Source organism: Aythya ferina (genome assembly GCF_964211825.1).
Source record: "Aythya ferina genome assembly, chromosome: 22".
NCBI lineage: Eukaryota > Metazoa > Chordata > Aves > Anseriformes > Anatidae > Aythya > Aythya ferina.
In genome coordinates this window covers 1,554,337-1,626,425 of record NC_140320.1, presented here as the reverse complement: position 1 = coordinate 1,626,425, position 72,089 = coordinate 1,554,337, and the positions used below count along the sequence as shown (strand labels likewise).

Sequence of the window (72,089 nt, the reverse complement as noted above, 5' to 3'; positions counted from 1 at the left end):
AACGTGTGTCCAAAGTCTGCAGACAAAGAACAGTCGAGCTGTGATCACTGCTTTCATTCACCTTTCAATGCATGTGGACACCACCACGAATAACACCACTGTCTCCGTAGCTCAACATGGAGGCTCGTTGCAGAGGGCTGAGAATTGCTGCAGAAGAAGAGCAGCAGAGTCAAGGAAGAAAATAAAGAGGAAAAGGGAGAAAACCAAGCAGAAATAACAGGGCTCATCACAGCAGGCATTTTCCCGCCAAGTGATACAGAAAATAATTTAAATAATAAATGACACAAGCTAAGTGTTTAATTTCTCCCTCCAAGCCCTTCTCTCCCTAGGCTCTCTGCAGGATCATCCTGTTGGACACAATCAATGAGATATCCCTTCACTACCCACTGAGGAAGCCTTCACGTACTTGCTAAACTCATGGGCCAAGAGTGTCTGCAGCTTGACACCAGTTTCCTTGCTCTTCACATCTATTTCTGGCTACTCATAGAGGCAGAGGGAAGTCTAAGACTAAACTGAATGCCAAAAAGAGAAGCCTGAATGATGACAACATGAAAATTATCTGGAGAACTTCTTTTCATCTGAGACAAAGGAAAGAATGCAGAAATAAAATCTTCAGAAGGGATTTGTAATTTCTGGTTGGGATGGTCCTATCAAGCTAAAAAGTTCTTCCTCCCTTGTCACAGAAAACAAGCAGATTCCTTTCCTTCAGCACATTGGGTTATTTCCTCATCACATATACAATCAATAATTAAAATCCCTTCACAGGTGCTAATAGAGAAGAACAATGCTGGCACAATCAGCCCACCGCACGGGTACAAACATCACCAAAACAAGCACCACAAAGAACACAAAATGTGTACAGTGATGAAATGAGCAGCACTAACATCGAAATTCAGAAAAATTTCTTCTTTCTACCAGCTCAAGTTCACAGCAAAGAGCTCCGATAGGAGGTTTTGGGAAAGTGGCATGCTCTATCTCCAATCTGGCCTCATACCTTTCAGAGCTACCCCCAAAAAATACTGTTTAAGCACTGGCCTTGCTGCCTTGCAGCCTTCCCCAGTGTCACCTGCCAGGAAGCCGGTCCATGGCTAAGCCTGTGCTACAGTTTGGCGTTTATTATCAGGCTAGACTAAAAGTTTTCACAACACAAGGGCACATTTACACAGCACCAGTAACAAGGCCCTCTCACAGCTAAGACCCCAAAGAACCATCGTGTGGCAAATTCATAAACCCAAATGTGCACAGAGTGCCTTCTTCGCTCCAAGCTCCATAACTGCCTTTCAGCAGGGAGTTCCACAGACTTCCGGGGGTAAAGAAAACATAAATACAGACATACAAGTATATATTAGTTTGATCATTTTAAAATTAGCTTTTTGTTTTTAAATTTTGTGCCATTCTTGTTTTGTTTTCTACTGCTCTCTCTGGCTCGGGGATGTGGCATTTCCATAATATACTTAGTCCCACTGAAATCGAGATGTTTTCCAGTCTGTGGCCTTTCAGGAGGTGGGAGTCAGAACTAGCTTTCCTACAGCTCAGCTGTGTGCCCTCTGGTCTCTCCTAAGAGAAGAGCAGAGCTGCAGCCAGTCCAAGGAGGAAAGGGCAGGAGCTATGGCATGCACATGCTGCTACACATTCATTATCACAGCTACAAGAGGCTGCCAAGTTGGAGGGATATTTTTAGACTGGAGAAAAAAAAATTGGAACTTATTAGAGACTTATTAATACAAAAGCAACACTAACACTAGCAGTGTTCTCATGTTTTCCCTATACTTACACAAATGAGGTTTATTTCCTTTCCTCCTCCAGCTTTTCTAGACAAGGACATTGGTGCTTATCCAGCCCCTGTGAGGACTTGGCAAAGATACCAGCAAAGGAGAGGACAGTTGAGGGTCACTGCTTGGTCTCAAGGGGATGGAGGGTGTTCTTCAACAGGACTCCTTTTCGTCCTGCCACAGCCACAAGCTTGTCACAAACTGCAAGGTCAGGGAACAAGCCTTGGTGCAAAGGCCGCGTAAATGCCCCACCACCAGCAGTGATGCACGGACAAAGTTTGCATATTCCCTGGAATATCCTGCCCTGGGGATTTATTGGCAAGTGGAGGACCAAGGCAGCTAACCTGAGTAAGATTTGCACAGGGAAACTGGACTAAACCCATGTGTGGGCACTTTCACCCAGAATCAAAAGCAGGCTTCACTGAATTTAGCCTAATTTGGTCATTCACTTCAAAGCTATTTTAAATCTGAAGAAGAGCAGACATGCTACTGGCCAATGTAGTTTAAGGAATCCACTTAAAATTCATGCTGCTGGCTTACTTGGACTAATTTTTATCCAAGTGTCCCCATTTAAAGAAGCTTGAAGGAAAGCTGGAGGAACAGCTCAGCCAGGTGACTTGAAGACAGCCAACACAGACCCAACCTCACCAAGCAGCAGGATCAGGAGAGTGGGGAATGATTTTAGCTCCTCCTGTGATGAATTGTCAATGATCTGCCTCAGTCCTTTGAGGTGAACTGGAGCTATGGCAGAGCCGAGCTGGCAAAAACAATTGCCCTGGATTTGCTACTCCAGGTTAGTGACCAGGCAACACTTGGGATTTCAGCCCAGTTTTCTACAAGAGACATTTTTGGCTGAGCTGTGCAGACAGATTATTTAACAGAAGGACAGGAGAAAATGGGGAGGGAAGGATGGATTTAGCTTCTCCAGAGAAAGCTGCTGACAACGAGCAAAACGGAATACCCTGGAGAGAAAGTGCTTGATGAGAGACTAAGCCATAGGAATTGTGTTATCAGCATCGCAGGAGCAAACCTGGATGGAGTTACGGGCTGACATTTGAAAAATGAAAGAGCTGAACAGACACTGCTGTGCTGGTGAAACGATGAATGGGAGAGCAAAGGGGCACGAGCAGGTAGAAGGGAAGATTTCATGCATGACTGGACAGGCAGCAGCAGCTCGCGGCTGGATACAGATCCCCTCCAGCACTATGACTGATCAGAGGGAACCTCTCAAGCAGAGGGTGTTTTTTGATATGCAAAGCCACCAAACTTTCCCCTCGCATAGGCAAAACATCCATGTTGTTTCACACTGAAGGTTGTTTCACCAGGTCTGTTTTCAGTACCAGGCTATTGCAGCAACAATAGCAAATATTGAACATATTAGGAAGCAATTCATCGAGCTGGAAAGAAACGTTATGGAGAGGATTTTATCAAGATAAGATAAGCAGCGACTTAGCTGCAGAGACAGAAACTGATCCAAATGTATTACTTGTTATGCCCCTCTGAGAAAACTTGTATTTGTCTTGTCACCGAATACAAACACATAAATATCCAAGACAGATGTTGTCCTTTCCTCTAAAAGGCAACACACACCTCCTGGAAAGTAACTCCTTAGAAGCTAACAAGTTTTAAGTTTTGATGTATTCCACTATGCACATGCACTGTTAGGGAAAAAAAAAAAAACAAAACAAAACAAAACAAAAAAAAAAAAAAAAAAAAAAAAAAAACAGAAAGAACAGAGTGGAAAAAAAAGGATACATTTAGTGAGAAAGCCAGATCTAAAAGTTAGTTGGAGGGCATGATTTTGGAGGGCAGAAGCCATGAAGATAATTAGGTTCTGATCAGTTTCGTGAAAATAGCAGCTGGGCATAAGGAAAGAATCCCTAGTAGCATCCTTGTGGCATGATAGGCTTTTACAGGAGGCAAGTTTCATTAGGCTTTGGAGAAAATGCCTTGAAGCAGAAAACCACAAGAAACCAGGCTTCACTGCTCTTCTACTCACAGAACGGCTTGTTTAGAAGTTACTGTCATTCATCATGTACAAATCCTTATTACAGATGCAATTGGTTTATAAACAGTGATTAAGTTTGAAACTACACCACAAACTTACAGTTAATGAACTAGTTCAACTTCTGGACCAATTTAGTTAAATGATCCTCCACCCCAGCCCCTCCCCCCCCCCCCCCAGCATAAGCAAGGCCATGCGTTAAGAACAGCTATTCTATCAAGTACAAGCAGGGAGGAGAAAAAAAAAAAAAAAGTAATGTGCCTATTAGTATCTGAGCTAAGAGAATAATTAGTTTTACCTCTTTCTATTCATAAATGGGTTGGAGCACCTTGCAATTTTCTTTAATTTATTTAGGATGGGAAATCTGCAAAATTATTCCTGCAAATAATTAGTTATTGATGTATAGTACTTAGGGAAAAGCACTCATAAGCAAATCAATCTATTATTCAAGCGACATTTGCTGTTTGGGGATTCGTGTCGCTGGAAACACTTTTTTGGTCTACTACTGACTGAACACAACCGCAGGCTTCTGCAGGGGGGGGAGGTGGCTCAAGGTCCACTTACAGAAGAGTCAAACATTTTTTTCTTCCAATGACTGTTTTTCTCCAGTATAAAAGGTTTTGAACATTTCTTAGCAAAAGAAAATATAGCTATTTTATCAATATTCTAGAAACATTTTCCCAGCACTGAGTTGTCTCTAGCTAATAACAATGGCATGAAGACAGACTTTGAATTCCTCATGAACCCACAGAGTGTGGAGACAGCTTCAGATGCTCACAGCTGGGGGCTGATCTTCAATTTCAGCTCAGTTTCCCACTTCTCATCATGACAGACAAAGCTATGATCACCAAAAACACCCACCCATCACACTTTTGCTACAAAGCCACACAAATCTCATGTAATCATGCAATAACATCTTCCCCCAGCATGAGGGCCTCCCACACTTTGTGTGGGGATTTTTGCCACAAGTGAAACAGGAGGCCAGCCAAGTCTCCCAAAGTCAGTATTTTTCCCATTTTCCAGAGCATTTACTGCCCTCTGATTTTAGTTCAGGTTGTATGTAGCCACTCCCAGCAAAGCAAAGCAGACATTCCCTCTGCAGTAATTAAAAAGGAAGAACTACATAAAATTATCTGTCAAACTTCAGAGGCTACGGTTGGTGTTCAACTGGAGTTTTGCTGAAACAGGCTGCTGGTGCCTGATACTGGAGGGTTTATGGAAAGAAGTGTGTATGGGGAGGAGGCAGACCTGACGGCTGCCTCACTGAGGCTGCTCCACATCTGTGTGCACACATGGAGCAAGCTTGTGCTTGCATGTGCACACTGGCTAAGCACACACCAGTGAAGGGTTGCAAGGAGTAACCAGGGAAACCAACCAGGACTGACAGAGCTGCTGATACTAGAAGTCAGGAAGCATTACGCCCTGCCCTCTGAGACCCTCAGCACCACACTGGCACGGGAGCACACGCAGCCCAACACAAGGCCAGTGGGCAGGTCTCTCCTGACGTTGAAAAAAAAAAAAAAAAAAAAAAAAAAAAGGAAAAATCCCAAGCAGGCTCTTAGCATCCTCCTGTTGCCCTGCAAGCATCCGTGCTGGGCCTGCAGTGGGTAAAAAGGGGGGAAAACTAGAGCTCTGCACCTGCTGCAAGCATTTATTGTTCCGAGGGCTTTTTGCTTGTACAAGGAACAAAACAATTTTGCAGCTTTCTGTGCTTTGCATCAACCATCAGCTGCACAAGGGGTTAACACTGTGCAGCAGTCCCACCCTGATCTGATAAAGGCAAGAAACCCAGGCTGGCAGGGGACAAGCACCTTGCTCTGTGTGACATTTTAACAGCAATGAGCTCTGTGACAAGAGACATGAAAGCCAGACCACAGCCTGCCCCATACTCTCTGTGATAATGGTGTTGCAAAGCTTTCCACACTGCATATGCAATGTAAAAAGCCTCTGGATGTGTGTCCTACAAGCACCAGCAGACAGACCAGTGTGGCCGTGCTGCCAGTCCTTAAGTGAATACTGATTTTAGAGACCACATATTGCTACCTGGTACAGCTTGCTCCTGACTGCCTGGACTCTCATGATTTAAGTGCTACTTGAGCTCCTTCACATCCAATTTCCCTGCTCATCCCCCACCTCTCCTACAGAATTTCTTCAAATTGTATGCAACAAAAACCTCTAGAAGTATTACTTCATCCCCCTGCACTCATGAGAGATGCTAGTGTGAAATGCATTTTGGGGGATTACCAAATCCAAAACCACTAGTGCTTGTTAATGCAAATGCCTTGAACTGTCCTTAAGCCTTCAACTTCCCTCCTTCCCACATCAGCAGTGCCATTCTCAGCATCAAGCAGCTTTGGTGCTTATTCCTTCTAACACTCCATGCAAATCAGTATTATCATGCGATGGTGGGTTCAAAAGGCATCTGCATTTCCTGGGCAAAGGAAGTAAAGTTCTGCCTTTTTTTTTTTTTTTTTTTAAAGGCATGTTGTAAAATATAATAAAAGTGGCTGCTTTTGGAGAGGTAAGAGATACATGTAAATATGGCTTTAAAGGAACATCTTCCTTTGCAAGCCCAGTAGAAAAAGTATTTTCAATGCACAACAGCCATCTCTATTAATCCCATCCTGTATTATTAGTTAACACTATTAGCTTCCATCCTCATTACTATCCAGATTAACACTGTGGGATTTGTTCCTTCAGTTCTGGCCTTGCCTTACAATGCTAACCATAAGGGAATCTGCTTGCCAGTTGGTCACCAGCAGCACTCACACTTGGCTCAGTGTTAGGGCACAACAGCCCCCAGGCTGTGTGTTTGCTAACCAGCAGTCACGGCACAGCTCTGGCCTTTCTTGCATGCCTCTCTCACTACCTGCTGCTTGCCCTTGGCTGAGTCATTAATGCTTTGTGCCTTTGCTTACTATCAGGGTGGATACATCATCACTTACAAGTATGTTCATAGCTAACCCAGCCCCAAAAGGCTCTTATCTATGCTGGATGTTTTACGAGTATGTAGAAAAGCCTTTCTCTAAGCATACAGGCTTTGAGATAGATAGCATGACACTGAAATTTGTATTGCACAAGTCCCAATTGCATTTCACAAATAATTTATTCTTGCATTAGGATGAGCACAGAAACGGAACTTCAGAAAACTGGAAATATAGAACTAGTGTATTAAAAGGAACTTCCACATAAAATGAACTTCCACATAATTAGTAACATTTATGTAAAGGCACCTTACAAAATGAAGTACTACTAGTTCCATTATACAGGTGGGGAAACTGGGACACAGATGTTCCCAAGGCCACGAAAAGGCTGGTAGCACAGGGAAATACTACTACTCAGGGCTCAAGATTCCCCAGGCAATGCCCTAACCTGTGAGCTACATCTGATCTTACCAGAATAATGCTTTATTCCAGTATCAATTGATGGGGAGGAAAGGAAAGGGGAGGAAAGGAAAGGGGAGAAACTATTGTCTACAGAGGATTATAAATTACTCAGTAATTCTCATTATAGGTGTAAGAAAAGTCCAGTAACTTTTAAAAGTCATGATGACCTTAAGCACCCATGACAGCTACCTGTTAGAAGCTCTTGTGCTGAGCAAGATGTCACTGTCTGTCACCAGCACCCAACAGAGCACGTCAGAAAACTAAATGTACGGATCCAGAGGTCCCTACATGGTCACTCCATGACTAGCACAGCCTTTAACAGTGTTTTTACTTCCCATAGCAAAAGAATGACATCAAGAGATCAGGTTTGAAACATACATAAAAAACTTTTTTGGGAAAAAAAATATGTATGCAAAGCAATGCTTTGCCACAAAGTCACAGAAAAAACTAAAGGAGTAAGGAACATCTCAGACTAAGCTAAGTAGCATCCCAGATGCTATTTAGTGAGGTGACACTTTATAATCTTTAATACATTTCTAAAACAAGCCCTGCTGAAGTCCCTGCTAAATTAAATGGGCTCACTGTGCAATAAAGTAGATAGCTGGAACTGCTACAAAATTACACTGCTTCTCTGCCCCAGATAAGCTTGTCACCAGCGAATTCTTCCACCCCCACCCCCCCCTTTTTTTTCATATTAATGCCCTCCATCATAATAAGGATTCCTACCCACTGCCAAAACTCAATTTACACTATTTACTTTAATGACCTCATTTGTCATCTTAGCATGTGTGTCTACCTCTGGGACTGCAGCCCCGCCAGTCTGCCAGAAGGTCTCATTTACAGTTTGCTCTTTCATTATTATTTTTAAAGATTAAATTGCTTCCATTTCAAGTCAAACAGTCTGGGAACTCCCACAGCCCAGAGGATACCACGACACATTCATACATTTGATCAAAATATGTTTTAGGGTTACGTGCATCTTAATCTCAACTGACGCTCCCCTTCCACACTGCCCCACAGTATCATCCATCTGTTACCATCACCTTTAACTTTATTATTCCTTTTAATCTATGCAAAAGATGCACACTGGCTATGACATTTGAATACTGACATAACATTTCAAGTTGTGAGAAGAATTTTCTATTTTCCTATTTTGGGGGGCAAGGTGGGTGACAGAGAAGGGTGCGATAACTTCTTTTTCCAGTGCATCCATTCGTCTGTTTTAAACCACAGCTTAACAGCTTAGCTGGACTACTCCAGAGCGGTGTATTCCTCCCTATTAAATTATATTTCTCTCTTACGGTGCATCTCCAATCCTGACATGCTCAGTAAAATTCAATGTTAATCAAGTCATTTAAATAGGTTAGGGGAAAAGATAATATTTCATGTTTCATTATACTGCATGTTTTGTGGAAACAGCATTACACAACTGCTAGAAATACAGCTAGAGGAAGTCCCCTAAAATGCAGCACCGAAACCAAAGCAACACAACAATCTGCCATTCAGAGCAAGGAGGGAGGGACTGGATATTTGAGAAATTCCTTGTGTCTGTCTGTGGGGTCTGAACAAACCATTCCCGAGCTTGTTTGCAACACCTTTAAAAGGAGAAATTAAAAGCCATTTTCTTGCTTGTGAGCAACCGCTCTGTCCATTTGCCTCCTTCTGTCTCTGCATCCAATTGACCGACTGGGACAAAACATGTTTTACCAACGCAGCCCCTGCAATCTGGAGTGGCCACTCCTCTCTGTTTCCAGTAACATTTTTAGGCAGAATGGGCATTTCCTAGACACCAATTGCAAATCCCGGAATAAAGCTCAACCAGAACAAACAGATTAATTGCTAGGAAAACTGGGGCTAGAAAGGTGCCTAATTTAGAACCACAACATAATCAGTTCCTTCAATATTTAGGATTTTTTTTTTCTTAAGACTAACAGAAACCTCTCTTTAGAAAAAAAAAAAAAAAAAATCAGCCATCAAACTTCCCTAAAAACAAAGCTTAAGAGCTCTAAGTTCTTTCAGAGCACTTCTCATTTCTTCAGCTCAGGCAACTATATGATTACTTCTTTCTTGTTTTCCTACCACTGCAAACATTTATCTAGAGTCCCATTAAACATTACAGCAAAAACCTTTACATCTCCCATTAGTGATTTCCAATATGCTGATATGTTTCTTCAGAAGCTTTCCCAGTGAATAATTGGTCCCAGACTAATAGTACTTGTTATTTATACACAGAGGTGTCCTGGCTTCAAATGTCTTCTAAACAGGCTTCAGCAGGAGTTTAAGTAATATCACCTTCTTCACATGTATTTGTGTCCAACATAAATGTGGGTATTTTCTACAGAAAAACTGGTTTCAGAGATCTCATCAATACTTATAAAATACAGTTAAAATAAAATTCTTCAATTGCTTCCAGATCCTATATGATGGTAACCTGGCAATAAAACAAATTTACAGGCTATGTATGCCATATAAAAGCATATTTATCTTACTTACAGTCAGATGATCAAGTTTCTGGTATGTCAGGAGAAGATGGAAGATACTGCAATACAGTCTTCCCCAGATTCCCTCAAGTCTTGCTCTGGATCATCACATATAGACAAGAGCAGCAATTCTGAGGAAAAAACAAATAAGAATTGACAACATTCAACCAACAAAGGCAATGCTAGTGTAGTCTAAGACCATTTGCTAACACAGAAGCAATACAGCATCAAAGTTCTTAGGAACATCAGGTAGTGCCAAAAAGATGCAAACACTTTAGAGGCTATGCAGTAAAACTTCAAACAACAGCTTTTGGGCTGAAGGTTATTTTTCTCCCTTTACTTTTCTTTGTACCCGTTATTTTATCTGTGTAGGATTTGTGTTATAAGCATGCTCTGCTGCAGCACAGAATGGCTGATGCCTGTGCAGCTGACTCAAACCTGAGACTGAAGAGAACTATTTTCTATTTCTGTGGTAGCTGCTTCCCAAAGAAACATAGGGGGAATTTTAATAAAAATGGTAAGCTGGAAAACCTACAGAATTTGCATGTGAAGCAGAAAAAGATTTTACAAGAAGGGAAACTGAGGCACAGACTAGTGAAATCATTCCAGTACAGCTCTTAAAAAGAGAGCTTGAGGGCTTGAAAAAAAAAAAAAAAAAACAAAAAAAAACAAAAAAAAAAAACACAAAACTGCAGTTTACAAGGAAAACCCATCTCATGAAACTTGAATCTTCCTATGATCTAAAAATTACAGATGAAAAATTTGTCTAAGCAGGTATATTTCTGTAAAGAGCGTCACGTTTAACAAGCCAGACTTTTCTGGTGCACTCCGTCAAAAGAGTTTCCCAATCCATTTAACAAGGGGTAAAGGCTCTTTCTGACAGGCATGAAACTCTCATGCTTGGCATATTCTGACACCTACTCCAACTGTATAGAGGAATATTTGTAGTCACAGCAGGTAAACGAGCTGTGGACAGGGAACGCAACTAATTTAATAGCATGAATTATTTACACATACATTCAAGAAAGCCATCTTGCTACACAGCAGTCCCAGCAGCAGGGATTATTAATTTATAACTCAACTACAGCTACATTAAACAGAACGAGGCTTCCATAAAACCTTAACTGTGGTGATGCACAGAAAATATTGCCTAACTCACCCAAAAAGTACAACAGGGTTCCCTAACAAAGCCTTGACCATCAGCCAGAGATCGATCATGGCTGTTGGGCACTGAAGCAATGTCCACTGGCTTCTGATCTGCACCCAGACACGCCAGCTTGTCTGCCGTGCCCATACAAAGCAGTGCATCCTGAAGTAGGATTTGTCTTTAAGCTTTCATTAGCTTCCAAAATAGCATCAGTTTCTTCCCCTTCAGAACAGCAGTGTGAGCACACCCGTCTCCATCAGAACAAAATCCTTGAGAAGACACCAGAGCATCCCCATGTCTGCGGTCTCCTGGCTGGGCCCCTCAGCATAGATCTGTCCAGACAAAGGCAAAGAGATGCACCAAAGGGAAGGCAGGAGAAGCACTGGGGGTGGGCCCAGGAATAATGAGACCTGATGGGAACCTGCAGAATGTGTAGAGGGAAGGAGAAAATGTGAAATAACTGAGCAAAGAGTCAAGGAGAAGGAAATGGGAGCATGGAGTATGCTCCCCACAGAGACAGTCAGACTAGGGTGAAGGTAGGCAGGACAAGCAAAGGAAACTGGAAGAGAGACATATCCATCTCCCTCTGGAAAGGGAAATATAAGTTTAGAGGTAGAAACTTGGACAGCAATGAGAAAATTGAAAACTAAAAATAGGTAAGGAGCCAGAGGCAAGGCAGAGGCAGGACTGAGCATAGGACAAGAGGAGCTCAGTGCCTCACAGCACCACCCAGCAGCTCAGCCTTGTAAAATCATGTATTTACACAGCAGAAACCCACATCATGTTGAGCAATCCCAAGACATGGGTTTAGAGACCCTGTTGCTTGGTCTAGCTCCTGGCCAAACACTTTGTATTCTTAGATCCTGCTGGTACCATCTGGAAAGAAATAGAAGCCGCTGCTCTGTGCAGGCGTTCTTCCAGCATGCTATTTGTCCTGATAAACATGCTAATGGCTGGACTGCCTGCATCTTCACATGGCTTATTCACCCAATAGATGGCTGATGCAGCAAATTAATCTTCATACAGTAGTAACTCAGTTCCTATTAATGACTAGGAACCCTTCATAATGCGCTGTGATCAACCTGAAATAATTTCATAAAATCAAACCTCACGGCAGAGCTGACTCCACTATTAACTCCTTGCTAAAGATCAAGGGACTGAAAAGGGCAGGTTAGATTGCCTGTTCTTGGTGATTTTGAGCGTTGCTGTTTTCAGAAGAGGTGGTTGGTGCTTCCTGAACACACAGGAAGGACCACACGCTGGGGACAGAAGAAAAGGCACTTATCCCACTGAATCGTAAAAAGAAAGCATATATCAACCCAGTAAAGCGGCTCTTCCTCTTTCTGGCACAGATATATTTATGACATTCTCAAGAAGTGGGTGTTTGACCTACTTAGAAATCACTTTGTGATACTGTGTAAGTGACCAGCCAGGGGCAGAGCATGGGTCAATCCTCCTAAATCCTGAGCTCCCCTTACAGCTAAGCTGAAGAAGCATCCGACTACGGCAGCACCTACGAGCCCCCCAGGCCCTTTGGCTGGAACAAAGGTGAGTGGGCAACCTCTTCATTCCCTGCTCTCCTCTAGGCCATCATGAACTGTGTGTTACTAATGTGAGGTTACTAACCAGGAGCATTCAGCATCACTGTTGTGCTGATGTCTGAAACTATCATTAGACCCCTGCTGAGGCTGCAATGAAAGGGGTACCTGTGGACCAGGACAGTCAGGTGACAATCAGAGCCTTAATTAAAAAAAAAAAAAAAAAAAAAAAAAAAAAGAACAACCCTACCTACTAACTACAAATACTGGAAAAGCAGAAAGGTTAATTATCTCAGCGGGATGGAAATTGTCCTGTGTCAGGGATTTCAGCAGCATGAAAGAGAGCTTCATACTGAATTTGAGAAGAAAAAGATGAGTGCTTCTGAGCATCTAGAGAAGGACAATGGGACAGATGGACACAGGAAATATACTGCAGAGACAGGGCCTGTGAAAGGTACAGACAGGGACTGTGAAAGGTACAGTCCTGGTCAGGAGTTGAGGAGGAGGTCAGTGAGGTTATTATTAGAGTGGGCACAGGATGCAGAGCAGGGATATTACACTATAAGTTTCCATACAGAATTGTTTTGAGATCTTACATTAAGACCATTAAACTATTTTTCTGCTCTGTGCTTCAGTTTCGCCATCTTTACAAAAGGGGAGAGTGACATCAGCCACGTGAAATATTTTGAAACACAGAACCATACGATGTGCTACACTTGATGTGGGTTGTGGGACTGCTGCGTGCTGTGGCCGAGGCACGCTTTGAAGAACGTACAGCCTACCAAAGGAGAGGCAGGAGTGAAAGGGGCTTTGGGGCAAGCAAGTCGGTACTGTTAGCAAGAGCCAGGCATGTGGAGCAGCATAATGTCCAGACTCCCATGCACTACCTCTGTTAGTGTAAAGAACTGGTACCACTTGGCAAAGCAGCTACATGTATTAGCAGAGATGCAGTGTGTGTTTGATCACTGGCTGATGCTAATGCAAACATCAATCGCCCAAACAACAGGTAGCACAACTAGATTCTAAAACACAGCAAGCGATTTTAAGCAACCACAACAGGTTTGTGACCTGATGGTTACCTGTCCCACAGAAGAGGGCATGGAAAAATCCTGCCCCGAGAAGGGCACCATCGCTCAGTACACTGAGGACCAAATAACCATGCCTCAAAGGCTTGAGACATCGGGAAAAAGCTGTCTTCCTGCACAACACTACAAGGGCAACAAGCAATTTATGTCTGGTTTTCCTTACCTCCCTTCTCCTCCATGACTGTTGCTCTTTTCCTTGAGGAAGCAAGGCAGAAGGCACTGAACACACTTCATGAGTGCACAGAAAGCTCAAAGCAGCAAACTGAGCAGCAGAGAGGTCAAGGAGCAGGAGCATACCATGTGCAATTGCACATTTCACTGCCACAGAGCTCCAGCAAAACTAAAGCTACTTTTTTTTTAATTTTTTTCTCCCTGAGCAAAACCAAATCCCACCCATATTGTTCATCACAGGAAAAGAAAAGGAAAAAAAAAAAAAAAAGAGAGAGAGAGAGAGAGAAAGAAAATAAACAAAATAACAACAAACCCTACACCTTCCTCTCCAAACCCTACTCCCTCAGCAGCAATCAGCAACTTAATAGAGTCCCCCTGAGTGCTTGGGAGGGGTAACAAGGTCTGCCTGTCAGCAAAGCCCCATTGCTCCTTCTTGCCTCTTCCTGGTCAGTCTGTGTTGCTGGGGAGTTACAGCTGAAATCCACGAAAAATAATTAATTGGTTTTGTTTTTTTTTTTTTTTTTTTTTTTTTTTTTGAGGAGCTATTAAAACACCAGTCTAATTCCTGGTGCCTCAAAGTAAGCAAGCTTTAATGTATTCTCCTATTTTTTCCCTTTTGCAGGATGCCAGGGGAGGAAACAAATGTTTCACTTTTGAGTCCTTGTTCAAAAACATAATGAAAACTTGGAAATTATTTTTTCATGAAAATGTCCACTTAGGAAAAAAGCAATTCCCTTCTCTTTCCTGAAGAAATAATTTCATTACAAAAAAATAAAAAAGCAAAAATGGTGCATTCTAGCGAGAAGATAGTCTCTTCTAAAATTTTGAGTAACAATCCCAGGCACAGAAATGTAATTTCTTTGTTATTCTCACCAGTGCCGTGCTTGCAACAGGCAAGATTCTCAATGGTACTTTCAAGTTACCAGTAGTACATTTGTTAAGAAAAAAAAAAAAAAAAAAAGCCTGGCATATAATCTGTATTTCCAATTTACAGTCGGACTTTCAAGATTTAGTCCAGCTCAAAACTCCGCTGCACCTTTCTGCCTTATTTAGCAAAGGATGCTGAACTGTGATCCTGCCTCTCGTGATTCCAGCAGAACTATGCCACAAGGAATTTGGCTTGGGGACTTTATTTAGCATCTTTGCTATTTTTATGGGAGCTGTGCAGAAGGCAGCCACTATCTGGGAAAGTTTCTTGTCTAGACAGATGCTAAGGGAAGGTAAGCAACCCATTTACCATCACGTAACGTTAGCAGAATTCCTGAGACAAGCTCATGCCATTACAGCTAGGTCAAATTGCCTCCAGACTGCAGGATTTGCAAGTGGCAGGATATTTTACTGTACCCATTGGCCCCGGAAAAAAATATCAGTAGGAGTATTTATGCAAGAGATGAAGGATGGGAAAGGTCAGGTTAAATATCAGGAAGTGGCTAATACATCTGTTCTGGAGCTGCAGTGGGTGATGTATCCGGGGGGCAAGTGTGGGCTGCCCCTGCTTGTCTCCAGCTGGGAAATGGCTTAGAACAGGTCCCTAAAACAGCATTTCCATGTACGTTCTTGCAATAATAGCCACAAAAGTGGCCCGAGATTGGCAACACAAGGGAGGTGAAGCTGAATGTTAATAAGCAGGACCTAGAAACTATCTCTATCTGCAGACTTCAGGTCTACTTCATTACTTCTTTTGCTTAAATTAAAGGCCTTAATGTGGTTGGGCACAAAGCCATTTTACCAGAGAGTTCTGTCACTAGCATTGTATTTATAACTGTGATATCAATATGCTCCACGCAGGACTGAAATCCCTTTCTATTTTGAGCTGTGTAAGAAGAGAAGGACAGATTTCCTGTCCCAAATGATTTACAACTTAAACAGGCTACAGCATGGGAAGAAAGGGACTCTGCGGAGTCCTGCATCAGTCAAGTGGACATAACAATATGATCTGCTACCTGAATGAATGTTTGTTCCCTCAGTTGCTAACCAGAAAAAGCCTTTCCAGAAATCTGCAAGCTCAGAACTTCCTTCAGAGCCACATCTCTAAAGCAGTAAAGTCTGGGGCATCTGTAAGCTTTTTATCAGCCATTTCCTTACCCCTTTGGTCTGTCAGTGTAGAGCTGACAGCATGATAGTCCTTGTAATGTGCTGCTCTGTCAGCTTCAGAAATGCTGATCTTCCTCACTAGTGATTGAAGTTGTCCCAGCATCTCATTACCGTCTCTCCCAGTTGCCTGCCCCACATCAAAGGGGTTTCCTGAGGCTTTGACAACAATCTCCCTACTTCCAAGGGAAAGCTGTTGCAAGCTTTTTTGTATGAAATTATTTATGGGAGCTGAAATAGGATTTCCTCATAGATGGAAAAAGGTAGAAGCTCCAATTTTGCACCCTCCCATGCACAGTAGAAGACAATCCCTCAGTCAATGGGGAAGAGAAGGCCTGCACGAGTCACCACTTTAAGCCTCAGGACCTGGCTCCCAGAAGATGTTCCTATAGGCTGCTGGGTATGCCCTCCTGGCCTCACACTCGGATGTCCCACCTTTGGCTGCAATTTTGACAGAGCCTTACAAAGCAGCTTATGGAGAGAAAGCTGAGTGTCCAGACCCAAACTGGACTTGGTGCTTACAGCACAGTGCCAAGCGAGAATGTGTGCAGACCTCTCTGTACTGTGATAGGTTTTTATCATTGTCATTCATCTTTGAGCATAAATGTTAAAGGAAATAAGTGAGGCTTTATTTCCCAGCACTGAAAGTGCCTTTAGGCATTACATCCAGGATGATTTCCCTCACTGGAAGATTTTGTGCCTAATATGCACCTTGCAGGAATCACTCTGGTGTACTGGCTATGGAGCAGAGAGAAAATGAGTGCAAGTGTGTGTGCATGACGGGGTCTGTGTGCATGCACAAGCAGATCTGAACATGTTCATATGCCAAATAGCACAGCTACAGGCAACTATGCCCTTCACACTGTGTGTTAATGGTCATCCACACAGCATGTTGCCGTGCAGACCCGGGGGGGCTGCACACTGCATCTAACTCCTGGTGAGCATAGCTTCAGGCAGCTGTTCAAGGGACATAATTAAAGATGGTCTCCAAATCCATAAATCAAAGAGAGAAAGACCTCGAAAAGGGGGATAATAGGAAGAAGAAAGGACTTAAGAATATACCCTGTGGTATATTCCCATATATTCCCTATACCCAGATAGGTTCTTTCCAGACACAATTGTGTTCCAGAAACAGCATACTGAGACTCTGCAAGTTACTGGGGAATCCAGGTGGGGGGAGGCATTTAATCTCTACGTGTTTGTGGGGCTTTGAGCATTTTGCTCTGCTGTTAAATCATAGCTCTTCTTTCCTGCATGGCCTCCCAGGGAAAAAGCAGGAGACGGTGGTTCCCCAAGGAAAAGCTGTCGAGCTGTCGGGGACGTGACTGGCTGTGAAAAAATACCAAGGGAGAGCAGCAGGGAGATTTTTCTCCACAGTCCAGATACACAGGAGAAAGCTTAACCAACAACAAAACTCCGTTAATGCCTCCCTTACATGCATTAACATTTTATCAGTAAAGCCCCAGAACAGTCGAGAGGGAGATATCACGTTTCATAGGAAAGGAGAAACTGAGGCATGAGAGGATGAAGGTCAGTACACATGAAAACCTTTCCCCTCAGACACCCCAAGTGGACACCCATCTGCCGGGACACAGCTCCACATTAATTCATCCTTCCGGCTGCAGCCTAGGTCTGTGGCCTCTCTGCTACTTTTCAAGCTCAAGCACCAGCAGCTTGGTGGATCCTGTCACAAAGCAGAAAGGTTTGGAGAGTAGACAGTGAAATCCAGGAACACAGTCTGCCTGAAGATCTGGAGAACACTGTCCTGGTCTGCTTATGAGCATGGTGCTCTTATTTACCTTTCTTTAAAAACAAACGAACAAACGAATAAAATCTCTTCACCTAATCCCTTGCACTGTAGAGCTGGAGAGCTTTTCATTAACTATTTCCTACTCTGGTTTCCATGGAAAACAGAAAGTCAGATTTACAGAATCCAATGAGATCATAAAAAGTGCCTTTGGTCTAACAGTCCTACTGGCCCTTAACAAATGAGGCCAGCAAGGAAAATGATCAAAATGCAAAATAGGGATTTCAAGTCCATCTGCTGAAGTGACACAAGCTCTCAGCTTTTTAAAATAATACAATTTCCGAGATATACAAATAGGTCCACACTGAGGTATACTTTCACAAAAAGGGCAAAAAGAGGCATTACCAGAATGCGTTGAGGAAGTATAATATATTGTGATTTAAAGCATTTGATCTTTTTTCTCTCTGGTGCAAATCCTAGAATGACAAGTCCTAAAACTCCTCTACAGTTAAAGGAAGTACACCTTCTTCCTCTGAACAGGTACCTTGCCTTTTTGGTACCAGAAATCATGGGTTCCACTTGAACACTGCAGTGTTTCCTTGCATGTACTGTCGATAATTCTATGCATCATTGTCCATGATTTCCAAGGTTTGGGCCAGGGTCCCTGACTTCTGTAATGTCTACTCTTGCTTCTTCCAGAGGCTTCTGCTGGCTTTCATACAGCGTATGGCCCATCAGAATGACTCTTGAGATCATCTGAAGTCCTGGAAGTTGGATGCTCAGTGCCTAAAGAAGGGGTGAGGTAGCTGAGAATTAGGATGCTTGATTTGCATTTGCAGCAGTGCTGTTTATTTGAAGACTGTGATTTTCAGGAACTCTGTCTATCAGCTTGCCCATGTAGGAGAAACATGTGAATGCATCTAACTGCTTGCTCACAGATGATAGAGAAGGGAAATTCAAACATGAGTAATGTTTGCAAACTAGTATGTGTTTTTTTTTTTTTTTATGTTTTTGTTTTTGTTTTTGTTTTTTTTTTTTCTATGTAGGCATCCATAGGAGGCTTCATTATTCTGCTTTAGGCTGAAATCAGCTCTTTTTAGTGATTTCAGCTGAGCAACACTTGCCCCATTACATGCCGAGTATAGCAGAGTTTCAAATTCCAAGAATGAGAATGAATGCAGAAAAGACACCAAGTTCCTAGCAGCTGCAGGTTAGATGAGGCCATTTTAAAAATAAAGGATCCTGCTATACTGTGCATCAGGCAGAATGGAGCGTGGGCCATTTTGGGGACAGATTCAATGCAGTCTATCTGGAACCAAAGCAGAATTCTTAATGAAACAAAAGTGCAGCACTCTAAATTTAGATGCGCTATTAATGCTTTTAAAAGTAAGTGCATCTATAGCCATGGGGTGTCTGAAATTTCATTCACAGTGTTTGCTCCCATCAAGCCCATCTGAAACCCACTGAAGCCGGTGGCAAAAATCCCATCGATTTTAATAGATCCACCGCTTGGCTCACATTTCCTCTCCCTGCCCCTATTTGGTTGCCCATTTGGGAGATTGTTCTGTATGCCTACACAGGACAGTCCACAGTTGTTGATATTTGTAATTCCATGTTATGCTGTAGCCTTTTTGGCAGCAAAGAAGAGAGGTTAAACCTTGCACAGTAGCTTGTTGAGTGAGGCAGCAAAATAAACAGCAGGCCAAAGAGTGTAAATCCAAAGGAGATATCTATCTCTTGAATAGCACATCTGTTAGTCTAATGCTCTTTGTTTGTGTTGCAAAACAGGTTTCTCTATGGCACTCCAGCTACATTTACATCAGATGTGCCATATATCATATAGTAATACAGACAGGAACTGTGACTTGCCTGGTAAATTGCTTTCTGCTTGTAATATGCTGATCTCTGTGGGATGTGGATGTATGAGATCTGTGGATTGAAGGCAGTATTGCAATCTGTAGTATGATGGTTATACATGAGGGATGTTCATATCAAAACCACACTGCAATTTATTGCTTATTCAACCAACTTGATTTATAAATATTTCACCTTCACTCTTTAAAACTATGCACACAGACAAGCTTTCCAGTGCCAAAGGATGATCAAAGAGGATCATCAAGATGCAGGCTAAGGACGTAAAGGCTGCAGCTTCTCCACAATAAAGCCCACCAAAATCAAATAGGAGTAAAGCCCGTGATTTTTCTTTGGATCAGTAATAGCTGGTGATCCCTCATTTATTCTCTATTCCATTTAAGCACATTATGTGATAGGCACGGGTTACAAGCATGTACTGATTGTTCTGATTGTTCTGTTATAGGTTGTTTGATCTTGCTCGGCAGGGCGGTTGGACTAGATGATCTTCAGAGGTCTTTTCCAAGCTCAGCCATTCTGTGGTTCTGTTCTGTACAGAATCAGGAGAGGTTCCTTTCCATCAGTGTTAAGGAACAAATTACAAACTCACCTGTCCTGCTACACTCTCTGTTCATCCTCATAAGGTCAAGAGGAAGCATTAATAAAACCCAAACCCACTTCCTGTCAATCACTGCCAGGTTTATCTGTTAGAGACACCTCTTTCTGCCAACAACCTAGTTCTATTTTTACTGAGCAAATGCTTTCACACCTCAGCTTCCATGTGTGTGCCCACTTCATCCATTGTTCACACCTAGTTTACTCTTAACACCTCTCAAGGACCTTGCAGATAGGCGTGAAAGGATTCCTCCTTTGGACAGCCATGTGCTCTGATAGGAAGAGGGAAAACAAATACGAACCAGAGTTGCTGTCAGCACTTAGGGCTATCGAGGGTGGAGAGGAGAGGCCCCGTTTGTTCTGGCCTGACTTACAAACAGCAAGGGAGTGTATATTCACTCCAGCCCTTCACAATTGCTGCCCAGTTTATTCCTTCTCTCTTTGCAAACACTTTGGAATTGAAGCTACGTAAGAAGAGCATCCTCTCAGCAAGGGCCTCGATTTTTTGTGTATATTTCACCCAAGCTGAAAATTTCCTGCAATTTTCTGTGTCCAGCAATATTGGGAGCACAAACATCCAGCAAGGGGGCAAAGTGGTTAGACATGGAATCATGACCAACCCATCTGAGGAACCAAGTTTAAGACAAACAGCCCTACACCTGTAATTTAATCGCTGAACATCTTTTCCCACATTGCCAGGAGTGCTAAAGATTCCTTGTATAATCACAAGGTCAGGCTGTGCCAGCTTATCCTACAGGCTTTAGGACTGCCTTGCAGGACACATTGTCAATCCCATCCTTCACCAGCTGCTATGACTTTAGTCAGATGTGTTCAGAGTGGCTACTAACCCAAACGTAGTCTTGGAAATATCCCCAGAGCATCCATCTCAGTGACAATTAGACATGAAATATGAATCCTCTTGATATCAGTTTAGTGTCTTTCCAGTAACTTCCTACTTCATCTTTGGAATGTACACTATTTAAAGAAAGAGGGTCATATATTTAATTAGGATGGAAATAAATGTGTGTGCCAGATATAATATGACTTTAAAGAATGATCCTAGTGTTTAAAACCTATTAGTTTTTCTCTTCCACCTCGGTTATTAATAACATAGGTGCAAAAGAAATCAAACACTTTTCCTGGGATGAACCATGCTAAAGGAGGGTTGGCCAACCTGCACCCTCTGTGTTGGGCTCTTGAAGGGTATTTGGATGCCTGTGTATTGGAACATTGCGTACAAATGCCTTACTGTACCCAGCCTGGCTGCAACTTACTATGTCTAAGAATAAATACTTCCTAAAAATAAACCTGTAATTTCCTAATTTTCTTCCTTTCTTTGTTTTCTTTCTCTGGTTGCTTTTTTCTATCTTTCCTTCTACATTACTACCTAGCTATCTTTTTTTCTGTGCTTTGTGCAGTCTGGACATTTGAAAAGACTTCTCCATTTCAGCATTATCGAGCTAGAGGCTTCCCTGCACACATGATTACCTGCAGTAAAGTTAAGTTCACTCACTAAAACTACTGATACAAGAATAAAACATTTAGGAGCCAGCCCTCTGTTTCATAATCATTTTACTAAGACAATAATTTCAATCTTGAGACAATCAGTAGACTATGTAAGAAGTGAATCATTGAATTGACTTGAATAAGAAAAAGGGTTGTTCTTTATGTCAGAATTACAGCAGGATGAATTTAGTACTTATTTTAAGTTGAAAACCAAATAAACAAAAAATAATAATAATAAAAAACTATGGCCCAGAGACTACAGATACTTTCACATGCATGATGGACAACTACCATAACAGCATAAAGTGCTTTCCTTACTGTTACTGCATCAGACACTTTTACATCACTCAATCTCCCTGAAAAGAGAGGTAAGATTGGCAAAAAAGGCATGAGAAATTTATAAGACTACTGTTTCTTGAACTCCCACTTCTCATTCTTCCTAAGGGAATGTTACAAATAGGGTACCAATCCTCCACATGTCGAAAATAAGGGTTGCTAATTCTTTCCTCTTCCGTGGCGAATGGAGCCAAGATTTTCAGATGTGACTGACTGGTCATTTTGGAAATCTAATTTGGCACGCCTCAAGAGAACCCGATTTTCATAAGGCATCAGAGCAGTCTTTCCTAGTTCACTAGAGCATGAATCTCGCTCATAATTATTGAGCCCATTTTGTATTCAGCTTCTACTCTCCCTCATGCAGAGCGACAGCAGCTTAAGTGTTCTCATCTCATTTTTTCTTTACCCACAATTCAATTCTTTCACATTAGCAGGGATGGGGGGAACCCTCTATGAGATGTATTATTTCATTGAATGTTTCCAACCAGGCTACATTTTTCATGGCCTTTATTTGGATCAATCATGTTAAAAGCTGATGTTGCATTATTTAAGCTTTGACAGGCATAGAATTAAGATGCAGGTTTATTCACTTACAGAAAATGTCAGACTAGAATTGGATGATCACTTTATGGATTGAACCTAACTACTAGGATAGCTGCTTTTTCAAGCAGCAAATGTTAACGTTTTTTTTTAAACATTTTTTTTTTCACCTGGTGGCAATGAGAAGTGGTATGAGAATGGGATTTATTAGAACCTGTAGTAAGTTCATGGAAAAATCATTCTGCTCTCTTCTTCAGTGAAAACAACCCGTAGCTGAATACTCAGTACCAAACTGTACTATACCAGACTTGGTACTAACATAAAGCACCCTAGATAGTGTGTACTCACACAGGAATTTAAAGGACTTATGCCTGAGGGCAAGTGAGATTGTCTGCAGCAGACTGCAGTCTTGTCTGGCTTCAGACAGTTCTATAAAGCTATGTTGATTTACAATAGTCAGGACATTTCTTCCTGTAAGTTACATTTTCTACATCCAAAGCGTGGTGCTGCTAAATCCCAGTTACTGAACAGCTGGAGTTCAGCTCCACGCTCCCCAAGGAGACTGCTGTTCTGTGGGGGGGCTCTGGGCATCCCCAAAACTTTCCTCCTGCTGATACACTTCCCCTGGCTCAGGGAGTCCACTGCAAGCATTAGACCCTATTCTCAAATACAGCTTAAAAGTTTTGGTAACACGAATAAAGCAACTACCTCATGGCCCTGCAGTGTGCTGAATTTCTGTTTTATTGGATGAAATACACAGCCACGGAAATTTTCGTTGTGTTATGCACTGTGTACGAGAGAGTGGGAGCTGTGCTGGGAAATGGCGAGTGCCCAGGGGTCCCACCACTTCATTTGGAGCTGGGACGGAGTGTCCTGGCCTCTGCTTACCCATCCTCTGGAAGATGCACCTGTGTGCTTTGGTAACAAGTGGGTTAATAAGCAGCTTTTCACATTTTTCTCCTCTGTAGCTTAGTTACCCCACAATCAAGGCAACAGACTGTTTTTCAGCATGGATCTTATCTTCCTACTCAAGAGGTCACAGATTGCCAGCCTTGTTTTAATGAGCTGTGTCCTGTGAATTTCACAGTCACTTCAAGTCTAATAAGGGAACCCACAGGGGTAGTGTTTTCAATTTGCTCCTCTTTCCTGGCGAGTTTGTACCATACATCACACATAGCAGTTCACAGCTGGTGAAAAAAGAAAAGAATTAGCTGTATTCCCAATACAGGGATTTTACAATTCAATATTTATGAAGATTGGGGGTCCTCTCATTTGAAAGGCCAAACAGTTTGTTTTACTGTGTGTGGAACATATTATGTTAATATAGAGAACAACTGCTTCCAAGAACTAATCTGATGATGGTGTTGAAAAGCCCTGCACACTACAGAAATATGATGTGCATCTAAGAATTCTTCATACTCTTGTCTAACCAAGCCTTTTGCATGCAAATTAAACACAACTGGAATTCCTGCCCTACCCCCCATCAGAACTATGGGCTACTTACAACTGAAATGACACCTAAATGTCTAATTTTAATTTCAAATTCACTCTATAAAAGTACAGCCTGATTGTTTTTCCCCGTGCTAAAGAAGTCCTATGACAAATGATCAGATCTAAGCTTTACTTAAATGCGTATGAATGAGCGCTGCCATCAGCTGGAGATTCTTGAATATTCATTAATTCTTCCAGACATCTGATATTCCCTTGTACACAGCGTAGCAAATACTATTGGTCAGTAAACAATACCAATGCCCAGTGGGAAATCTGGAGATCCATTTTTGACTTTTCACCTCACAGCAAGGTGAAATATTCAACTATTTTGGAATATAGAACATAATATTCATATTCAGATAGAGAACTTTTTAGTTGAGGTGGCATTTGCAAATTAGAGTTGCTCTGTTGAGCAGAACTCAAGTATTTAATTTTAGTGAGATCTGGCATTAGCTTATGCTTTTCTACCATCCATTAGTGTCAGAAATGAGCTATACATCTATTTCAATTACATGTTTGTATAAATAAGCTTGTATGCAGATTAAAATAGATTATACATTCAATGTAGGACACTTCACAGTGAAACATCCAAAAGTCACCAAAAAATTGAGAGAATTTTGTCTTTTTGAGGCAAGGATTTGCTAATTAGCCAGTAAAGTACATAAGACAACATGTGATCTTCGAACAAAGGGAGGCTTCTGTTACGTACTAGGAATGGTCAACATAGGTCCCAGATAAAGAGGAACTAATGGAAGTGTTTCTCCACCTAGGTCTCTCACGAGTACTCCTGTTCGGGATGTTTTTATCAGTAAGTGCCTTTACTTGTTTTCTGTTTAATATACTTTGACTGACTGTGATTTTTCAGTTAAATGAGTAACAATAAGGGATTCCTTGTCTAAAGGCATGGCAAATACGTTGACCAAGGCATGGAAACCTCAACATGTGTCTCTTCAGAATACCCAAAGGATAATCATGTGATCCCACTTTTTGCCCAAATAGGAAGGAGTGCCAGCCACACTACAGGAGGCACAGAAGGGTTTTCCAGTGACCAGTGGATAGTTTCTGTGTGTCACAAGGTACCGAGGAATACACTTAGACCCTGCAGGTCACTAGTGAGGCTCATTTTCGTGTACCCACTCTGTAATTCCCAGCAGGGAATAACATTATTAACCTTATACCCAGCTTTAATTTTCTGTTTCCTGCTGGGAAATCTCAGAATTTGAAGAAAGGAAATTCTCCCATGTGTTTGTGGAATGACAGCTTCTACCACCTAAACAGCAGTGAAAGAAGAGTGTGTGGAAAACAAAGAAAAACAGCTTTATCTACAGTTAATAAAAATTAAATGTCAAGCAGGACAAGAAAAACTGATGTGGTAACATACAGAGGACAGGATCCATGAGAGACTGAGTAATGAAAAGGTCAGGAGAGCCATAAATAAAGCCTGAAACGGCCAAGATCTAGGGAGGGAGAAAGCTCATCTGAAGAGTGTAACAGCTCAGGCAATTTAATGAACATGTTTTATGTAAATGGAACAACTACCATTCCAGGTACAGAAACTGTCTTTATTCTGAACAGTACATAACCACCTGTTAATAATCAAAACAAGGCACAAACTGATCACATGCCTTGGAGGGACTGCACAGTGCAGGGACATAGCTCAGAAATGGAGAAGAAGAGCAATTCTCATTCTGTCAGGGTAACCCAAGGGAATTCCTGGTTTTCTTGGGGATTTGGCTTGTAGCCCCCACCTTCTCCATGTAAAAGCATGTCAGCCTGAAGAGTCTGTAGGTCAGATGTGGAATAGGAGGTGCATACAGGGCAGACATGAAGGAAAAGGTGCATTACTATCCAAAATGCAATGGAAAAACAACGTTAGTTCAAGGGTTGTACATCAGAGTGAATTCTCCTTAGGGCTCTCTGGCTATGGGCATAGTGCAATAAAAAAAAAAAAAAAAAAAAAAAAAAAAAGTGAAAAGCATCAACTGATTTTGGCTGACAAAGACACAAATTAGTGCTCAGGATGGTGAGAACCAGCAGGGCCAGAGGGCTCAGTGAGCAGCCCCCAGCAAGGCGCTGCATTCCCATCTGTGCAACCATCAAACAGCCCCATCCTAAGGGTTGTCTGGCTGCCTGGTGGGACACAGACCTGGTCACTACTTCACTTGCCTATGTCCGAGTCTGCCACCCAATCTGGTCCCCCCAAAGGTTTTCCCAGACAAGCCTGGTTCCTACCCACATCAGTGACCATGCTGATCAGAAAGAAATCACCTGCAAGATGACCTACCCTTCTCTAAAGGGCTCCCTGATGCCCTGTGACAGTATCCCACTTCTCTGCTGTATGAACCCAGAATAAAAAATTACTCCTGCCTCAGTGAAATTGCAGTCATCAATCCCAACTCAGAAAATCAGCCAGCTTAATATTCAGAACATGCTCGTGGGTCTTCCTAAACTGGAGCCTAAAGAGATATGACAAACAAAGCACCATGTGTAAGCACCGACTCGCTCAGAATTGTACCGGGGGTCAGTGGAAGTCAGGGATAAAGCACAAGTTCTGAGTCCCAGCCCATTGCCTCAGCCATCAATTATGTTGTGTTCTTCAATATTGTATGTAATGAAGCACAGCACTTTGTTCTAGGCTAGCTGTTCATTTATACCAGCTAGGACCAGATATTCACTCAGTTCATTATTATGACTGTCTATAATGTGTATTGCAGGAATAACTGCAAGGCTCAGCCCTGCTGCGCTGGCTGCTCTGCAGACACAACAGAGGCAGGCCCGCACCCAGGAGCTCCAAGCTCGTTGCAAGAAGGCTGAAAGCAGATGGGCAGAGAAAACAGGCAGGGGAAGCACAAGGCTGTGAGACAACTATGATTCAATAAAACCTGACATTGTGAAATTAAATGTGAAAAAAATGTCTTTCCTCTGCTATTGAAAGCTACTTGGAGCGTTGTTCCAACTGCCCCGCAGGATCTGGGGTCCTACTCCCTCTCCTCTCCTGATTGCTGTTTCAGCCATGTGGTCTGTCTCTTTATGCAGCTTGGCAGCCAAGAGAAGTTTCACTCGGGGAAGGACAAGCCCCTCATGGCCTTCCTTCAAGGGTCCATCAGGCAATGACTCTCTCTGCCTGCACCTGGCATCTGTCTCTCCTCTTTCTATTCTGGGAGGAAGAGAAACAGCTGAGCTCTGCTACCGTATGCGAGGGAGGCAGATGGGGCGTGAATTCAGTAGTGATTGTACTGCTCATTTGTTTGGCATGAAAATGACGGACACATGATAGAACAACCCGGAACAAACATGGGGGGTTGGGGGGTATGAATACTGAACAGCATTTACTGTCATTACTTTTCCTGTTACTGTGAGTTTTTCTTCTCGTTCAGTGATAAATCTGCATAAACACGGAGGGCTAGAGTTGCCATCCTGATTCTCGTCAGGTATTTTATCTGACAGGCTGTCCTATTTCTACGATTTCCTATGGTGCATTTCTTTCACTTTCGAGCAATGGGAATAGACAGTTCAGTTTCACTGCTTAGTTAGCTGCACACAGGCATCCATGAGCAGTACTGGAAGTTTGGGTAACAGGAGTGGAAGGGGGAAGGCATTTGCTTCCTCTATGGAATAGAAACACAGGTTCATAGAATTTTTTATTAACCTTTGGCTTTAACCACATTTAGCTTTCTGAATTGTAAATCCGTGCAGGATTTGGGGACCAAAGCTCAATTTAAAAATTTTGAAGATTAGTTTTTTGTGACATGAACCCCAGCAACCTTCATCAACCAGAATGATTAGTTTGGTGCTTCCTCAGCCTAGCCCACAGCTGCTGTTTGTGTATGCTACAGAAACACCATTTTGTTCAATCTGAAAAAAATTCCCTTAAGCAAAGGTATATTGAAAGAGCGATGGATCAAAAATAAGATTTATTTGCACTCAGAAAATGCAGGCTAGTGTTGCTGAATTTGCACACTGTAACAGCAAAATCATTAAATTCTTTAAATATTCCTACAATAGTCTTATGCTGAATGAGGATCTTTATGAATATTTCAATTACAAGATGAGGCTTGAAAGAACAGAGTAGTTTCAATTTTGAATCACCCTTCCTCACATAACTTGTCCTATTTGGTATTAAATGAAACTGAATTAAATCCCACATCCCCGCCATGTGTACCGGGGGTGACGGGGTCTCTGCAGATAGAACCACCTCCCTGTCCCTCCTGCTCTTGCTTTGAATAGACCTAGGGCAGTTCGATTCAGGAGACATTGAGCTCTTGCGATCTCCTTTGGCAAGAAGAAATGTATTTAGATGGCTCGGCCAACATCCTTCCCCTCCTCCTTGCCCACTGATATTTACAATATTTGTTTAATGTTAATTTAAAGGCTCAGCTTTGCGCTGTGCAGTGCTACACCTGCCCCCTCTCTGTACAGAAGAAATAACAGCGACTCTACATCTGACATGCACAAAGCCAGTCTTGTTTCTGCAGGACTAAAGAGAGAGTTAGAGAGCAGCAAATAATACTGTGCTGCACTGATCAGCTCATTTCTACTCCCAGGATAGGAAAGGTCATTGATTTTCTTCTCTGTCCCTGCACAGACTTCAATGGACTATGATTCAAATACCTTGTAAATAAAAGCAGAGCCTTTTTTACCACTTCATGTCCTGGTTCTGATCTCATCGAAGCAACCAAAATTTAGCATTAATTCTGAGGAGTTATTCCTGATTTTACTGATGTTAATTAAACCAGGTTATTTTTCACTCATTCAGCTCACCCCACTGAGCTAAATTCTGTATTTGCCCACACAAGTGACCTCCAGTGCTTGCAAACTGGTTACATCACTGAAGTTGCTCTAGAATTGCATTCCTATCAACACGTGAAACTCAGACTTCATTGTGACTTTAGTTAGATTTCATGTTCCTTGGGAAAGTAGTTGCATGTTTGTGCTATCTCATTCTAGCTTAAACAGGATGCCTTGACAGTCCTGTAATGCAGATAACAAACCTCTTCCAGCAAAACTGCAGAATTAGGCTTTGCTTTTCAGCAAAAGCGATTCCACCAGCACCAGCTGTTCAACACAAACCACTTCCATATGCATTTTCTTATGCACAATAAAGTCTGAAAATGCAACCCTCCCCTCCGTTCCCTGAAAGCACAATCAGTAGTACTCAAAGGCTGGGTTCTGGTCTGCTAGATGTTGGCAAAGCAGAGGGACCCACTGGGCTCCACTGGAGCGTCTTCCCATTTCCCTAGCATAAATTAGATCAGAATTTGGCCTTGACTTCTTCATGTAACAAAATGCCAAGAGCTAGATTCTCCTGTTTCTAACACCTATCTAAGTGACCGGGCATCCCTGGAAATGAAGTCCTGCCCAGTGTCAGCGAAAATATCAGAATCAGACTTTCAGTAGTTATTGCTGTTTCCCTGGCCCTGAAATACTGGCACTTTAATGCATGGCCTTAAAGCTTGCCTAGTTTCCCTGCAACTTCATTAAGTTTCCTCTCCATCATCCCCCTAACTGCTGCTTAACACGTTCTGGCAACACGCCCTCCTGTATCGCAGCGGATATGGCTGGCAATGTGTGGAGCTTATGACGGGGCATTAATTACTTGAGCATAAATAACATTCCCTCTTATCTCCACTTCAAGATCCGCTACTTCTAATGGTAATATATCCATAACTACAAATTAGAAAAAAACAATAAAAGGGGTAAATCTAAGCCTAAAAATGAGTGACAGTTCTTGCAATGACTGAAAATTAAAGCCAGGCAAGCTCTAATGAAAAATAAAGGTACATTTCTAACAGTTGTGTTGATTATCCCCTGGAATCACATACCAAGGAAAGAGCTGTATTTTTGGTCTCTAGATACCTTCAGATCAATCTAAGAAATGTAGTTTAGTCAAAACTAATAGTCTTAATGAGCATAAGTATGGAAAATCATACAGGGGAAAAAAGTGTATGAGCAATACAGGTCAGCCGGGCTGTATATAAGCACTGCTAACAACGCACAAGAACAGAACAGTTAAAAAACCGGGCCCAAGAGAGGAGCTGATAAAATAAAATGTCTTGTATTGCAGGCCTCCCTCCCACTCCAGTCCCCAAACCCTCAAACAAAATCAAGCTGAATGACAAAGCCTTTACTGCAAGCAATTCTCCTTTTCTGCCTCCATTCACAGCTCATTAACTCTCCTGCATTAGAAAGGTGTTCCCCAACTATTCTGCCAAAAGAAAAAAAAATAAAGAACAAGAAATACAGCTTTTGTGTGCTCAAAAGCTCTCATTAATGATCGCAGGACAGAAATGTATACCTGAAATCAAATTACTTTCATGCTGCTGAGAGCTGCGTGGTGTGTTTGTGCTGTGCAGTGCAGTATTTAGCTGTACGATGGAAAAGCGTTTGAACATGTAGGTTTGCCTGCTGGAGAGACGGCGTGTACGTTTCCGTCTGTATGAAGGCACCTGTACTCAGGATGAATAATAGAGTCCTCAGGTGGTGTTCTAATATGCAGGATTCAGGTATGCACATTTGTGTGTGGGTGGGTGTTTGTGAATAACTGTGTATGCTTTGTGTACACACACAATAGGGATAGCTCCTGTCGTGTGTGTGGCAGGAGTGCTAGCTGTGTTATGTACACAGACTTCTGAAAGTGTATGCTATTGTAGATGGCTACTGTTGTAAATTCTGCTTATCACAGATATAATTATTCAACGTTTTGGATATGTATTTTTAGCTTGTTTACTGGGTGCATTATATAAATGTGAATGGTTATTTGTGGATGAATAGCGTGTGTACAGGTTATAAATATTTCTTGTGGAGTATTAGTTATTAATATTTCTGAAAGTACAGAGGCTGATGAGTGTACAGTATATATTGGTTATTTATGTGGGTGGATACATCCATGTGAGCTATTTCGACTCACATAAGAGATACAGACCTGTACTGAAACCTTCACACCAATGAGTAGGTTTGCCATGCTTTATTCCCATGGTTTACTGTCCTACACATGCTCAGGGAACAGCAGGGGAACTGATACACATTTCAGAGATGACATTCCTGGAAGAGGAAAAGGGGCACCCTTTTACCTTCAGAATGGTTCTACATGCTGAATGAAGTAAATCTCTCTTTGGGATGCATTTCAGGAGAAGGAGAAGATAGGACAATCCTGAGGCCTGCCTGAAATGCTTTGTGAAGGGTACGACTTGACTGTATCACCAAAACCCATGTAACTGACTGCCACGCAACCTGAAAGTACAGTTCCCCACCTTTCATGTATCAAATACAAGGTTCATTCAGCTCCGGAGGTGATCCTCCTCCAGATCTGCTCAGCTTATTAAAAAACCACAGGAGGATGTTTTGCCTGTTCTCCAGCACTCAGGGAAGTTATTTGCTATTGCTCACACTGACACCATTTGAAGCATGTATTCAGCAAGGCACTTAGGAATATGTGCAAATTTTGAACACGTAAGTAGTCCATGGAAGCCAACAGAGTACACAGCTGCATAAGAGCTTTGCTCAAAAGGAGAGCAGTACACTTCTTGCCTTAATCCCATGCAGTGTAATAGATGTGCACACCTCCTCCCCAACTCCACACTATTCAGCAATTATTCCGCTCCTAATACTCGACATGCAACAACAAGCGTTCCTAACATGTAGGCTATATGATGTCACAGACTTGACAGTATTAGGAAAGAGCAATTTTATGTGATGAAATTTCAAGGGCAATAAGCAGGCAAAATAACTTTTTGGCTATTTGAAGATGTCTAGTTTCTCTCTGAAGGGTAAAAATCAGGTAGGAGAAGAAAGATACGACTGCATCTAGTGGCATTTTGCAAGCTCTCTCTGTCTGCAGTGACACAAGGGGCCCAGCAGGCCCTCTTCTGTTCAATTGAACTGGGCAAGTTGGCTTGTTGGGTACAGCGTACAAAGCCTCTCTCGGAGGGGCTGGAACTGCCTCTGTGGTGCCTGGATCAGTTACAGTTTTACTTTCCAGTACTCTCCCCTACATTAGGAGTTCACTTCAGCTACAGAATGAAACATTCTGGGAAAAAAAAAAAAAAAAAAAAAAAAAGCTCTGACACATAATTATTTTGTAGAGGCAGGGTGAGGAATGAGAGGCTGAGAAAAAGAATACTTTTCTAGGATACCGCTCCCATTTTTCTCCATCTTTTCATCTTTCTTTCCCTTCTATTCTTCTGAGGCTTAGTATGGAAAACAAGGAAGCTAAGCAGAAAAACTAAAATGAATTTATTTGAAAAATACTACACTCTTCATGTCTACAGGATGCTTTCTAGAACTGATGAGCACTTCAAATGCATTTCCAAACTTACTGCATAAGATGATGGTAATTCCTATATCCTGGAGGCCAAGCTGAATGTTGACTCAACACAGTTTTAAGTACAACACAGCCATGTCATGCTTATTTTCCAACCCCCTTAGAAAGAAATACACATTTCCCTTTTATTTGCATTATAACACTAGGTCTCTTAAAAATACTACCACTGACCCCTATATATATAATTTTCCTCTTTGTTTACATGTCAGTAGCACCATTCTATTAATCCTGAATAGCTTTCTATTGCCTTTTTTTATCATCTTCAAATATCAAGAGAAAAAAATCCTAGCATGCTGTTCAGTCCATCCCTACTAAGATGTATATTTATTTCATGAATATACATACACTACTTGTATGCAATGTAATGCTTGCATAGTATATTTTCTTCAAGAAATAAAACTCCATTTTGATAAAGAAGTAATCTTGCAGGAATCTTAGTTTTCCAATAGATTTTGGGTGGGTAACAAAAGATTTTCTCTAATAAGTCTATTTTTTTCCCATGCTGTTCACATTTCCAGCAATTTTTCCCACTTTACAGGCAAAATCCCTTTTCTGTATGTAAATTCTTCTTTGTGGAGCTATGGTTTTATTCCTATCTCTTGTAAAGACCAAAATTGCTAACTTAATTTGGTTCTTCACAGGAATAGCAATCTTAATTGACCTGCAGGACAAAACGTGTCTGAAACACTTGCAGAAGTTACTGGCAGGTTAGCATTAGACCCACTGAGATGTTATTGCTTGCCATTGACAGGACATGGAGAGCTGATCCTGTTTCGGACTTATTTATAGGAAGGAAACTTATGCAAATAATCTGATGCAGATGCATTAGAAAAGCCACCCAAAGCAGATACACTGCATCAGCTCATTTAGTACAATTTACAGAACAAAACTTCAATCATGTTAATCCTGTTCTGCACTATTGTGTCTTCCAGCTCAAAAAAGTGAATGTTGCAGGGCCAAATGCCAACCAGCATGCTTGCACTAGTGTGGCCAGATGGCTTCAGTTATGTCAGTGCATGTTCCCATTAGCTATAAGAACATCGTCATCTAAACCCTTATTTTAAGTATGTATTTTATGGAAGAGCAGACAATTTAGCAAACTGTCACTTACCCCGTCTACCTACTCCAGGGACTCACTGTGAAATTCCAGATCATTTCAAGCTCCCAGATGGCTACATGTTATGTTCTAAATCAATTGGAAATGGGACACCCAAGACAGGGGAAAAACAAAACAAAATGAAACGAAACAAAATCTTTACTGGAGGAAGATCTAACCTTTCTCTGATCATGGGCAGCCTATGAAACGTATCAGAGTTTCCATGAAAAGAGTGCACAAAGATGGTATTTCAGTTTGAGAGGATAGTCAAAAACATTGGATAAACATGTTATAGGTTTACAGTGAAAACTATCCTGTTAATGTCACACATTTTTGTGGGAAATAAATGACAATGACTGTGATTTTGGAGGAAAACACTAAACAAACTAAACACTAAACTAACTAAACTAAACTCTGTTTGCAAAAATGCTGAAAACAAAACACTCCACTACATACCAGAGAGTTTTTTTCATCTTCTTTTAATTAAGCAGTAACAATGTCTACAACACATTGACTCACAAGTTAAGTGAAGGTATGAAATCACATTCTTCATACTGAGATGGGAGATTCTAGAGTTTTACTTTTTAAATACCCTTGTGAGGGAGAATAAGTTTTGAATGTCCAATGAATGTCTTTTGTAACAGTCAGTGGTGGGAATTTCAATTTTAATCATGATTGTATCTAGTGAGCCTTGTCCATAGAGATCAAAATACTTTGCGAAAGAGTGCAAAGCTCAGAACCTCACTGTACAGGTAAAAGAGAAGTGAAACTGAGGCACAGTGCTGTGCAGTGACTCGCCAGGAACAGACAGGCAGTAGAGATCTGGACACAAATCTCAGGTCCCTGACTCTCAGCCGGTTCCTGACTTGCTGGGCCACAGTCTCCCAGTAAGTGTACGTGGTTATCTACTGTCCAGCAGTTCTTGTGTTATACAGGCAGATTTTCTTTCACCTCTCCTGCTGTCCCATTGGCTCCATTCATTCCTGCAGGCTCCCTGTCTTCTTCCTCTTCCTCTTCTTCCCCTCTTGCTGTCTCTGCTTCTCTGCCCCCGCTCAGGAGGGTGGCACTGGAGAGGTGGCTGAGGAGCTGGCCTTCCCGGCGAGACTCAGCCAGCTCTTTGGCACAGCACACAGGAGTGTTGGTCTCGTAAGTACTATGGAAGCTGTTGTAGTCAACTTCGTAAAAATCCTTCTCCAGGGTGAGGACAGGAGTGAAGCGATGTCCCCACAGCACCTCAGTGTCCATGTAGGAGCTGCGAGCCTGGCAAGTCATCCCTGGAAGGAAAGAGAGGGATGTTAAATGCAAAGCTTCCTTACATGCTCACCCAACCACTTCTTTCATTTAAAAGCACTTTCATGTTATCTCCATACCGGATTGATCTGGGACGTAGAAAAAACCTTTGCTTATTAAGTCTCACAGAAGGCTCTATCATGAAAAAGAGCCCTCAGAGGAAAAAGGGGTGGATTTGTCACCACATCTTCAGATTGTATCCTAAACCCCGCACTGAAGGGTTTGAAGTCTGGTATCTCTAAGCAGCTTCTCTCTGTCCTCACATTGCTGTGCTGAGATGCTGCTTGCTTGTGCGGCTGCTACTAGCAGCACTTCTGGTGAACCATGTGCTAAAATGACATGCGACCCTGCCAATGCACCTCAAATCCTAACTCACACAGTAGAGTGAAGCACTGCCCTGCCAAAACACCTAGCTGCCTGCACTCCTGCTGGGTCTGATGCTGTCCCACTTGAGCTACAGCCCTACCAACTATTCCCCTATTCCCTTCTGCACTCAGGTTAAGGCAAGTGATATAGCCTGAAAGGTGAAGAAGGCCCCAGCTCCTAGTGATTTATATGGCACACTGGCTTATAAATACCTTTGGAGGGTTCCATCCAACTGTATCCAACAGTTTTGCTGACCCAAAATCCACATTACACAGTCAAGCTCATAAGCATATTGAAATCAAAATATTCATGGATTTGATATTGAATGAACAGTGGGCAATATGAAACCAATTTTGTCCAGCTTCTTCTCACAAGGATCAGTTTTTTTTATGTACTTTGATAAATTTTGAAGAGAAGGTTTGCAGAGCAGGTGTAAGCATTTGGCTTTGGCAAAACTGCAAATAACAACTTCCTTTGGAGTCACCTGCTGATTGACAAGTCAAGGTTGACTTCTCTTCCGAATATTTGTCTTCTGCTTGTCCTAAATATGTTAGATTTATGGACTTAATTTTGGTGAAATGTAGAAAACCTGACTTCACAAAATTATCCCACTGCTCTCTTTTGGAGGGTGAGAGATAGGCCTGCTTGGAATACATTCAAAATATGCACTTAATCCAGTTCCCAACCAACACTTCCAAGTCCACCTCCCATAGCCCGAAGTACACAAATAAAAATCTAAAACAATGCACAGGGGAAAAATATCAGCATTAGGTGCTTCAGGAAAGATCATATGTATTGTCACCATGTGAGCTTAACTAAGTGTCTGAAAACTCAGAATAATCAGAAAACTTTTCCTTTGAAAAAGGGCACCCTTGAAAAGTTTTTTTTTTTTCTTTTTTTCCCTGTCATAATTGCTATAGTTCATTAAAAGACACCCACACAAGCAAGTTACCCTGATGGTTTTACCTGTCTTTTATTGCTTTCCTTAGCTTAAAACTACCAGGATGGGAATGTATAGCTCCTTTTGGTTCTTGAAAGGGGAAAAGAGGGACAATGACACACCTGACACTTAGCAAAACAGAACTGGAAACTTCTCAGACAGAAAAGCCAATTTTTTTCCCCCAAAGAGAGCTGCAGGAGTACTTGCTTCTTGGCAGGAACAACAAGTACAGAGTTAGTCATAGTGTTGTAGCGTGTCTGCTTCCTGGACCAGCAGGAACCAGGAAATGCAGAGGCTGCATGAAAAATACAATAATGGAAGAGGAAAATTACCCCAAGTGTTTTTACCTTATGCAGAAACTCAACTTTTCAGAACCTTTTCAGAAAACTCAGACTTTGCTTTATTAGTAAAAATCTGTGTGGAGATCACTCCTGACTATATGCTTCAGGTGACGCTACTACATGCAGCATCGCCTGCCCTGGGTTCCTCAGTCCTTGAGGTGAAGACATTTTAATCTTCACTCCTTTCTATCAGCTTGTAAAGAGCAGCTCAACATGCAGGCAGCTTGTGGAGTCCTGTCAACTTTATGTTTTTTCTCAGACCCGTGTCACTGATGTTTATCATACCATTCATCCCCAAGTGCAAAAGCTTTTGTCACAGACTGTTTAAAGGGTCAATAATACAGGGTTGCAGGGCTAATCTCATGGTGGATAACCAGGAACATGTGCACATATGGTAGGGAGACAGTTAAAATAAACTACCCCTTTTTTCCTTTAGAACAGCTGGTTTTGTACCAAAATTCACAAAGGCCTTCAGGTGCTTCCTCCAAGCTCTGAGCAATTTCAAAGCCCAGAGATGAGAGCAGGAGAGGAGGCTGCTCATACTCATGGGATTAGGTCCTGTAAACAAACAGGTTGATTCGTACTGTGGCTTTCCAGGTGCTGCCTGAAGGTGTTGTGCTGTGGACCCCAGGGCCGAGATGGGGTGTCCCTGATAAATGTGGGGGCCTGAGGCACTCAAGGGGAACTCCTGCCTTGTTACGAGGGCCTGAAATAGCTCCTTCGCTGGGGGCAGTACCTGACAGTGAACCTGAACTCCAGAGACACAATCACAGTTATCTCCTGCTGTAAGTATTCAATTAAGGAAGGAACAATAGAAAGCTTTCATCAACCAAATACTGCACACTGCCAGCTTCCTGCAGGAGATGCTTTCTGTAACCCCAGGGGTACACAGAGCCAGCACAATAAGACAACTTGTAATTGCTTCATAATCCCATTCAAATATTCCTTTTTAGCACATGTGCAGTGGTATTTTAATTGCGTGGGGACATACTGCTTGGCAACTCCTACATTACCCAGTAAACAACAGCATTGTCTCTGCTTCAAATTCCATTAAGTGCCTGCTTTGCAGGCTGCCCTGTGCTCTCCAGCCTGGTTAATTAATGCATCTGTAATGTCCCTGGCTAATTATTGCCTCTATAACTGCAAAAAGATGACAGAGGAGGTGTGGAAACAATAAACCTTACTTTTATTAACAGCACATGGATGCAGCCACTTTCAACTTGCATACAACGTGCGCTGAACATCAAAGTTTCGGCTTGCACTGAGGCTGAGTAATTCACCAAACTCTCATCTTTCAGACATTGCTCTGGGGTCTCTGCACAAATAAGTGGTTTCATTTCACAAGCCTTGCCTATCCAAGTCCAGGGGACATCTTAGGTGTAGTGAATTGTCATGTCATATGCTGACATCCATCAAGAGCCACACCAACCTTGCCACTGCTGTTTTCCTGCAGTGCAGGAGCACTGTCCTGCCCAGCCCTGCCCCAAGCACTGACATCTCAGAATGCATGTGCAAGAAGCTGGGGGAGATTTCTTGCAAAAATAATTGTAACTTTTTTGGTCTTGACAAATATTGCTAATCCTTTCTTAAAATAGATATAACTACATATTTGGGGTTTAAGCAGCGTGGTTATTTGGTATAGTTACAGAAAAGGAAGTAAGTGGCATTTGGTGACTTGGGCTTTTCATTTAAATATGCTTCACACCAAAAGAATATCCTCATTTCCCCTTTGTCAGTACAAGCAGATGTGTTTCAAACCTTATTTCCAAATAAAAGTCACCAAGATTTTTATTTGTCAAGCATATTGATTTTTCCAGACAGAGGGACCATTAAAAGTTTAATTTTCTCCTTAACGATCTGGTTTAAAAATGAAAAAGTATTCTTAATATAAATTTGTACAAATTGTCAATTGTATAACATGTAAAATATGTAAAATCTTCAACTTTCAACTTTTAGCTACAGCTTTTTCATCTCATAAATTCATAGCTTTGCTTTCAGTTGAAAAAAAAAATCAATTTTAATTGAAACCAGAAAAAAAAAAAAAGTTATAAGCAGATGCACCAAATTTTCAATAAAGCTAGAACCAGTTCCAAGCTTTTTAGAAAGCTGGAGACTGTCCCCTGGTTTCAGGTTCTGCAATAAACAATTCATAGAGTTTTAATGATAATTTCATTATAGCAGAACCCTAAGAAGCGGATTTTTGGTCTGTTGGCTGGAGTCACTACATCACAGACTCAATAATAGAGCTTGTGCATGTTCCTGTTTAAGGCAGCTGTAGATGCCTTCTTAAACTGCTTGTTTTGGGTTTCCAGAAGATGAAAAGATGCAAAATATATTGCTACGTGTATTAAACCAGGTGTTTCATTACATTCAAGAACAGAGAGAGTCAGTGAGGAAAGATTAGTGGGTAAAATAGGTGTCAGGGAACTCTACCAAAAGGCACTTTTCTGTCATCAAAATCAGTTGGGATCAAGCAGCTTACATTTTATCAAAGACAAAAGAATGTTAATACATGCTGATAAAAAGCAGTTATTTGATGGCTCACTCAGTAAGGAGCCTATTTTTTTTCTGCAATGTACTCAATGGGAGTTGCAGATTTCAGAATGTTTCTCTGCTTGCAGTGCCGCTGATTATGCAACTGGAGCAGACGCTTCTGGCTCTGCCACACTGCTAAGAAAAGGGGAAATTCTGCAGGAGATTGCTCCTGATTTCCAGGCCTTGTGTACCCTTAGGTTACCCGTTAAATCAAACTTCATCATCGTAGGCCAGATCTAACTGCATCTTGCAGCTGTTTGGTTATCTGTAGAGGAGCCAGCAGTCTCCCTCCGACTGTTGGAGGATGCACATTTTTTTAATGTACCAGCACAGCCAGTACCCTTCTTGGCAGTTTTACAGGAGGGGGCAAGGGCAAGAGGGCCACAAAGCATGACCAAGACTCAAGAAATTGCCACAGGCTTCAATCTGATCACATCAGCAGCATAGCTGAATCTTTCAGTACTGTTACAGCCTGGACTTTCTCAGTGGGTAGAGATATCCCAACCCCTGGGGCTGTCAAGACAACATTTTTCATCAGCCTAAAATTAACTCTCCTCATTTAAATGCCACAGAGCTCAGTGATTATCTGCTGGCAGCACGTCATGTGGATGCTGACTGTATGTTTGCCATATTTGCTGGGCTCTCCCTGCGGTTTAGACATAGATATTGCTGGAAGTGATTTCACTTCTGTGTCCTTGTTTTTATACACTATTGTATGCAGGGTGACGTTTTCCTCTGTACCAGGTACACTAAAGCTGCATAAAGTATACTCTGCTTCTTGAGCTGAGCTCCACCTACACTGCAAAAGTAGAGGAGAACTGATGGACTCAGAGGTATAGTAACAGACTGATGGCAAGCAGTAGTTATAAAAAATTTAATTCTATCACTCTAATTAAGCAATACATGCCTTTAGATTAGCACCAGCGTTTGGATAGTCATAACATTTATTAGTCCCTTTACATTAATCAGACAAAAGAACACTGTAACCTCCAAAAAGTCAAAATTCCTCCAACTTCAGAAGGAATTTTAGAAGGTAGGAGTGTGGTCCTCCAATTATTTATGCTTGTCTCTTTTACAAGAAGAGTCTGCCCTTGATTCACTTTTATTTTTATGCCAGAGGAGAGTAATAGGATTTTAACTTTTCTAAATGCTCTTCAGGAATGTAAAAGCTTCCAGGCACTGAAAAAAAAAAAAAAAAAAAAAAAAAAAGTAAGGACCTTAAGATTTAAAAATCTTGGGTTCAATTCCCCTGTCTCTACCAGGCAGAACCTGAGGCTCACACTGTATAAGTTTAGGCCCCTCACAAAGGTATTTATAGGGACTGCAGAGGCACCTAAGATGACTAGCCTGCTACTATCCACCTCTGGAAGACAACTCAGTTTGTGAAAAGAATGACTGGAGGTGTCTAGCTCTTCCCTTTAATTATATAGGCAGTTTCTGTGACAGTTCTGCAAGGTCCTTCGTGCAGAAAAGAAAACTTATTTATATGCAAAATGCAAAGCAAAACAAGACAACCCAAACCAGATGATGAATGCATGAAAAATCCACTCATTAATTAACTTCCTTTGTTCTCCCAAGAAAATCATGACTAATTTCAGGATTTCTTATGTTGTGACTATGACCTTTTTTTTTGTTTCTTTTTTTTTTTTTTTTTTTTTCAGCCACAAAATTTTATTTTATCTTCTGTAAAGATGGATAATTTGAGGTGCAAAAAGGTTACATTGTTACATTCTCTTAGGGACAGCATGAGGAATGGAGATGCGGGATCCTGACTGAGTAAACTGCTTGCAATCATGAAACCATGGTAAGCCAGAAGTGTATATCCCTATGCTTTCTTAAGAGTTTATTGAAACTTTGTTTAGCCGTGGGACTAATCAGGCCTTTGGACTGTCTCCTATGGGTTATTTAATATAGGTTGGAAAAAGAGGCAGAGAGAGCCAGTGAGGACCAAGGATGAAGTAAAAAGCACCAGTATCTCTGCCCAGACAATTGCAACACTGGACAGTGTAGATTCAGAATGAGGATAACAGGACAGCTACTGATAGATTAAGTTTTGTTTAATTGTCAGTAAATAGCAGCAAAAGGGGAAAGTTGGAAGGGAAGAGAGTGTCTTCAAATTATTTTCCAGAAAGTCTATGTAGACTGCTTCATCACATGGAATGACAGTGAGGGCAAAAAAAAAAAAAAAAAGGAGCCTCCAATGTTCTTTAATTGAGTCAGCCATTTCTTCACCACATAACCCAGTTTACTCTGCAAGCACATGGAGGAGGTGTGCAAATCTCCACTGCTTTTCTGCATTCTGGCTGCCTTGCTTGATATAGTAAGTTGAATTAGGCAACAGGAGGATAAAGGCAAGAGGCTTGGCCCAACAACAGCCTAGCCCTGCTCTGTCGACAGGTTGGCTCTGATTTTTGTTTTCACTGCATTTCTGCTTTTTCACAGTGGCAAGAAAAGATGTATTCACTTAGCAAACAGATTTTTCACCTTCAGTTTCTTTCCTTTTATTGTAGATCAAATTTGGGCCAGCTGATCTCGACAAGTGTCCCTTTAAGATATGGCACAAGAGAATTAATTCCCTAAACTAATCTCTGTGACCAATTCATTAAGTAAGCACTGTGAGTGATGCTGGTGCTTTCAAGATGCCCACAAAGCAGCACTGGAAGTCAGAACACTTGTCATCTATATTGATTTTGCCTTTACAGCGGTTATTTCACTCAGCAATGATCACCACGGATCTGTCCAGAAACCCAGTCTCCCTTTGGTGTTTTTAACCTGTTGTCAAGTCACAGTGCCACAACTGTACTAAAATATTGATTGGAAACACCCCTGCCAGTGGGCTTTCTGCTGCAGCTGGCTTCATGGGTTAGGACGTAAAATAGTTGTGGGTCCCTGGAGAGCTCTCACTTGAGTAATAAAATGTTTATTTTCTTCTTCAGGAAAATAGAACCACTGCATTTTAGGCTGGTTGATGTGTTTCTTGTGTGTTGGTGTTCTTCAGTTTGTTGTTATTTACCCTTTCAAAAAATTCAAATCTGCTGAAAAACAAAAATATTGTCTTAAACCACAATGTTTGTCTTTGTTAAAACAAACAAACAACTTGAAGCATTTTAGAAATTCGAGTCAACTTGAAACAAAAAGATTGTTTTAAATAACGTTTCATTTTGTAAAAAAAAAAAAAAAAAAAGCAACAAACCAACAACAACACAAAAACAAAACACACAAAAAAAAAACAACACAGTGACTCACAGTGTTTGAACTCATTAGAATTTCTTCTACACTTCTTATTTGAAACTATTTACTATCTTTGCCTTCCACTGGATAGGAATTAAACTTAAATATCAATGAGAAGAGTTACTTGTTTGAGAGGAGGACAATGCATTTCATTTGTAATGTATGTCGTTGGTTAGAACTACTGGAAATGGTTATAAAATTGCTGTCCCAAATGTTTCAGTGAATAGCATTCACACTTCTACTCAGAAATTATGCTTAAAATTTCTTCAGTTATTTATATGTTGACAATTACCAAAGCGTAGTCAGGTCTGACCTGCTTTCCAAAAATCTTATGAAAAATATAGCTATTTTCCCCACCAGTGCAGGATCTATTCAGGGTATGATTTGTTGCTGTCTGCAAAGACTGGGTAACTTTCCATTAATTTTTCCTCCTGCCAACTACAGAGCTGAGCTGCCTCTGGGAGAGCACATGGGACTTGCTTCCCTCTTGTGTGCCATGAGCAGTGCTATATATGCTGACTGCATATACATGCAGTTATACCCCTGCATGGCTGCTGATTTTTTCATAGGAGTTTCTAAGGGAACAAATGGCCTGTTGTATTTTCATACTGTCCTGAACCTGACCAGGTTGTCACAGCATCATGATTTAATAGAAGTCACACTGCAAGTAAATTATACCATTCCTGAAAGCAGATAAAGCTTGAACAGTGTGATAGGGAGGAAAGAACCAAGAGAATTTGCTGGGAGCAAAGGTTAAAGTATGGAGGTATGGATTAAAGACCCATGAATGGGCTTATCAATATTATGAAGTGCAAGGACAAAGCAGGAAAGCAGAAAGTTCTGCAAGCCACTTTTGTTGTGGCAAAATATCACTCGCCTGGCTACCATGTGTCATTCAGAAAATCATCTCAGCCTCTGAGTCTGATAACAGCAGCATCTGAGGTCCGCTGTGCTCTAAGTTCAATGCAAACTGGCTCTTCTAGCTCTGTTTTTGAAGTTTCACAGCCTGCCTTCTGAGACCAGAACAAATCATTTCCACAGATGTATGCTCCTTAATATCATTACACACTGGCCTGTACAATCCGTCTGGGAGAGGAGCCCATTTGTAAAGCAATATTATTCCTATGCCATGCTTTTAATTTTGAGGTTGTTATTGATAATGACTTCCTCTCACACATATCTAGCAGGGGCTGAGCTTTCATAAGAGGATGGCAGTGCAGTAGCTTTTCAAACAGAATTTGATAGTGTCACAGTACAGAGAGGAAAGAAGCTTTGGACGTGCAATGAACTGCATTCCACGCTCAGATTAAGAGGTTCTAGTTTCTGGTAATTGTTTAGGCTACAAAATAAGCTTCCATTACAAATCCTCCCCTTCGATATTCTTTTCCACCCACCCCTTCTTTTGCCACATTTCTACAATATTCTGCTGGGAAAGAATATTTGCCTAGCAATGCCACATGAATTCCACTCGTACAATACAGTACTCCAACTTAAGTGCAGTGTAATCTATACATAACCACCCATTAGCTGTTTGAAAAACTCAGCTATTGCTATTCACCTAATGACTAGAGGGAAATACTGGGAAACTGAATTAGGTCTCTAGAGAGCTGTCTTCAAGTGTGAAGGTCTGGAGTGCAGGGATTTGAGACTATTTCCCCTTACGTTTGACTGTTAGGAGACTAACAAGGACAAACCAGAAGAAAGGGACAATATTAACAGTAAGCAAAGGCCCAGAATCTGTAAGTCAGGATGCTGCCACCACCAAGGACTCATACCAAGCACAAACCCCTTGCAAGTGTTTCAGAGAGCGCTTGTGCTTCAACAAGATGGACACGTCCCAACCCCACCAGAAAAAAACCTTGGGTTCACAGCACTGCCTCATAACTAGAGTCCTTAAACACCAAAGGGAAAAATTATTTATCGCATTTTCGCATTTCTGAGTCTTTCTAGGTTCCTACATCTCTAGATAGTAATTCTTTCCTCCTGCTGCCTGTAGTCCCATTTCCCTCGAAGACCTTGATTTGACAGAGGCATGCTGCTAACCCCAGGCTGAGAAAACTCGCCTGAAGGGAGCACCAGCATCTCAGGCTGCTTAAATGCACTTGCACTCCTCCTCAGCGCATAGCATAAATGAATTAGCTGCAAGCGGTAAAATGACCCCTAAAATGACCCCATGGTGCCATATCTTTTAGGTTCCAGAGTAAAAGCATCTTCCTCACCAGCCAGACACCCAGCAGATACACAGCATCCCAACTGTGGAAAGGAGCCTGGGGACCTTTGTGGTCACCCGTTCACTCATCTTGAGAAGCACACTGTCACCTCCCTTTTACGTACCTTGAAAAGCTGAGGCACAAAACTTTTCCAGATTTATTATATACAGATGCAAACTCCTTTCACTGCCTGCCACAAATACACCCATAGGAGGAAAGTGGGAACCAGCTGAGTATATCTCCTTATCTACCCATTACACAGGATTGTTTTATGCTGTTAAACAGCTGCCGCGTTCCTAGAGTCACAAAAGCATTTTCTGTGTTTTTCTTCTTCGAGCTCTTTTTGAAAATCTATGTCTTACATCATGTGCAAGTCATTCCGTTTCAGCACATGCTGTTTTATGGGATATAGTAATACTTGGGCACTTCCTTCATAGTCTCCATTTAAATAGCAACACCACAGCGGTACCTAAAATATCAGAGTTACAGCCAATTTTTAATACTGAGGAGAAATGGAAAAGGATTTGCACAGTGCATTTTGATCACAGAAAATAAGAGAACTCATAAGTTGCTTCAGTCCATTCCTTTTTTCCCATGGATCAGTCCTAAGTGGTTTATGGACAGATCTTCATGTAATCCCTTTGTATGAATCCAGGACTTATATCCCACCTGAATGAGTCACAACAGGATAAATCCCAACATCTTCTCAGGTGACACTGACAGTGACATCTTAATGCCAAACTGCACTCTTTTTTTCCCTTTTCTCCCTCAAAATTGTGACTTATTTAGACAAGTGCTTACCTGTTGCTTCCACCATTCCTTCCAGGATGACCACAATTTCAAATTCTTCCTTCTCCAGTTGGGTGCGAGACATCTCCCAGAAGGGGCTTTTCTCGTTGATTTCATGTGAGATGATAAGAGGTGACACCAGGAACAACCTGTCGTCTCCAGTGTCAAATCCCACATTGATGTCTGTTTGATTCAAGGGGATGAACTCTCCCTCTTTGGTCTGTTTGGACTTAATCAGTTTGGCTCTAATGGAAGCCTCAACAATGTGGGAATTGCGGAGGTCTCCAACACGGAACATGAGACAGAGCTTCTCATCCCTCATGGAAATCACCGCATTGTTAGAAAACATGAGGGTTTCAGCTCTCTTCTTTGGTTGACTGATCTTGACAAACATGCATCCCACCATGAACGCATTGACAATGGAGCCCAGAATAGCCTGGATCAGGAGCAGTACAATGCCCTCTGGGCACTTCTCCGTTATGACCCTATAGCCATACCCTATTGTTGTCTCAGTCTCAATAGAAAACAGAAATGCAGAAACAAATCCACTGAGATTTTCAACACAGGGGATCCAGTTTTCATCTTCAAGATGGTCCAGGTCTCCCCGGATATAGGCAATGAGCCACCATATGAACCCAAAAAACAACCAAGTGATGGTATAGACCATAGTGAAGACAAGAAGATTAAAACGCCATTTGAGGTCCACCAGAGTAGTGAAGAGGTCACTAAGGTATCGATAGGTTTCTTGGACATTTCCATGGTGTACATTGCACTTGCCACTTTTCTCCATGTAACGCTGGCGTGGCTTCTTACCTTCTGCTGATATGAGGCGGGTTCGGTCAGTGGCAATGGGGACGTCATCTCGAGCCTGTTTGGGAATCTTCTTAGGTTCTCTGGATACAACTCCGATGTCCATGTCCTGGTTCATGAAGATTCGAGAATCTCCGGCCATGGCTGGGCTGAGGGAGAACAGAGAAGTAAAGTTTAAGACAGGAGAAAAAGAGCTGAGACAAAAGCCATTTCACTACTGTACTCTGTGTGAACCATTACATGACAGAGCAGGTCCACAAACACTGCAAATATTAATGCTACACTGATAAACTTTGCCCCATGTTGGTACAAGGCAGGTTACAGGCTGATTTTACATTAGGAAAGCTTTTTGCTAGAGCCATGTCATTCTTCCTAGTATTGTTCTGGGAAATACTTTGAAAGGCTTCAGCACTTTTCTCACAACAGCCACTTGCTAAATATAATGCTGCATTGAACTGGATGTCTGGATGTTAAATACTGATTCATAGTACAGTCTCTTTAAACATGAACCACCTGCCAGTCACTTTGCTTAATGCACTACTGGAACATCAGAAAATATGGTTATGAGGATGGTCTGGGTAAAGTAGGTAAACCTTGTTTTTCTTTTTTCTTTTTTTTTTTTTTTTTTTTCAGTGGAGCTCAGATTTTTTTTTTAGACCTGAAATTTGCCTGAGATCACAACTAGAAGCAAAGTAAAGGTGCATCAATGTATATTTTCAAAAGGGACTGGAGCTTTTTGGTGCCTTACCTTTTGGGTGCATACCAAGAGAAACCTTAGAAGTGAATATAAAATGCTGAACACTACTGCCTACCTGAATCTCAGACAAGTCTAAATTATTCATGAAGGTTTCCCTTACAGTCAGCATAGAAAAGCACTCCCAGTGATAATTCAAATTTCAGGTGTGCTGAATCACCTTCTGGATATACTCACCCCTCTCCACAAATTATTCTGGAAGCCTGAGTTCCAAAGGTAAAATAACCTTTTAATTTAGCATCTATAACTACATTTCTGCAGGCTTGATGATTTCAAGCCTACTGGTAATCATATATATCAGAACCCTTCTACTTCGTCTGACACTAAACAAAAGCACTGGACACTTTCAGAAACCCAACAGTTATTAAGAACCCACTGTCCACATGCAGCACTATGCTCAACAAGGTACAAATAAATAATACAAAATGATGGCTGTAATGATTTTTGCAGGTAATAATGTAGCAACCTGTTTATTGAGATGATTTGATACTACTGAAAAAAAAAACACATGCTCTTACAGAAAAATTAGAGTCTTCACTCTGAATGCAGGACGCAGACAAAATCTCAGTGAAAGACTACCTAGGAAGCCTTAGGGATATCAAAGATAGAGCAGCAATATTCTCTATGGCGTTCATTCTCTGCATTGTCCTCTGCAAATCCTATTAAAATCCAACTAAATCTATTACTGCTCCCTCTATCTTTAATCTTCTTGTGTGCCTGTGAATGAGAAAAGGTGTAGAGATACAATTAAGAGTATCTTGGGAAAGGCAATTTTAAGATCAAGCAAAGTAGCTTCATCTTTTCAGTATTAAAAAGCACAAAGGGTGGGTGGGAAGGAAGCAGAGGCAGGATGAATAAATGAAGCAACAAATTTCACTTCCATTTTGCTGTAGCCAAGTCTGGTTAACAGCAAAGAATTACTCGTAGCCCTTGTATAAGTCACCATCAATCATTACTCCAATGAAGCAGCCAAAGCCTGTTGCTGGAACCATACCCGCTGGCTCCATTCACTAGGGAGCCCAGCCATCTGTCCACAGCGCAGTCCCAAAGCTTCTTTGTGCTGGCAAATTTGCCTGGTTTAAGGGTTTGGGCCAGGGCTGAGGCAGTGCAGTCACAGGAAGTAGCAGGGATTAATGTTTCTGGGATGGTCAGCCAGGGGGAATCAGGGCTGCTTCTCCCAATGCCTATGATCCTGGATATGGGATAGGTAACCCCAGGACTATGCTGGTCCCTTCCTCCAACAGCATCATCAAGGATTTTGGCAGAATATTAATCCCTACCTCTATGTCTTTGTCTTCTTTTTCTCACACAAGACTCCTGAGAGATGGCTGATAGTATATTTAGATGTATCTTCAGCCGTTTTCTACCATTTGTCGAAAATTCAAATCTCCTTGACCATTGGTGTGGCCCTCCGCCGCCTTATAGTGTGTCTATTTACATGCATGCAAAGTGGCTGCTTGATGTCAAATTATACTCTCACTTCACAACACGTGAAAGCATATGCCAAGTGCAAGTCAGAACAATCACACTGTGTTTTTTTTTCTTTAATAGGGAAAAAAACATCCCATCTACTGACTACAAGAGAATAAGGTACAAAGGAGAACCTCTTTGCTTCCTTCTTATCAGTATTACTTTTGATCTTTGTTTGCATTGTTTGATGAATCTAATATTACTCTGTTTGGACTCAGGCTTTTGATCTATCTATGTGTGTCCACAAATGTAAAAACAGGCAAATGTTGCATGTTTTCAATTAAAAAAAATAATTTTGTTAATATTTTTTATAGAAGTTATACATGAAGCTGAATTTCACTTACACTAACAGTATGTAAGAGAGAACAATCAATTTCAAGACATTCATCTATAGCATAAGGTTCCACATTTTACATTCATACCAAAGAGACCAAAAGGATCTTGAAACATATTAAAAAGATCAGAATAGAATAAAAATAATCAAAAAGACTAAATCTCTAGAAATATCACTCTGGTGAAGCAGGCTAGAGGGACTGTCCATTAATGAAAATGCAGGGAAACCTGCTTTAAATAAAACACTCAAGGGACTGGCAACACCACCTTTCTAATGCTACTGATCTTTAGCAATAGGTCAAGTGAAATCTTTCTGGAAATCTTTAGGAACATCTTACAAGTGCTCCTTCAAAATTCCTGCTTTAAATGAACTTTACTGATAGCTTCAGTAGCATTACAACTTCTGCCAATATTTAATCTTAAACTCTTCCATCACAGCGAGAACATGACCTCAGTATGTGGTTATTGAAAATAATTAAACTTTGCATTATTTTTTTTTTTTTTAAAGGAGAAATACTGGTTAGGAGTTTGAGCACAGGCTAGAGCACAGACTATCCAGCTTTCTGTTCCAAGTGCTTTCAATTATTTTTTTTTATTTTTTTTTTCTCTAATTCTGGGTAAATCAGTGCCTCTCCTTCTTCCTTAATTCCCCAGCTGTAAAATCTGTGATACAGATACAAACAGTCTGTGAGATCCTAGGCACAAGAATCTTCTAGGAAATTTGCCCTTATTGGTTTAACTGCTCTGAAAAACTTTATCACAAATGGCAAGATACCAAAAGAAAAGCACTGTACCTATGTAAAGATCTGGTTTACTCCTTTACTGTATAATATACTGCCACCACTACCAAGCATACACATCTTTTCTGGATAATAGTAATTATGTGCAAGCATCTCACAGAGACTTAGACTTCAGTTTGTAAACCACTGCTCCATCCAACAAAGCTCTGTGACATGAAATTGCCTCTTAGAGTCACACATACCATCCTGTTTCATTGGCATTTACCATCTTTGGTTAAATGGTGCCAGGATAATAAAAATGTCACTTTTGTACAGAGCTGCTTTCCTTTTGGACAGGCAGCTGCAAAACGAAATGTGAGTCACTGCATTATCAACCTTGCAAAGAGGCTTTTTATCAGACTTGCTGTGGCTCTGCTTTTGCCCAGACGACAGACTCAGGGGCAGTCATTGACATTTAGGGCTCTTAGCTTTGCTAACGCAGAGTCAAGCTGGGGTTGGCTAAATATCTTCTGAAGGCATTGTTTTGCAGAGCTGTCTACAAGCCCTGCCTGGCAGTGCTGATGTACCTCCTGATAGCTCCAAGTGTTCAAGATAGAAATTTGCTGAAGATGTTGCAGAAGGTACAACAAGAGAAGCCTTTTTCCCCTGCTTACCATGGTGACTTTTTCCATTTAGGTAACTGCTGGTCTCACTTAGGTAAATGTAGGTTTCAGTGTGGGTAGGATTTACTTCTGGAGGTGTCTAAACTGTAGGCAAGAGGAGTTCAGAGGCATGAATTTGCCATTAAGTTTGTGCAAAAAATTATTTCCTTCTGTTTCAAACCTGAAGCTCATGCTTTCTCGCATTATGAGAATAAATGAGCAACATCTCCTCAAGTCGGGATTTTACTTGACTGTATCATCTGCTTTCCAAATGAAGAGTCCTGTACTACTAAATAAGCAATCAATATAGCAGTAAATGCTAAACAGATCATTACTGAAAAACTCGACCTGGTTCTTTTGCTGCCTGTTTGCACACGCCATATAAAAGGGAGCCTAGCTCACTGTCCCCAGATTCCTCTGCAGCACACAACCTCTTTGGGTCACACTGTAAAACAGGAGTGAAATGCATGACTGGCAGACACTAGCACCATGGGAAAGCCAGTAGAGGAAAGCAGCATATTAAAGCAATAGCACCCAAGGAGAATCACAGAATCACAGAATTTCGAGGTTGGAAGAGACCTCAAGATCATTGAGTCCAAAATAAAATACAAATACAAATAAAAACAATGACTGCTGAACAGTGAGTGCCCATGGAAAGGCAGAGGAACAGGACATGCTAGGGAAGGATGGCCTTCCACAGATGAAGATAGATGGCTATAGGTAGCTGCTGACAGACAGATGGGCTCTGATTTCCCTGAGAACGGCATCTTTCCTGCTATCCTTTTATTTACTGTGTGTATACAACAGACTCCACAGTAAACAGTGCAAACACAAGATTACCTTTCAAGGTATACATGAGAAAAAGAAAGGCAGGTAGATTTTGTGCAAACCATGTCACCTTTCAGCTTTCTGATTTACAGAGACTAGGAAGGCTGACTGTTTGGAAAGTGCTTGGGGATCCACAGGTGAGGGGAATGATATAAGAGTTTGCTATTTAAAAACAAGGCAAAACACTTCAGGAGACTGCACAAGATGAGATTGGTGGTTCAAAAGCTCCCTCATCCAAGTAATTGCTTTTTAAAGTGTAATCTCATTCGGCACTGAAGTAGGGAGATGCCTTTCATTTCCTCCGAGTTTTCATTAAGTTGCAGCACTGCTTTCCGAATGTGGTGACAGGCACGGTATCACAATGGAGCTCCTCTGGGGCTTGAGGAGACACCCACCCACCAGTACACAAAAATGGGTGAGTGATGATTAACTAGGCAGCTACCAAAGGAAGCAAGATGACTTTGTGCTTGTTACAGAGCTGAGCTAATGACGGCCTGTCTGCTTAGAGTTCATTAGGCTCAGAAGTACTGAAACAGAAGGTGTTCAGCCTTTCAAAACAACATTCTTTCTAAGAAAATCTCTCTGGGTAGGAAGTCAATATGACACAGAGACAGACAGTGCGTGTGGACATTTGTGATTTACTTTTAGCTGCTCATTATTTCCCAGTCTATCTTCCCATGTAATGCTGGATAATCACAGTTCTAATATTCCTCAGCCCTTTCATTGCCAGTTGAGCGGTGCTCCCCCATTTCCAGAGTATCATGTTTCACAGTGCTCAAGACAAGTAACATGCTTTAAATTTATTTATTTATTTTTTAAGATCTGTGCAATACAGAAGTGCTCTAGTTCCCATTTTTCAAGATGAGGAAGCGAATCACAGACACTTGCTTGTCCCACACTCACATAGAAAATCTGTGGCAGGGCAGAGAATTAAAGTGAGAGTTTCCAAAATCCTAAACAAGAGCCTGGATTCACTGCACTGCTCTTCTTCCCTTCCACCAATCCAACAGCAGGCCCTGTGTTTCAGTGTGCCTAGATATTACCCTGAAAATCCTATACAGTCTAATCTTTTGGCATGAATAACCTAGCCAGATTATTTCTAATGCCAAGAAATAATACTGCTGCCATTACTGTGATTTTTTTTTCAAAACCAGAAGAGTGAGTTCCATAAAAAAAAATATTCTTACAATGTTCTCTTGAGTAGCTACAGATTTTAAATAGATTTTTCCCACAGTATTGATTAAAGTATAAAAAAATCCCCCACATAAAGCAAGTTTGCAGATTCATTAAATATTTCAACTTCAGACTGATGCAGAAAAGAGTGAAAAAATAAAATTGCCATGAGAATGGAAGGCTGGTTATTGTTTTTTCAGACAAAAGATGAAGACTAGGAAATGCCTCATGAGACATCATAATGACCCCGGTGTACAGGCTGCAACAATTTGTTACAGAACAAAGACCAGAGAGCAGAGTTTTCACAACATAAGGGGTACGTACTACTTGAGATAGTGTGTGGATGGAATATAATCAGCGTAACCTGCAGTCAATTACTTTATACTTCCTTGAGTTATAGAAGTTGAGCATGAGAAGTCCATGTGCAAAGGATGCAATCACATTATGCTCTTTGGTGCTCTTAATCATTTTTGTATAGTCAAGCAATATTTTCTTTACCAACAAATAAATCCTGAAAATAAACCAATTTGATCTCTCCTTCTCCAAGGAAGTGACTCTGCCTGAGGCACTCTGCAGCCTCTCTGTCCTTTCATCCCAGACTCTATTTTTAGGGAGACCTTATGGCGTCATTGAAAAAGTGACTGTTATCTTTCAACAAACACAACTGAACAAAGAAAGACAGCCACTCTTGTCCTGATAAGACACTCCTGTTTCTCCTGCTACTGGCTGTTTACACATGGCACATGGAATATTGGGATAAGCAGAACCTCAATTCTATGAGAAAATTTGGCCCCAAAGGTACTCATGTTCTGGTTCGTCAATTGTTCAAATGTTGCACCTTTATTGCAACTGAGAGTTTCTATATAATCCTGGAGCTGGCTTGAAAAATAAAATAAAATTGAACTATGTTAATACCACTTCACACTTCTGCAGCACCTTGCATCCAAACAGCTCAAATATGAACTGACCAAATACAGGCTCTTTCTGCCCAAGAAGTGTAACAGTGCTATTGAACCCACTGTGCAGGCAGGAAAAGACAAGTCACAGTGAGACAAAGAGAGCTACCAGGACCATACTGCTGGTAAAGTGCCAGTGCTCACCTGATGTCTGAGTGCCTCTCCCTCCTGCTAACTGAATAGAGTGTGACAAAAGTCCAGAGATTTGTCTCAGAACATGATGCTAAAGCTCTGCTTGCCTTTTTCAGAGTCTGTAACTAATCAGGCTGGAACCTTCCAGAGATGGAGGGTTTTCTCTAATAGAAACCAAAAATGATCCTAATCCTTTATCTCCATCTGAGGAGAAACAGTGGGGGAACGAATCAGACCCCAGAAGTCAAACAACTCCCGCAGCACAAACACAGCCAGACACCTGCTATAGAAGATAAGGTTTGCTTGGACTGGTTAGAGAACTGGTAAGAGAAGTCAGTTTTGTTTCCTCCCATGCCACCCAACTATAAGGTAGTTGAGGTATAAGGTAACGAGCCTACTCCAAAGGAAAAGAACAGGAGGAAGAACCTGCTTGACTGCTTGATTAAAGAACCCCAGAAAGTCAGGTGGTAAGCTTTTTGGGACAGTTTCTGCCAATTCTTGATTGATTTCCTGAAACTCTCAGGACAAAACCAAATGGCAGAGATGCTGTGTAAAAGTTAGCCTGTTACTCTCAACCAGCAGCCACTACCACAAAAAGGAGTCTGAGCGCTATTTGCCCAATGCAGCAGGACTCGGTACAAAAATGAGTCACGTTTTTACCTCACGGGCCATAAACACCCCTGGGGCTCCCAATGCATTTATTCATCTGTCCCCCTCAAAGGCTGAACATTCACTGTCTGAAGACTACAATACAAGGGCTCCTTGAACCTAAGCTGACAAGTAAGCATCCTAATTATAAAATAATTTAATCTTTGACTCCAGGTGAGGATCACACAATCACTCCATGCATCTCAGCATTGCTCACTGATCAGCCTCTTCCTATCCATTGTATTTCAGAGACCTCCACTAATCTGGTATCTGAGAATTTCATTATTTTTAACGTTTTTTCCTACATAGCACCTTTACTAGATTTGACAGTGCCTTTGTATAAGATCAACATCTAATCCCTGGCTTCCCAAAGAGTTTCCTAGCAGCTAGCAAGTTAGACAACCGCACATCTCTAGCTGTCACCCTGGCAGGGCCAGGCACAGAAACACGGTGTTCAGCTGATCTGATGCCTCAGCTACTTCTCCTCCTCCTGGTTATCGATTGTTAGCAGCCAGAGACAAAAGCAAGTACGCTGGAAAAGCAAACAAAATCAGGTAACTTACTTGCTAAGAGTGACTCTGCATCAGTCTTGTGCCTTGGCACTTTGGGGATGCTGGACGACGACAGGACTGAGAGGTAGGTAGAACAGCTGCTGGAAAAGTGTCCGGTCCATGCCATCACCAGAAAGCTGGGGTCGTCTTCTGCTTCTTGGGTTGTCTCCTCCTTTCTTCCTTCTGCCTGTTATTACAAAACATTTACGTAGCACAGTAATTTAAACGCACACACCCCTGTCCCTAGGTATTCCTGATTTTTTTCACTCTGTCAGGGCTGAGGAGGGGTTCCCCAAACCACTGCAGCACTACTTCTGCCTGTCAGATGCCAGCCGTCCCTTGCCCCTGCTCTCTCCCATCCCGATGAATATCTGGTGTGCAGCTTGTTAAAGGGCTGGGGAAGAGGGAAGGGAGAGGAGAGGTCTGTATGTGAGAGGGAGCATCATCTGTTCTGAATGAGCAGGAAAGGGAAAGGTGGCAGAGTGAAAGCAGAGGGGAGGGGTTTAAGGCGCAGCTTTGCACAGCAAGGGCTGGCTGGGGAGGGGGGAGAGGAGAGGCAGGGGACGGTGCTCCCTGGCACCACAGGGTCTGTGCCACCTCCACGAGCTCTGTGTGCTTACTTTTCCTCCCAGGGCTGCTTCTCAGCTCTCCTCTTGACTGGGTTCCTGGGTTCTCCTTTCCTGGAGAGGCGCTTTTTTTTTTTTTTTTTTTTTTTGTGTGTGTGTGTGTGTGTGTGTGTGTGTGTTAAGGGGTGGGGACTGCATTCTTGCTTGAAATCACACAAACTGAAAACAGTGCCTAAAAACGGAGAACAGGGAGAATGCAGAAGCTGTACATTTATCAGGAGGCACATGTGTATGCATTCATCAGCACTGTGGAAATCCTTTCATCCAGGCTGAACCAAGGAATTTGGGAAAAGTGGGGGGAAGGAGGGAGAGCGTGATTCCTCTGACGCTCCTTTGCCTGTCAACCACCAAGCTGCTGAAATGATGTTTGTTCAGGTGCATTGTTTGCCTGTGATCCAGCTAGTCCCAGGAAAAAGCTCTTTGGTGGTTTGCTTCCCTGCCCCCCCCCCCCCTTTTTAAAAAAAAAAAAAAAAAAAAGTCATTGATAATACCACACTGTCTCCCTAGCTTCATAAAATATTTCCTTTTCTGAAAAGCAAATGTCAGGCCAGCAGCAGATATGAGATAGAGCTGCCTGGTGACTGCAGGTTACCTTCAGGCTTTGTTGCCCTGTTCCCTAAACTTGACACCCCCACTCCTCCCCAGTTTTCTGTTCCAGGAGCCCCACACATTACAGCCCATCAGAAATGCTTTCACAGGAGATTTTCTGGGCAGGAAGAGAGAACTTGTCAAAATCAAAACATGATATAGGAACATGTCAGTAGCGCTGGAATCTGACAGCAATTTGTTCCATTTTCTACTGCAAAATTACTTTCAATTGATTTTTTTTTTTTTCTTTTAAAGTTACACTATCACTAATGAAATAAATCAGCATTGGAATGACATTTTTACTTTTATATTACTGTATGGGTATTTTGCATCTTTTTATTTGCATTCTTGTTTTGGAACAAAGGGAAAAAATGAACCAGAGAACTTGTAGCATTTGAAAAGAAAGAAAAGAAATGTGATAGAAATTTTGATTTCTTACCATTTTAAATCTAGGATACATAACACCTTGTTAGGAGAGCTAAAGCAGAAAAATAGCTGTTGAGAATTTGAAAAAGACATGCACTAAAGAAATAAACTCACCTTTGACTATTCATTAATAGTCCTGTTATGCAGAGGACTGGGTTAGGAAAATACATCTCTATAGATGTACTTTTTACCAGTGTTCTTGTTCTTTGATCTGTATATGCAATTTGGATCTAAACAGATGGGATATGAATCTGGAGCCAGACCAAGGACTTTGGCTACTAAACACAAGTTTTGTGGATGTAATATCACTTTTCCACTTGTTGTCAGTTTATATTTCCCACTGCACAGTTTGGACAATTAAATCTGACTAGCCAGTTTGGCTTCTGCTTCTCATGAATTTGAATGGTGCTACCCTGGCTAGGATGCAAACAGCACAGAGGGCTCAGCTCAGCACTGGAACTATTTCCAATGAAGTAAGACATGGTATAATATACTGTTGATGAAATCCTGTTATGTTAGATCTTCTGCCTGCTCACAACCATTAGGAATGCTCCTTGTTTTTCCAGCAATATATATATATATATATTTTTAGGACTACATCTACAATATATGAAATATCCTTTTAAAATTATGGCTTGGAGAGTACAATAACAGTTATGGGTTTTGTCTGCTTTTTTTTTTTTTTTTTTTTTTTTTTTTTAAATACACAGTTAAACTTACCCCAAAAGTACTAAACAGCAACTCATACAGCAGAAGAGTCAGTCCCAACTAGAATTATAACATTAGCTTTCAGGACAGGTTAAGTTGCTCGATGAGGCTTCCATGCCAGCACTAAGGACAGTGTCACCTTCATATAGGCATCAGCTCCGCTTCTTCTTTTATTTAATCTCTTGTAATAAGATTTAGAATGAATTTTTGTGCTAGGAAAAGCAGCCCAGCCAGCAGCCCTAGAGGAAGAGAGCCTCTGCAAGTCTGCAACGCTAATATGACATGGGCTACGTCAGGAAGAGCCTTTCTTCCCACATCCCATGCACACACTCATCCAGTGCATCTCATCTACAAACCCAGTAGCCTCTAAGAGGACAGGGGTCTCCCAGACATGCAGAAGGGTGGGCTCACAGCATGATCATTTCTGCAGTGACAATTTTCCCACCTTGAGCTACAGCATTGTTTCATTTACAGGTAAGAAATTGCACTGTTTTATCCAATGTAAATAAAAACTCTGTCACATTTTCAACTGATTCCCGTTTTTTCCTGCCAGGATTTGAAACTCTGCTAACAGGCACTGCCATCTGCTGGCATAGATATCCCTTCACCGATATCCCTACAAAAGGGAAAAAGGTCTTAAAAGTGCAGCTCCCGCTAACCTGTGATTAGGTTGCAGAAAGCCATGTTTCCCCAACATCTCCACATGCATTAACCAGCTGGAACAGAGACCTCTCTCCCGACAAGAGGTGGGATGGCCGCACTGATCTGTGGATGCTGCCCGGTGCATACCCTAAGTGCATTTGTGTGCTGAGGAGGCCGCCTGTCACAGGACGTGATACACCAGGCACGTTGCAAAGCACAGCAAAGATCACAGAACAGCAGATGCTCAAGAGGTTTGTACTTCCACCGACATAAAAAAGGACTTTTGGGAGCTGTCTCTGGAGACACGGTGCCTTTTGCGTGGGCCCATGTAAGTGCACGCAGCTTGACAAGTTTCATTACTTGACTTTTGCTTCCTTATTCTTACACTCTAAATTACAGCACTGTTGTACCTATGATTTCAACCGACGTCTTCCAGTTTGCACTGATTAAAGACCAGACACATCTGAGAACAGTTTTTCAGCTGGAAGCTACGCTTCATTGAGTCGGTGACATCAATGTGCCCTTGCTAATGTCGTTTAAAAGTTGTTAATGGCCTCACAAGTTTGAAATATATTAAAGAATTCTGGGTATCAGCTCACTGCAGAAGAGGAGGATTTAACACAAAATGGCAGTACAGTTTGGAATTATTCTCAGGCTAGAATGTAAACAAGGAAATGCAGAGGGAATGCTTCTGAATCAACAAGGCAAAGTTCTCTCCATGTTTGGGATGGGATTCATCTCAGCTAATGCCATTTAGGTTACACAGGTCCAAGTCTAAATAGTCAGGCTCTTTCTTTTCTAACCAATGCAGGGGACGGGTAGTACCAGGATGCATCTGAATTAGACCCCTAGTTTAGAATGGGATGAGCGCTCTAATTCCTGGAGTGCATGGACGCAAATTTCACTTCAGTGCAACATCTTGATTAATCTGGGGGTGCTCACAAGCTCTAACAGCTGTGCTCCACAGGACCTCTAGGGCTATTCAAGGGGATGAAATGATGGCAACTGGAATGCTCAATTCCTGGATTTGCAAACAGAACAGGATGTGGAAGAGCAAACTTTAATCTCATTTTGGTATAACAAAATAGCTCTCCAGGGACATTATGTATATAAAAAGCTTTCATAAAGCAAACATCAGTTTGGATTTTTTCTTGTTCCTGTAGAATTCAGCAGGGGAGTCCAATTTTTTGAGCTTTCACGAACCAAATGAGGAGTAAGCTCCATTTCCTTGAGGTTTCGCTGCACATAAATGAGCCATTCACACTGATGAGCACAGACTGGGCCATGACATTTATCACCCAAAGGGACTGTCTTCATTCTGAACACCAGTGACAGAATCTAAAGCTTGCTCTAAAATGAGTGGTGTCTGTTTATGGCTTTACATGCATTGAAAGAAGAGGGAGCAACAGGACCTTCAGGGAGCATTTTAATTTGCTGTGCAATTTGATCTCTGCAACAAGAGATGTCTCCTCCTGTTTGTCAACCATTAGCCTACTATCCCACTAGAAGAAAACAGTTGTAGGAGCCAGTGCTAGAAAACAGCTTCTAAGATCATCTCATCCACCTCCACTCTTCCCTGGTGTACTGAACAAGAGCAAGACTTTCAAGTAAGGCTTTGAGAATCCAGATCAAAATTAAGTGATGCTCACCCACTCTGTCTTGAGTTCCTTTTGTGTTTTGGGGCTTATTCAAACCCCAAGCTCAAAACGAAACTTGGGAAATAGGAACAGAGGCAGACAAGGGGAAGGAAAAGTTTCTGCAATAAACCCAAACTCCCCCGCCTCTGCTAAGCATGTGTGGAGGAGTCTGCTTGCCATTTCCTTTGATATGATAATGAGGAGCTAATGCTAACCTGGGGAAAGAGACAGCTCTTCTTACAGTTACGTGGGGCTATTGCCTAGCACTGATCACATCCCAAATTGTTGCTATCTTTTAACTTCTGGATCACCCGCAAGTGTGTTAGGCCAATTCTTAGTGAACAGCCATTATAATTAACAGTAATTAAGCCCTTATTTTGCAGGCACAGCAGCAGAACCTAAGGCTGAGGAGCACCCAGAGACCAAACTTCCCATTGCAGCCGTGGGGCAAGGGAAGACCAGCGAGGGCACTGCTTGAGCTCATGAACTCGCGCCCTTGGGACACATCTATTCTGCGAATGAGCCACTGTGCCAGCCTGCAGGGCTGTTCACTGAGAGCTCAAACAAACGAAAAAATGCAGTAGCTGCAACACACTGCCAATAGTGCCAAATTTAGGAAAACAAACAAACAAACAAACAAACAAAAAACCAACAGAATTCCAGAATTTCTCTTTCCAGAATTCAAAAAGATTTCTGACAAAAGCAAAAGTCTTGGTTCATTCAAATGGGAATCTTGTTGCATTAACTTCCTTTCTCGAACTGTACAGCCTTTGCTTTGCAGAGAAGGATGGGCACGTACAGGATGTAACAAGCAAGGTACACTCAATTTCTCAATCTCAGCCAGTAACCAGCCCCTTCATTTACAATGAATATCAACTCTAGCTTGTGCTTTGCCTGGCAATGATAAGAGACAGAGCCAGCAGCTCCTTCATTTAACCATAAGGAATATAACAGGGTATTTAGTTGATTCCAGGGAAGTCCACAAACATTTTTGCATGAAACTATAATAGACTAAATTGTGCTTTGGGGCACCACTGGGAGCACAAACAAGGCCCACCGTGCACCCTTGATGTCCAGGATTGTCACCTTCTATGAAACAACCATACACTGAACATCAGAGATCGGTGCAACAAAGTCATTGCCAGCATATCTCATGGTTATGTTCCAGGAGGCAAAATCTAGGGTGCAAAAATAACATCCCAAAGAGAGATTTAAGGCATGGAATATCAGCATGTCTAGTTTATTTAGCTGGTGTGTTTTAATGCTATTTACAATCTACTCCGTAATTAAAAGCGACTCAGCATTTGTTACAGCAGGTCCCACACAGCATTGCTCTGAGTTCATTTCGGGATTCTTTTCATCTCTTTTCTGTCTGCAGAAACCGTGACCCCCACTGACTCTAGTGAGGTCTTTTTATTACTGTTTAATCTCATGTGTGTGCGCCTGGCACCAGAAAAATCAAGAGCCTAGCAGCCCAGGGGACAAAAGGCCTCTATTTAGCCACAAAACAGGTTCTGTATGGACAGCATGTCCCCAGTGTTGCCCTTTCATCATTCTCCAAACATATTCAGGTGACTGGACAGAGCAGCTCTGGAGCCAGAAGTGGTCTGTTAGAGAGGCTAACCACCGTGGTAGACAGATAAGCTGGGCTATTAATTCCTGGCTTTTTTTTTTTGTTTTGTTTTGTTTTGTTCTATTTTGTTTTGTTTTGTTTCAAGTACTGTCAGTCATGCTAGAGCTCAGAGACTTGTCCCTTAGGACCTGGCTGAGGTCACCCAGCATTTACATTTTCAGTCGTGGTTAACCTGGGCAAGACTTGAACTAGAAACATATAGGTAAAAATCTTCTAACTCCATTTTAAATTTACAATATACGTGGCTCTGAATTTTACTGAGACACTAAACTGCTTCTTACAGTAGGATTTTTTGGAGACAGAAAAGTAGTGGAAGGGTCCATAAAAGAAGCAAAGCATAAATTCCTGCTGTCATAATCAAGTAGCATAGCAGTTGCTGACCATACGCGAGTACCGCGGACCGTCTGCACACTCTCTTCCCCTGAGAGGACTGCAAGTGCTCTGCCAGGGGATTTTATTGCTTGGTCAAATTCCAGCAGCTAAGCTGGGCTGTAGAGCAACTCTGCAAGTAAGTTTTATTCTTTTACATACAACAGATTGTCGAGCCAATTTCTGAGATGCATCTTACTATGACAACTACTAGGGAGCCTTTAAAATCAAACCATTTGTTCAATCCTTCCCTAAAGCATCTACATCCAGGAAGCAATCTTCATGGACCTGTTAAATTCAAGAACTGTGTTTATTAGAAAATGCCAGTAGAATCAGGTAACTTCTGAGCTCTTGGATTTACACATAATTTGCTAACATTAGGAAGATTTTCAGCAGTTTTTCAGTCATTTTGGAGCTTAAGAGAAACATTTCTAGAACTTTTTTTTTTTTTTTTCCCCAGGCCTTGCAGCAGCATTCAATATTTATAAGGAATTCCCTGCCTTGGTAGCACCAACTGACAGTTACGAAAAATAAGTACACTATAAAATGCATTAATATTTTAAATCTGCCAAAGACTGCTAGACAAAGATATTTCCAGCTTTTGCCTGACTGGTTGATATTTAGTTCAAGCAAATAACTGACAAAAGAAAGCATATACGGGAGGAAAATGAGGGGGTGTATGGGAACTTGCAACAGCTACAGTAAAAAGTTTTTCTATATTTACACAATAAATCAGCAGCAGAATCAAGGAAAGAAAAAAAAATAAAAATCAAACCAGTCTTCTGGTTTCTACTCCAGCCACTTATTCATGGAACCACACTGTCTGTTATGTGCTCAGATATTGCTGTAGGATTCTGTAGTACATGAATAAAACCCTTCCATCTTCCAAATAAAATTTTGAGATTGTGCTGAATCTAGGCTTTTCCACAAAAATACAAATAACTCATGTTTAATGATGCAAGGGAGAGAAAAGATAAATCTTGGTATCACTGCAATAAAGTGCCTTTTTTATGAACATTCCCGTGTGCTGACTGCCTGACAGTACTGGACATGATCCAGGTCTGTTTACAGTGCCAGCATGTCTGTGTCCCTGACTCCTGGCGCATCTGTACATTTTGTTCTTGGCATATTTGTATCTATGGAGCCAGCTGACCTTGAAACTCTCACCACAGAAAAAAAAAAAAATAAAAAAATAGCAGCAGACAGAAAGCCTACCACCCCACACATATTTCATTGTTATTATCAGAGTATTTTTCCTCTGTTTGGTTTGCACAGAGATGATACTCAATAACACTGAAAATGTTCTTACTGTCCCTAGAGAGGCCTGTTCAGAGTAAAACCAAAGGAAATTAAAGACCTATCAAGCAATCCCCTGATACAGGTTCATAAATATAAAACTGCAGGCAGTGACTGGCTAAGACACTAAGGACAAAATGTGCTAAAACACTTTGACTTGGGTCCCTCTGTTCTTGTCTCCCCCATGCTCCCTGTTCCACAAGGAGACAGGGAAAGATGTTCCCTACCACTCATTATCACTGCATATTCACATAAAACAGAGAGAGGATGATGCATTTGCTGTGGGACTAACTTGCCATAGTACACTGCTTCTGTGACAGAAAGGCTTTGCAGGCATCTCTAAAAATACACCTCTTCCAGAGTGCTCTGAGAGCCACTTCTTTCCCTCAGGCAGTGGTTCAGCGCCTGATGGGACACACATAGGGAGCATCCTTGTGCGCCTCATCCTGATGGTGCTACAGCCCCTGGGGTCTGAAGGCTCAAGAAAACTGAGCCAGACTCTGCCCCCTTACACGGACTGCATGCCGGCTGCTGTGCCTGGAGCACAGACTGCACAATGACTTCTGGCGGATCCTTAATCTGGGGACCCTTCTTCCTTAAAGCATTTTCCCTCCTCCTGAAGAGTCACTCAATGAGTTTTGCTGCGACCTGCTTCCTGACTGTATGAAACCACCACACAGGTCAGTGTCAACCTTCCTGGCAAGTCCTGAGAAAGAGACTGGGATGCTGAGAAACAAACTGGGTCCTCCAGAGTCTTCAGAGCCAAATTGCTCTGGAAGCATGCTGACTACAGTTATGTTATCATACTCACTAGATTGCTCCCTTATTCACTGTAATTTGTGCAGCAACAGCTCACTAAAGTTGTTCCAAATCTGTTGGATTTACCCTGAAGTTATTCAGTGAAGGTCTCCTTTCAGGTCAGATTTGCCTGGGGCTTATTGCTTTTCCACACAGTGTACCAACTGTAAATTTCAGATCTGACTAGTGCTAAAATTGTACAAGAAACGATGCTTCATCCAAATGGATGAAATTTACTTTATTTTTCTTTTAGTCATGAAATTCATCCACTGTTTGATACATCTGAGACCAAGATTAAGGAGATCAGCGGAATCTTAGGCCATTATAAAACTATTTCAGAGTGCAGAACAACCACAGAAATAGCTCAGATGACTCTACAAGTCATGCTGTGCTCTGTTGTAAGAGCAGACGTAAGGAATTATTGACTAGATTTCCCAGAATGTACCAGTGTAAATGAGGCATAACACCAGAATTGTAGACATGTCAAAAGAAGTATAAGGAAGTTTTCCCAGGAAAATATGATGCCATATGGACATGGTAAATCCTAAAGCTTTGTTCTGGTGAAGTTTCTTTCAGTTCCCCAGGCTTTGCAATATCATAACATTTTCTAGAAAGATGACTGGGTTATGTCATCTCAGCACTAAAATTGCCTTGGGCTGTGGTGTTTTCACACTAACAATACCATCAGAAGTTGCAGACTCAGTACTATCCCATTCACAGGAATTGATTCATTTGTGCTGACAGCTTGCATACACCTTGTCATACGATAAAGTTATTGAAACTGAATTGCTAGAAGCGCTATGATCATTGCTTCAGGTGATTTATCAGGGACTTATTCAGCACTGAGCCAATGCCAAGAAAATTCCCTCATGTACCTAGACCAGATGTTCTCATCTGAACTATATTAAATCTGAAACAAAACTAAAGCCAACAGACTTGTGGTGCTACTATAACCCTTATTTCAACTCAGAACTACTCTCCCTTCTGTGCCTCCACAGGCACATCCCAAATCAGCCAAAAAACCACTGCTGAACAAAAGTTCAACCTCCGATTCCACCTGGTTGCTGTGCAAAAAGATTTTGGCATTTAAGAAAAGCTTGAACAATATTTTTTTTTTCTTTTTTAACTGAAGACTCTGGCCCTAATCCAAAAATGGAAGATTGAAATTTGTAGTACTCATGACATATATATATATATATATATATATATATATATATATATATATATGTCATGAGTACCACGAATTATTTTTTTCTTCCATTTTTTAAAGAGATTTTCCAATCACCTACAGAGCCAGCTGTTAATTCAAGCAGTCCCTGCAGAGGCCAGTAGAGGGTGATGGACAACCACGTTGCTTTTACTACCCTGACCATTTCCCGGGGTAAAGCCACACTCTCTGAGGTTTATCTGAGTGTGGGTGATGGAGACCTAGAGAAAATCTTGCTACAACGGATGAAGGTGCCTGCCTGGGCATAAATCAAGCTCCTCTTCAGAAAGCACCTCATAGCTCTGTGGAGCTAGACATGGCACACACTCACTGCAAAAGGGAAACTTCAGCACAGAGAGATTTCGATCTATGAACACACTGTGAGACAAAGGGCAGATGACTGTCTCCAGTTACCTAACCAAGTCCTGCACAAAGGTAGAGGCTCTAATGCCAGCTGCCTCTTGAAGCAGCTGGGTATCACCTCCAGCAACTTGTCCAAAACCTAACTAGGCACAGTCCAAGCAGAGCTGTGCTATGTGTCACTGCCCCTCATAGACCATGTTTGTTCCAGCCTGCATTTTAAGCCTTGCATACACAAAGACACATCGCTGACCATTTTCATCACTCATGCAAAACCAGCAGGCCACAGCTGATGCGTCAGCCTCTATTACCAAACGTGGTTACAGCTCTCTGCTATCCAGCCTGTTCTTACAGCTCTCCCAAGTGACTCGTTTTGATGGGTTCACTCATTTGTAAAACAGTCATTCTTTACATGGCTGTTTCTAAAGTCCTGACCTTCAAAAGCAAGGCCCAGGGTTTTGAATAATCACCCAGCAAATGTACTTCTGAAAAGACAGTGTGGAGGAGAAGTACCTGCAGTTCTTTGCTTGGGAAAAATAGGATGCTCCATATTTTTTTTTTTCCTTTTGATAATAGTAACCACACACAACTTTTATGGGTACAATGCAAGACTATCAGCCCTTTCTGCTGCTCTTAGAAACCAAGACAAAGTTACCACCCAGTTCTGTTATTACTAGTCATTAAACAGTCTGAGGTAGGTCTACCAGAAGGAGAGCAGGTGCTACAGGGGCTATAGTTCCCACGAGCACTGCCCGCATGGCATTAGGTACTCCTCAGCCATGCTTGCAGCTGCTCAGATGTACAAACTTGCATCCTGAATCCAGCTCTCCTTGTAGAGGCATTGCCCAGATCTCACAAGGCCAGGTTCCATGGGACTGTGAACCAAACTCAAACAATAATCAGTAATAACCTTTTTCCCAGTGGAAGAACAAAAAGCATAATACATGTAAAGAAAACGTGCTGATTTCTTCACCACCCTGTCCTATGTCTGTGTTGCCTCTGGGACCACATTCTTACTCTTGGGAAATAACTAAACAAGAAATTACTCCACACAACTTGTTTGCATCTTTACTCTGCCTGACACTGTGGCTCCATCCAACCTATTTTTTGCAAAGGGAATTCAACAGAGTCCTAATTCTTTCAAGTGATATGCTCTCAGCTTTCTTCATGACTCCCATGAGAGATCAGTACCTGACTTGAGTATGTCAGAATATCAGACCAGGCTTTCTACCTTGTTTTGCCTTTCTCTGCCTTGGTTGCCATCAGTGAAAAATAGGATGATGACTACTTCCTTTACTTCTCTCTCCCTTCCCTGCATTCCAAAAAAGAGGGTAAATTTCATTTATTAATGCTGATAGAGTACACTGAGACTTGTAGATAAAAGACTCAGTTTGCAGCAGAATATAATGTTCTATCTTGCAGGAAGCTTATGCTTTACTATTTATTTTCAAAGCACCTACTGACATTGCTAGGCAACTGGGACATTGTCCAAAATAAAAACAGCTATAATAAGGAAAGAAACGAACAAATTCTGACTCTAACAGTCTATACAATGCAGCTGAGGTCTGTCAGGAAAATAGACAATGGATGGAATTAATTCCTAAAGTTGGAAGAAAGTGAAGGTCAAAATGATCAGTTGTGGGTTGCCCAAAGAGTAAAGTTATAGATGCATTCTAAGAGGGACACAACCACCATCCAGAAGGTCCTGCCACAGAGGACACCAGGTCCTTTTACCATGGTAAAATTTTGGAACTGCTGAGCAGCAGCAAGATCAACTTACTGGATTTTCAAAGAGATTTTATACTGTGGCAGTACAAGGAATGGTCACTGTTGCACAAAGAATAAGGTAGTGTTATGTCTACACAGAACTCTTCATTTCTTCATTTGCAAAGTACAGTGGGTAAAAAAACTGAGGCACAGACCACAGCCTTACCTACAGTTTATGCTCTGTTCTCCAGAACCCTGTTCTCCATATCTAAAGTTCATATTCTGTTCTCCAGAAAATGAATTTTGCTGGTGATATTTAACACAGCCAAGAAAGGCAACTTGCAGGCAAGGATAATATATCTTAATCTGCTTATTCCTGTTCATGTACCTGCTTTCAGGCAGATGTCCATGTAGGTATGCCTGGCTGTGCACTGTGCCACCCCCCTCCTTATCAAGCTATCACGTTTGCTCAGGCAAGCAGGGTCTGACATGTTTCATATAACGCCTTTGGCTAGCTGTGCTCACAGCAGACCTGGACCTGACAGCCTCAGGGGCTCTCAAAGGTTGATGTAGGGACAACCCCTCGAGACCAGCATTTTAGAAACATCTCATGCCCTTGAGAACTTAGACTTCCATGAATACGTTTCTGTAGCTTACAGAAGCATATCTATTTGGAAAAATGAGAGAAAAAGCACACAGAGGATGAAACGAAGCGTGCTCCCATTTCAAGGCTTCATAGCATTTGATCAACCTTAGTTCAAAAAAACTTGCTAGAGCACAGTGTGTACCTGAGACATCTGTGCTTGTTCTACAAAATTAATAAGCATTGTCACTGAATTGCAACTATTTACTAATTTTAATACTATCATAAATAACAGGCATGAGAGCTCTAATGTCTAATGCAGAAGCCTGATACTAGCAGGCAACCCGAAACGAAAATGTAGAAACAAAACTTCAACCGGTGTTAACTGGTGACACCAGCTGTTCAGCAACATGAGATGTACACTTTCCTACATAGCATTTTAGCCTTTTGTTTTCCTGGCATCTTGAAAAAAGATTTCAGACAACCCTGAGTCAGATCCCAAAGTCACTGTTCAGAGCCACCACTAGATTGCTAAAACTGTGCACTCATATTTTCATCTCAAACTGTCCTGTTTAAGAGTGCAGAAGAGAAGGGGAAAGCCGACAAGGACACAGCTGCCAGTATAAGAATATGGTGCTCCCTATCAATAAAAGTCTGGTTTTCTCCTCTGTATGCTTAGTTTAACTTTTTAAATGAAGCATTCAGTGACTAGAAGGTAGAAGCAACACATAACTGCTAACATCTGTCACTATTCTGCATGGCTATTACAAACCCTTACCCAGCTGAGGCTGAGGTGCTGATCCAGATGCACTGCTGGGTGCTGAGCTGTCCTGGCAGGCTGTCCAGCAGCTGAACAGCTTCTGCCGAACACCCAGCTTAGCATGAGCAGGAAGGAAAGAAGTGCCTTTGTTGCAGTCCACCCATGGCCTACATTTTCAGGGGAAGTAAGGACCTCTCTGGCACTAACCTCTGCCAAGAAGCTGAATTACAAGTAAATGCAGGTAATGAGCTTTAGTACTTCCAGCGAGAAGCTGGCATAATTTCCTCTATGAACCATGTTGCATAAAAACTGCTTTCCCCATGCAACCTTATCAGCAGAGGTGTTCTACCTTGCAGGCTTGACAGGGGTCTGGGGGGGATTTTAGGCCGCATTGTTCCACAAAATCTTTCTTGCAGCTATGTTCTTCTAGCATAACAGCTTAAAGAGAGTGCTAAATTCTTTTCAGAAAGCATGGAGAAATTGTGACAAGTCACAGAAAAATTAAGTATGTGAGCGTGTCTCTAACATGCACAAAACAATTCAGTGGGCAGCCAAGTCTCTCTCTCAGCCTACGAATTCGTGACTACTTTTTTCCCCTCTCCCAAGCTCCCCTGCACTGCTCTGTAATGAACAGCGCAGGTAACACCTTCCCACAAATGAGGCCTCTGTTGCTGTGCGACTCTAATGACTTGAAGGAGTTAAATAACACAGGTCTCCGCCTTTCTGGATTTCCATGTGCACTGGCACAGCCAGCACTGCAGCTACCTTTGTTCTTGAAGTTAAAGAGCCTATGCATTTATATTCTGTCGTTACAGTTTGCAAAGCAGGCCAAGGGCTTCAGCTACCTGCTGTCTAAGAATAAGGAAGGCTGAAGTGATTATGAACCTTTTCCTTTCATTAGTAGCAATGCCAGAAGCAGCTGGAAGGGACGATGGGTACAATCATTTTCAGCCGTTATACCATTCTTCCATTTCAGACACTTGCCCTCCTAGAGATTTACACTTTCTTTAAGCTTATCTGTGTGCTGGCATGCATGGCTATTTATTTAAGGAAGGGTGTCAGTGACACACACCCTGCTAAGAGAAACAAAAAGCCAGTTCTCATATTTCTCTCAGTGTATGATGGTGCTGGTTCACAGAAAAGAAAGTTTTAGGAATGAATCACAACAGTACATACATCAGAATGAACATTCAGTCTCTTGTTATTTCTATATGTGCTGCTACACTACTATCTAGAATATGCTCAGCATTTTACAGATAGAAAATGAGACGTAATTGGAAGGATGGAATCACCTCTCCAGGGACCCAGAATGAAACTGTAATGGATTTCAAATCCCTCCCCATGGTAAGCACAAAGTAAACCAGTACTGGGAGGCTGCCAGCCTAGTTACACTGAGGTTAATGAATAAACATCTGCCTGCAGTACTGACTTCCCCACCACACTTAAAATATGCATCTTTGATTACATCTTAGGGAGACTGCTTCTTCCATAAATAATCATTTCTGAAGATAAAGGCATTAAATCTGTGTGTTTTTCATTGACAAAACACATAGAGATTATCAATATTTATATAGAAAAACTGCTACTAGGTGAGCAGACTTTTTGCAGAATACTTGCTTTTAACAGAAAATTTTGACTTACTGTGAAAAACAGAATGCTAGAAAACAAACAAAAAATGACTTGCAAATATAGCAGGGGACATTCTGAGAACATTAGCTCAGTCACACCTTGTTTCCTATTTATTCTTTATAGGACAGTCTCCCTGAGAATACATTTTGGATAAAACAATAAAGCAAGCTCAGAAAAGGGGAGATGGTTATGAATGAGGAGAGCTCTTGGCTACTGGCATACCAAGGTCACTTCTGAAAATGCGATTTAATTCCTTGGTTATGGACACATCTTTGGAAGTGCTATCCTAGGAAAATAAATCAGCTGAACACACATAATATCCTAAATTTCCAAGAGTGTCTTGGATAAGTTCGAAGGTCCAACATGAGAAACAATACAGAGGAATCATTTTGGAGTTTAAGTTCTCAGCACTTCATGGGGATTACTGCCATTTAGGGGATCTCATTTGTCACTTGTGAAAATCTAGGTCCTTTACTCCCCTCCTGCTCTGCCTTTTTCATGCCAAATATAGGAATAATTTTCTGGCCTCAGACTGAATAAAGTTGTTAATTACACTCTTTCCTAAAAACCTGCAATTGAAATTCATTCCATGAGCTTCTGAAAGCTAGGGAAAGCTATTCTTTTTTATAATACTCTTTTGACATGTCTTAGTGGAAGAAAGAAGAAAGCCCATTCACTTTTAATTTCTCAGTTTTGAGGATAATATTTAACAGAAGTAAAACCCTTGAAGGGCTCAACGTGCTCTTTGAAGCTAGTGGGGTAAAAAAAAAAAAAAACACCATTGAATTTCATTGCAGAAGAATTAGCTTCTTTCTTCAAAAAAAATGTGTTAAACAATCTGTAATATGTTATTTGAGGCAAGAAATTTAATTTGTGCCGTTATGAGCTGCCAATAAAGTGACCAGGACAGGATTCCTGCAGGTACTGGTATAGTATAATAATAACCAGATTTATTTTTTCTGAGTATACCACATCAATTACTTAAATTGTAAAGTTATCTGCATCAATTCCATCATCAGTGTTTCTGGTGCTATAATAGCCTGTATATGTTAGTATTACTAACAGCATACCTGCCTCACAGGAGTGTTAAGAGATAGATGGATTAAAATACTTGGGAGATGAAAAGTGCTGTTTAATTAAAATTAAATTAAAATTAAATTATCAATTTTATTATTAATGACTGAGCTATTGAAACAATGCAATGGCTAATAACCAAACTCAACTCCTTGTATCAGTGCTTTTTGTCTTCAGAACACTCTGGGGCAAATGCTCTGTCACTGAGTCACAAAGCTCCTGTTTTTTAATTGTTTGAACAACTCTGTGTCTGCCCGAGTGTTAAATAACTTTTTAATGTACAAATCCTATTTCCAGCCTCTTCTAAGCCTCTGAGAAACTGAGGAGGTCCTGCCTACAGGATGTCCTCCACCCACCTTTGGTGGGTAGCTGGAAGCACTGGGTTCCTATTGCTGTATAAACCAGGGAAGACCAACCTCCTATCTGAGGTTTTTAATGTTGAGGGTAGAACTCAATTATTTATGGCAGGCATGAAAAGATATAAACTGCTTTATCCACCTAAGTTCTCTCTCTATTGATGGAGAAGAATGTGCACCTCTAGAAGAAAAGACATTCTTAGATACCTGTATTAGATTGAGAAGAAATGCCTTTCTAACTTGAGGGAACCAGAAGAATTAACTTAGATATGCCATTTTTTATGTGCATATAGGTAAGTTGGATGATTCTGGGCTTAAATCACTTAATCCCTTAGCAATAAGATATAAAGGCTCTACCAAAGGACTGAGAAATACTAGAGATACACATTTTTTCAAGCTCCTAGATCACAGCAATGCAGAGAGAGTAGCAGCATCTTTACTGCAAACAGTTAACTCCTGCAGTCCCTCTGCAAAGATTTCAGATGGACTCCTGGTTCCAGCTCAGATCTAGGAAGGAAACCCTAAACAAGGGTACATACATCTAATACAATTCAGACCAAATAAATCAAATTGCAAAGGGTTCTGCAGAATAAAGAAGGTATGAAAGACCTCCTCCAGTGTGGTTCCAAGACCACAAAGCCCATATAAAACAAAGGCATGATCCTCAAGTAGTCAAGGCACTTCTGTTGGCCTTATACTGCTGGGATGGGGCAAGAGACTGGGAGATGTTGCTGATAGTAACATCAGCTTCTTTGGGTAATATTACACTGCTTTCCCTAAATTCAGCAGCTTAACCCTTCTGCTGTATTTTTTGAATCCCCCTAGCAGCCACTCCTCTGCCTTTCACACAGAATACATAAACTGAGCCACAATGTTAATGAGCCATTGCATATAGATGAGCTGGCAACCAGTCTGAGCTGACACGGCCGCACATAAAAGCCAAGGAGGGCCTTGGGCTGGCTTCCGTTGGTACAGAAGCTGTTGGACCAAAGTCCTGTGGGAATTACATGGTCTAGGGGATACAGGAAGCTGGGCAGCTTTTTCTCCCACCTCCCTTCTGCAGTCACCTTTACTGCCTAACACCCAAGGTAAGAGGCTCAGTGCCACAGTATTTTCTTGGAGGCTGCCAGTGACACCAGGCTGGAAGGGCCTTGAAGTATGGCTATGCAACAGAATACAGTGGGATAAGCTGATACGAGTTAGCAGCAAATTAGCTATTGTGGTTATTGCCAGTATTGTTGTTTTAACCCTGTATTAGTACCAGACAGTCTGTCTTGACCTCATAGTTACTGAAAGGCTAAGTATGTGCACCAGAACAGTTAACAAGAAATAGCTAATGATCTTTACAGCTAGACCGTAACTTCACTGTGTTTCAGTTTCAAGCAGTAACTTACACATACCAGAAGTGCATTCAGATGCACTGTGAGATGCTCAGATGCTACAGTAATGAGTTTCTCAAAAGTACTGTTAAAAAAAAAGTAACCACCCTTAAATTCTCTCCCATTTGGTGCATGACAACATGTAGTGCATGGTTGACTTCCCCAGCCTCTTAGTCAATTACTTTTCTCAACTCATATAAACATCAACAGGGAAAAAGAAAAATCTGCATATGTGTTAGTAATAAATTTAAAAATCAGGACATACCACTTAAGGGTTGACTTGTCAGAAAATGGTAATTAAAGTGTTCCAGCTGACAGTGCCCCTTTAATGAATTATTAGTTATGTTCTCTGAGAACATTTGATGAAAGACACCAAAGTTCTTACTTAGACAAACC

At 41.6% G+C, this 72,089-nt stretch overlaps 1 protein-coding gene and 2 long non-coding RNA genes across 3 annotated transcripts in view; 1 reads left to right on the top strand and 2 right to left on the bottom strand.

The window, feature by feature from the left end:
* LOC311422692 overlaps positions 1-13,925 on the bottom strand; it is a 14,995-nt gene extending 1,070 nt beyond the window's left edge. The window contains exons 1-3 of the long non-coding RNA XR_014685486.1: positions 13,577-13,925; positions 9,657-9,774; positions 1-147 (exon numbers count right to left, since the gene is read on the bottom strand). The exon at positions 1-147 is cut by the window's left edge and continues 1,070 nt beyond it. This is a non-coding gene — a long non-coding RNA (uncharacterized lncRNA). The remainder of the gene's footprint in view (positions 148-9,656; positions 9,775-13,576) is intronic.
* Positions 13,926-30,134: 16,209 nt separating this feature from the next.
* Positions 30,135-59,860, top strand: LOC311422501. Its single transcript, XR_014685381.1, has 4 exons — positions 30,135-30,264; positions 40,388-40,453; positions 56,817-58,512; positions 58,926-59,860. It is a non-coding gene; the product is annotated as an uncharacterized lncRNA (long non-coding RNA).
* KCNJ5 (potassium inwardly rectifying channel subfamily J member 5) lies at positions 33,641-54,613 on the bottom strand. Its single transcript, XM_084495625.1, has 4 exons — positions 54,536-54,613; positions 53,928-54,102; positions 44,892-45,838; positions 33,641-34,451 (listed from the first exon to the last, which is right to left on the bottom strand). Exons 3-4 carry the CDS (start codon positions 45,829-45,831, stop codon positions 34,105-34,107), a joined length of 1,287 nt encoding a protein of 428 aa, XP_084351751.1. The 5' UTR covers positions 45,832-45,838; positions 53,928-54,102; positions 54,536-54,613; the 3' UTR covers positions 33,641-34,104.
* Positions 59,861-72,089: the final 12,229 nt, after the last annotated feature.

What these genes read in the sequence shown, in the direction of transcription:
- KCNJ5 (XM_084495625.1), bottom strand. Translation starts at nt 45,831, where the DNA reads ATGGCCGGAGATTCTCGAATCTTCATGAACCAGGACATGGACATCGGA. An exon ending in AGGAATGGTGGAAGCAACAG is followed by an intron (nt 34,452 to 44,891) that starts GTAAGCACTTGT and finishes CTTTCCTTCCAG; the next exon opens with GGATGACTTGCCAGGCTCGC.